The sequence below is a fragment of the Ursus americanus genome, chromosome 17 (genome assembly GCF_024610735.1).
Source record: "Ursus americanus isolate L20-20 chromosome 17, mUrsAme1.1.p, whole genome shotgun sequence".
Lineage (NCBI taxonomy): Eukaryota > Metazoa > Chordata > Mammalia > Carnivora > Ursidae > Ursus > Ursus americanus.
The window spans coordinates 16,716,640-16,788,728 of NC_142143.1; the positions used below are offsets into that span (position 1 = coordinate 16,716,640).

Below are 72,089 nucleotides of genomic sequence, written 5' to 3' on the forward strand. Positions count from 1 at the left end.
TTTAATTAACCAAAATCTGACAGAATAGAAAGAAACAATAGATGTAATTATATGGAAATTTTAATACTTCGCTCAGTATTTGATAAAATAGAATATAGGAGAATAAAGAATTGAACAATACTCTCCACCAACTTGTCTTAGATGATATTTATAAAACATTCTACACAACAACAGCAAAACAGACATTTGTTCAAGTATACAAAGAATACTCAGCAAGATAGGCCATATGCTAGGCCATAAAACAAATCTCAATGCATTTTAATGGACTGAAATGTGATGGTTATATTCTCTGACTGCAATGGAATCATACAGAAATCAATACCAGAAGAATCTCAAAATCCCTGGAAAATCCCAAAACTTGAGCACAAATCTCTAGGGCATTTTGCAGAATGAAGAAAATCTACAAAGTTATATATTATGCGATTCCATTTGTTTGACGGTCTTGAAAAGATAAAACCACAGTGACAGAGAACAGAGCAGAGAGTGTCAGGGTGAGAAGGGGTGGTTGGTTAGCCAGGACTGCAAAGGGACAGGGCAGTTTTGGGGTGGGGAATAGAATGGTTCTGTATCCCGACGGCTGTGTTACTTACATGAATCTTTACATGCATAAAAATTCATAGAACCGTATGGCAAAAATGAAATCAATTTTACTGTATGTTAATTAAAAACATGTAGTGGTGGGATTGACCTTCACGTGCAATTTGGCTTCAGAATTCAAATGACATCAGGTCTTTTTTTTTTTTTAAAGATTTTTATTTATTTATTTGACAGAGATAGAGACAGCCAGCGAGAGAGGGAACACAAGCAGGGGGAGTAGGAGAGGAAGAAGCAGGCTCACAGCAGAAGAGCCCGACGTGGGGCTCAATCCCAGATCGCCGGGATCACGCCCTGAGCCGAAGGCAGACGCTTAACCGCTATGCCACCCAGGCGCCCCAAATGACATCAGGTCTTGGATTGTCACTATTTCTTTTCTCTCTCTTCCGTAATTTTTGCTACATTCTTTAGGTTCCATAAGGTAGCCCTTGGTAGCTTCAGGTTCACATGATCACAATACCAAAAGTGATAAAAAGGGCACACTTAACTGATAGCTCAAACAGGAGTCCTAGAATTAGGTCTTGCTGGCGGCCTTCATTAGCCTTACTAGGTTCTTGCGCACAATTTGAATGGATCATTGTCATTAAGGGGGTGGGAGAGATGTACTGATTGGCTTAGTGTAGGTCATATGCTCCATCCCTGGATCCCAGTGGGGTAAGGGAGAAAGAAACTTCATAGGAACCACAAGGCCTAAGATGAGGAAAAGCAGATCCTCACATGGAAAGGAGGATACTGTTATCCTAAGAAGTAGATTTTGGATGTAAGTCAAAAAAGCAATACATAGTTGGTACACCAACCAGTCACTTGGTCATTTGTAGTCAAGCAGATCACACTGCTGCTATTGACCAGGACTAGAGCAAATAACTATTTAATTATTACAATAGTATGGTTTTGTTTTTTTTTTGGTTAGTGTTTGAGTGGGTTTTAAAAAAAATCATCCTTTCAAATCTTTATATTTTATGGCTCTCTTGTAAGAATTTTGTTTTTTAAGCAATCTGACAATCTCTGTCTCTTAATAAAGTGTTTAGTCCATTTTCATTTACTGCAATTACTGGTATATTTATACTTAAAACTAACATTTTACTAATTTCCTTCTATTTGTTTCCAAGCTATTCCATATTTCTTTCTCTCTCCTTCCTTGCCTTCTTTTCAATTGATTTTTAAAAATCATTCTATATGTTACCTTGATAATTTTACATTCTGTTAACTTGGTAGTTACATATTGTCATTATATATAGTTGTTAGGGTTTTCTGTATATAGTATCATGTCTTTTGCAAATAGTGACAATTTTACTTCTTCCTTACCAATTTGGATACCTTTTATTTCCTCTTCTTGCCTGATTACTGCACCTTGGACTTCCAGTAGTATGTTGAATGTAAGTGGGGGGAGTAGACATCCTTGTCTTTCTCCTTATCTTAGAGGAAAAGCTTAGAGTTTTTTACCATTGAGTATAATGTTAGCTGCGGGTTTTTTCATATATGGCCTTTATTGTATTGAGGCATATTCCCTTTAAACCCACTTTGTTGAAAGTTTTTGTCATGAATGGATGCTGTATTTTGTCAAATGCTTTTTCTGCATCTATTTGAGATGATCATATGGGTTTTATCCTTCTTCTTGTTAATGTAATGTATCACATTGATTGATTTGCAAATACTGACCCACGCTTGCATCCCTTGAATAAATTCCACTTAATCATGATGAATGATTTTTTAAACATATTGTTGAATTTGGCTTGCTAATACTTTGTTGAGGATTTTTGCATGTATGTTCATCAGAGATATTGGCCTGTAATTTTCTTTTCTTGTCATGCCTTGGTCTGGGTTTGATATCAGGGTAACGCTGGGCTCATAGAATGAATTTGGAAGTTTTCCTACCTCAGATTCTCTCAAGTTTTTGTTTGAGAGACACAAAAATGACTTTGTTTCATCTTCCTTTTTGCTGTGTCTAGAAGTCTAGGTTGGCAGGGCTTTTCTTTTTGTCAAACTCGAATTGCCTCTGGTCTAACCACTAGTTATCAAGGGAACAATATCTTTAATTCTTACAGAAAAAAATCTTAGACATCATTAATATTTCATTATATGTGGATAGACATAAACTCTTCATTTCCTAAAGTTGGGAGTTGGAGAATATAACCATGGAACCCCTACTGAGAAAAAACCCCACTCCCTGCCCACCTCTCCCAGTATACAGAGATCAAAACGAAGAAAATGATTATCGGTGTTTGGAAGTTTGAAAGAAGCCAGAAGTCACAAAATGCCTTCAGGGAAATGGGTTGAATTGACAAAAGGCAATTCCTAGAGCAAAACTTGATGTTTGCTGCCATTCTCCAAGCTTTAAGGATTTATTTTCCCCTCTCCTTTTTTTTTTTTTAAAGATTTTATTTATTTATTCGACAGAGATAGAGACGGCCAGTGAGAGAGGGAACACAAGCAGGGGGAGTGGGAGAGGAAGAAGCAGGCTTCCAGCAGAGGAGCCTGATGTGGGGCTCGACCCCAGAACTCCGGGGATCATGTCCTGAGTCCAAAGCAGACGCTCGACGGCTGAGCCACCCAGGTGCCCCTCCCCTCTCCTTCTTAAACACATTCATTCATTCATTCTCTCTTTCAACAGGTACTTTTTGAGCTCTGCTAAGTGCTAGATAATGTAAATCCTGATAAATTAGACATGGACACAGCCTACAAGGAGCTTTCAGTAGAGCAGATGACAGGGACACAAACACCTGTACCAGAATGAGATGCCAGAAGAGACGCATAGACAAAAATCTTTCTCAATTCAGAGGAGTGAAAGATTACTTTGGGGAAATAAGGCGGTCAAGGGAGAAGAGAATCAGGAAAAATGCCTCCAGGAAGCAGCATTTGACTTATACCTTAAAAGAAGGAATTTGGTCGTGTTGACATGGTGACAAGGGACAGGTGATAAGCTTTTCTGGGAATCATCATCCAGGAAAGAATCAGCACGAACTAGAGAGTTAGGCTAAATTACACGTGCAAAGGAGCAGCAAGAAAATGAGAGAAAATGCCAAATTGCAGATGGCCTTGAATGCCAGGCTAAGGAGTTCTGTTTGCGGCCAGGGCTTAGCTAAAGCATGTCTGAGCATTCCTTCTAGAGCGATAAGGGGAAAGCGTGGGTATCTATCTGTCTACATCTACTGGGGATCAGCTCTGTGCCAGGCCCTTTGCCAAGTACTTTATACACAATCTTTCTTTAAATCCTCTTATCAGTTTACAAGATAGGTATCAGGATCCTATACAGCCAGGTGTCTTCCCCCCTTATCTTTCGCATCTTTGCCTCCTCAGGGCGGTGTTGTGGTCATGACTTGGGATGTCAGATTGACCATTAATAAGGAAAATCCCTGTCTACCTCACGGGGTTTGAGTAAATGGTAGAAGATCCCCCAGCTGCTAAGTACTCGGGCCACGACAGGAAGCCGCCCCTCTTGGTAGGTACTAGCGTGGCACAGAACTGGGGCCCCGCCCAGTCGCAGGCGATTGGCCACCCGAGCCCTGCCAGCTGAGGAGGCGGGGCCGTGCCAGCCGAGGGGGCGGGCCGTGGGCGGGTCCCCGCGCTCGCGGACCCAGAGAGCGGCGATTGCGGCCGCCGCGCGCTCACAGGCTGCAGGCCGTGTCCAGGCTGAACTCCCGCTGTCGCGCCGTCCGCCTGAGCGCTTCCTTCCATCATGCTGTGGAGGGGCAGCCAGGCGCTCCGGCGCTTCTCCACCGGCCAGGTGAGTCTGGCCCGGGCGAGCGTTCTGGCTCTCCCCCGGGGCTGTTATCCAGACCCTGGGGCCGGAGGGCCGGGCGGCGGGGCTGGGGGTGGGCATGGTGTTTAGACTTTGTTAAAAGCCAAGACAGCGTTTTTAAAACTGAGAGACTGCGGAGAAGGATCCGGAGGGAGTCTTGGGTAAGGCTTGTCAGGGGAGCCATTGTCTTGTCTGGGGAAGGGGCTGAGGATGCGGCTTTTGAACATCTACGGTCTGGCTGGGATTGACAGGGTGGCAACAGTCACTTGGCAGGGGAGACAGAGTCGGCTTCCTTTCCTTTTTTCATTTCAATCATGAGATCCCTGGTCAGGAGACGGAGCCGATACAGGACCCCGACCGTCTCTGGAGGAGAGTAGTATTCAAGTCAGCTGGGTCCCGCTGGGCGGCCTGAGAGGTGTGAGCGCTCCCGACTGGCATTCAGGGCCCATTCAGATAACGGCCCTCCGAGGTGTTGGCTGCAAGCTCATTTTTCCTGAGCTGCAGGCGGCAAGATTGCTAGGGTTACCAGGCGCTGCAGAAGCAACCAGGCTGGAACAGTATTAAACTGTAGCGCAGGAACCGAGCCGTGGCCCAGCCCCGCGCCTTGGAATTGCATCAGCTCCTCCAGAAATGGAAAGAGAGCAGACACGTTGCATATGGCCCCGGGCGAGATGCCTCCCTGCATCCAGGCTGACTCAAAGCTGTTTAGGGAAGAAAAAACAATTCATCTCATGTACATTATCGCTTTTATAGGAAGTCCATGCTTCCTGGGCCGTGAAGGAATTTGCTTTTTGATTCCTCTTCTTTGCAAAAGTCCTATGCGCATGTACACATATCCAGATGTAAAAAACTTGAAGGCAGAGAGAGAAGTCTTGAATAGCACCAAAAACCAGCTGAGCAGTGCATACATGGAAAAGCTTTTGTCTCCCAGACAGCCCCGAATAATGGGGATTCACTTTACCCCATCCAGTCCTAGTTATTTGGGGAGTATTCACCTTTTTTTAAAAAATAAGGAAAAAGAGACCTGCTCTTGGGGAGTTTTTGCTTGCTCTGGACTCCTCCTTAGCTTTCTCTTGCCACGTGGCATGTGGGAATATCTGGGTAGGCAGGAATCAGCAAGGACTGGTGCTTGCCTATTTTACTGGACTCCTCTGTCAACACCTTTCATTGAATTGTCTTTTTTTTTTTTTTTTGAGAGCAGAGGGATTCTTGAAGAATGCAAAGATGGCAATAGTGGGCTTTACATAAGATTTCAGTAATAAAAGTTGAACATCCCAGGTGGCGAATGACATAGATAAAAACGTGCATGTAGGAAAGCACCAAGCATGGTCCGGGTCAGGGGTCAAGGGTCATGGGTCTGAGTCTGGCTGTACCCAGGAGTACAAGTGAAGAGCAGTGACATTTGGCTGGGAAGAAGACAGGTTCTTCTGTGGCCAAAAGGAAGATGTGGAATGACAAGTGGAGTGCTTGGGATATTTTACTCCATAAAAAATGGGGAGCCATCCTCTGGATGGCATTCTATAAGAATTGTTTGAAATCAAACATGGTATAGCCACTATGGAAAACTGGCCATTTTTTATAAAGTTAAACATATACCTATGCTAAACCCAGAAATGGCACTCCTTGGTATTTACCCAAATACCTGTTTATGAATGTTTACAGAGGCTTTATTCATTATCAGCAAAAACTGGAAACTACTTAAATGTCCTTTCTTTGGTGACAGGATAGACAGTAGATAAATCCGTCCATATGAGAGAATCCTACTCAGAAACAAAAGAGGAGTGAACTCCTGATATGCACAACAGCATGGATGAAACTCAGAAACGGATGCTAAGTGTAAGAAGACAGACTCAAAGGGCTATGTTATAGATTTCCAATGATCTGACATTTTAGAAAGAGTAAAACAATAGTGATAGAAGGAAGTGGTTGTCAGGAGCTGGCCCTAGAGGAAGAATTGACTATAAGAGATTGTCTCTCAAAGGACAGAAAGGAATTTTGGGGGACGATGGAACTATTCTTTGTGTTGATTGTAGCAGTGGTTAGGTGACTGTGTGTCTGTCAAAAGTCACAGAACCTTACACTGAAAAGGGTATATTTTACTGCATGTAAATTATACCTTCATCTTTAAAAAGGCAAAAAAAAAAATCATAGGTGCTTTTGAGTTTGGTATTAAAGCAGAATGAAAAAAAAAGAACTTAAAATCTAGCAAAATCCAGTGGGAAAACTAGTTTATAACAGTTCCTGATAGAATCGATTTTTCCATTCTCTGTCTTAAAGAAATGGACTTAGAAATGTTTAATGATTTCGGCTTAATGACGTGGCTGGATCTTTTTAACCACTGCAGCTATAGATAACAATAAAACCCTTTGTCTATTAGTTACTATGGTGCACCTCCAATATTTTGCCTGGTTCATTGCATCTTAACTTCTCCCCATGGTGGGGGTTGTTTGGCCTTCATATTTATTTTGCACTCTCCTATTTAGGTTCCTCTGCCAGGGTCTGGGACAAGTCTAGTTGCTGGTTCTGGGTTCATAGCCTGGTTCCAGAACTTGAGGTTACCTTATGATCAAGAGTTTGGATTCTTCCCTTCTTGGAACCAAGTACTGTCTTTACATCCTGGTTCTAGCAACCAGGTCCTTGTCTCTGAATTACCTGACCCCCTGCTTTGGTGTCTACTTTGTTTTTAGGACCTTCAAATTCAACTTCAAACTGTATTTATTTGTATATTATGTACTGAGCACTTGCTCTATCCTGGAGATATGATATAATAATAATAATAATAATAATAACAAGAACAACAACAATAATAATAATAGATAGCATGGATATAGCACTTAGTATTCACCAGACACTGATATAAATGCTTTACATATACACTCACTTATCTGCTTAACATCTCAATGCGGTAAGTACTATTATTATGCCCATTTTACAGAAAAGTAACTGAGACCCAGAGAAGTTAAATAACTTTTTTAGAGTTTCACAGCCAGAAAGGATAAAACAATAAACAAGAAGTAAACAGTCCCTGCTTTCAAAAAAAGCCCATAGACATCCCTATTTTAAAAATCTGTTATCCTTTTTATGATAAAAAAATGTTGGCCAGATATCCAAGAAAGTCCTCATGAATACATTCTTTATATGATTATGCAATAGGAAAATCAAGTTGCACAAGTTTGTCCTTTACAGTGTGTCATGAGTTGTGTTTGAATCATACATAGATTTACATCTGTTGCCTCTATTAGTCTGAGGGTTTGTTACAATAAGTAACATGGGCTTTTACGCTATTGCAAGCTACATCCTGTCAATATATTGAAGGTGGATTACTAGGTCAGCTTTTATTTTCACTATCTGTTCAATTCTCAAACACTAGAGGGGTGCCCACCAGACGTTAATTCATGCCTCGCCTGAGTGTGTGTCAACATAGAAATAAGACAGTATCACTCTCCTGCTTAAAGTCATTCAGTGGATCTCACTGTCTTCACAAAAAGGTCCAAAATATTTGATATAGACAAGACTCTCCCTAATTGGTGTTTTGACTGTCCCTAGAGTGTCACTTGTCATTACCCTCCAATTTCCAGTATTGAACCCACTTTGCCCACTCATTCATTTCTTTGTATATGCTGCCACCCCCCCCCCGGTCTGAAATTTCCCAAGGACCTCCCATAATCCCCACCCTCCTCTTGGCCAGCCCCTAAGATGAGTGCTCTACGATCGTTAGGGAGTTCTCTTCTTGGGAAGTCTACCAGGCTTCCACACCCACACTATGCTTTCCTGTCCTAGCACTATGATGTCAATATGTCTTTACTTGTGGGTCTTTCGTGCTAACTGGTCAACTCCTGAGGACAGGGACCAGTCTTCCTTGATCTTTTACTGTAGAGATCTCAAAGAAAAACGCCCACAGAAGCCAAACAGGCAACACAAGCGAAGGATTTGAACTAGAGGGAGGGAAAGGCCATGGCCAGCCAGAGGAAGGGGGCAGCTGCTGCTCAGCTCTAGCCGACTGTTGCTACATGGAAATGTAGACCACGGCTGACAAACCTCCTGATTTCTAAAAAGAAGTCAAAAACTCAGCCCACTAAGGTGAAACCCCCTAAATATGTTACCACAGCTCTTTGACAAATGCTCCGTGGGCCAAATAAAACATTCTTGCTGGGCATTTGATTTGCAATCCCTCCCATGCTCTGTTCCCAGAGCATGGTAAATACTCAAGCCCCGTGGGTATCTCTTGTACACTGTCAGGCATGATGCGGGGCACCATGTGCCAAAGGTTCCACAAGGTGTTAGGCACCTCGCTGTCTCCGAAAAATTGACTTTGCTTTATTCGTTTGTGGAAAGGCCCTTCATGTAAAGCTGTCAGTTCTCGCAGTTCCTGATGGGAGTAGCTTTGGCCTTATTTTACACCCTCCTCTTCTATTACGGTAGCACCTGCTCACAGAAGCACTTCGGATCAGGGCAGAATCGTAGCCTTGACCCTTTACGTTTTCTATAGAAAATTGTCTGGGTTTCGTTTGTTTGTATTTTAATCTTTGGAGCGTAATGAGAATCCACTTAATTTGCTTCCTGGAGGATTGCACCAGGATGTGGAGAGCCTGGGAATGCAACATTTAATAGTTTAAAAAGCAAAAGCTCTGGGGGTGCCTGGTGGCTCAGTCAGTAGAGCGTTGACTCTTGATCTTGGGGTTGTGAGTTCCAGCCCCGTGTTGGGTGTTGCCTGCCAGAGGCTCTTGCAAGGCTGACTGTGATCAGTAGAGAACCCCAAGAGAATAGCACTTACCACCCAGATTTAGAAATGCTGTGAGTCATTTTATGCCCCATCCTCTTCTTTCTCACCAATATAACAGGCACCTGTAGTGCCTCAAAGAATGTTCTCTGGTCACCAGACCCGCCCTGCAAATGAATGGTGCCCATCTCTCCTGTCAAGACCACCAAGGTATTTCTTTAGAAATCTGATGGAACTGTTTGCCACAAGTCACCTCTCAAACTGTTGTCATATTTTTCTTTAAAAAAAAGGGGGGTGGGGACGGACCTTCAACATAGAAAAGTGATAGAAACGTATCTACCGAAGCGAGACAGATCTGGGTTTGACTTCTGCCTCTGCCCCTCATTAGCAGTTTGTTTGATTTCCCTGAGCCTTTTGTATTCTCACTAGTAAAACTGGTTACTGTGAGTCCTAAAGACATATGATGAATAGTTGATACATTTTTTTAAAATTAATAAACAGAGCTCAGTGCAGTGCTGGGCTGATGGCACATTTCCAGTAGGAAAGATCCATCATCAGCGTTTTTTATCCACCCAGGTATTACCTATGGTATTATTATTAATAATAATAATAGCTAACATTTGTTGAGCATTCATTCTTGACACACGCTACACTAATGCATTACATGCTTTATCCTGATAAATCCTTATAACAGCCTTATGAAATAGATACTATTATTATTCAGATTTTAACTGGTAGGACCTGTGTTATGGGAAAATGATGGACACTAATAACCAGTTAGAATCTGAGGGCTGCCACTTAGTAAGTGTTTGACTCCAGGCTGTATCTTATCTTCTCTAAGTTTTAATTTCTTCATTCTAAAGTGGCTTAGGAATGCCTATCTCCAGGAGTCATTGGGCAATCAAAATGAGGTAATATATATGAAATGCCTGGCACATACTAGGGTCTCCTTAAAATGTTTGCAATTACTTCCAGCTCTGCTTCCTGACCCGAACTCCCCAGGGCAGAATCTTTTTATGTAGCAGGCAAGCGCATGCTCTCTATACAGCAGAGATTCTCTGACTTTAGTGTGCCTCTGAGTCAATGGGAAGCTTGTGAAAATGCAACTTCCTAGGCCCGCGAGTCTGACTCAGTGGATCTGGCGTGGGGCCCAGGGACCCACAGTCTCAGCACGTCCTCCTTGCTGATTCCGCCAACACGGCAGTCAGTCTTCAGATCATAGTTAGAGAAATAAGACCGAGGTAGAATATCCCAGTCTGGCTTTTGGGAATTATGCTAACTCATTGTAAACACACTTAAAAGCATAAAATGCGAGCATGTCTCAGTGTTGCAAACTCACCCTTGTGGCTTCAGCTTTAGCATTAAGCTCAGAAACTGTTTCAATGAATGTCGTATTTCCAAAGATACTGACATTTCTTTAAATACTGTCTCTCTAGGGGAGTGTCCAGTCTGGAATTGAACTCCAAGTAACATTACATTTGAGTCAGCTCAGCCTCTTGGCTCTTTTGCATTCTAAGAGTAGCATTTTAGAGGTCTTAAAATATCTGGTGTTGGTAGCGATGTGAGGTAAAGCCAAATTTTTAAGGTAGGCAGCATGTTGGTTCTATTTCAAGCAACAGCATTAATGATAAGATTTGTAGATGGAATATGTACAGAACATTTTGATGTTTTTGATAAGAATGAATGAAATAATCACGTATTATCTATAGGCAAACTGTGCTGTCATCACAGAGTTCATCTGTTTGCTTGAAAATATTTGTTAGATGTTGAAGCTCTAGGCTCTTTGGGGATAGAAACTTTGGCTGGCCCTGGAAAAGAATTTTTTAACTAAAACCTTAATTGTTTAATTATCAGCTTAGTTACAGGGAACATGCGAACCCATGTGCTTTTAAGTTCATGCCTAAAAGGGGTTGCTGTCTACACCCTTAATAAAGTGGGAAATAAGGGAAAATTGTTTTCTCATAATCAGATTTTCACAGTGAAGCTTGACTAATTTAGAATGACTGTCTGGAACATTAAAGAATCCCAGTTAGAGTGAAGGGGGAAAAAAATTCTAAATCCAAAGCCTGTGGAGCCGTGTTCTACCAGGGAGGAATGTGCATATGACGTCATGACCCTCTGATGACCATCTCTACACCCACCATCCTGCATCTAGGCTGTTCCACCTGCGGCTTTTCACGACGGTCTTAACAAGCATCATGTCAACTTATTACCCTAGCTTTGTGAAAGGGTTCCATTGGGGAGAATTTACAGGAGGTATAATTGCTTAAAGAGAATTCTTTAAGGCTACAACCCCTTAGTGCTACTCTCGTCTACATGGTATCTGTGTTTTTGGTAATCAATGTACTTTTGTACACCGTGTTAATCTTCTAAAAGGAAGAAAAAAGAGGTGGGTGGTGGTGGTAACTCATTTTGATTATCTTATTTTTAAGAACAAGGTAGGCTTTAGAGCCAGCCAGATCTGGGTTTAAATCCCACCTCTCCTCCTTTTTGCCAGTATGACCTTGGGGATATGGTTGACCTTTCTAAGACTTGGTTTCTTCATTCATTAAATAGTGTAAAATGGGAGATAATAAAACATGGTAGTTGCAGTGATTATATGAAATGAAATGATGTGCAGGCCTTAATTCTTTATCTGAAACCTGTGGGACCAAATATGTTTTGGGATTCAGAATTATCCCCATGTTAGAAAGTTAACATGGTACATAGACAGTATATTCCATACAATTCACAGCAGGGTCTGGGACCGTATCTGTAACCAAATACATTGATCTTTCTGCAGCAATACATATAGATATTCATATAGTCCTTATAAATACCATAAAAAAAGACTATAAGTAGCAGTATATCGGTTCAGGTCAAGTTTGAAGCCCAAAGAATTTGTGCAAACTTACAAGAAACCTATAAAGAACATTCCATTAGAGCAATCCAGGTTTTGAGGCCAAATGGATTTGGGCCATTTACAAGGATTTTGGAATTCTGGATGATACGAAGAAACACGAAACTGTGTCTAGGATGTGGCAAAACCTCTAAGACATTATTGAAGCTTTGACTTAAACAGTACTTTGTGTCAGACACTGCACTGAGCTTCTTATTGCCTAATAAGGCCTCTACTTCAATCAAAATTTTGTGAGGTTGGTGTTATTATTCCCATTTCATGGGTGAGGAAAAAAGGCAACAGAAGTTAGTCGCTTGCTTGAGGCCACACGACTAAGATTTTGACCTCAGGTAGTCTAGCTCTAGGGTCTGCTTGTGACCCCTGTGTTACAGACCACATGTTAGCTCTTGGCCTCCTTTGGAAGTTGAGAGATGAGTCCAGCTCTTCTCTCTCTATCACAGGGCCATAAAAACATCGTCATGTTGAAACAGATCTTGGTCAGAGTTAAACTCCTTTTAGCTATGAAACTTACACTTACTTGGTAACATCTGGCTTCATCTCACCAAGGAGTTGGAATGGCTTGTAAAATATATGCAACCCCAATGATTATGATGAATAATCAGGGGAATTAGAGCAAAGGGGAAAAGAGGAATTCTTCTGTGTGAAGTTATTTTCACTACTATCTATGTATAATGTAGCCTGGGTCCAGCGTATGTCAATAATGTAGCTCTTTGAGATTTTCGTTGTCCTCAAGGCAGCTCGTTTGATTGAAAAAAGAGTATTTATCATCCATATGCCTTCTATCCAGGCCAATATCTGTCATCGTTGAATTGTTTCACAGGTTTATTTCAAAAACAAGCTGAAGTTGGCACTCATTGGTCAGAGCCTCTTTGGGCAGGAAGTCTACCACCACCTCTGCAAAGAGGGCCACCGAGTTGTAGGCGTGTTCACAGTTCCAGACAAGGATGGAAAAGCTGACCCGCTGGGTGAGTATATCTTGGAACTACTGACTCAAGGACTCTGCACTGACCCGTGCAGCACCAGCCCCAGCTCAGACCCCCTACCCCTCATTAGCATGTCTACACTTCTACTTCTTTGCCACAGGCCCCAAAGACCCAGACTAGCAACCTCCCCTCTGGGTTCTGCCACATCCACTCTACCTGTTGAAAGCCTTCTCAAGCCAAGTCTACTTGCATGATAGATATAGACTCAATCCCCCCTTCTCCGTGGACCTCAAGACAAAGGTGCAGGGCCCCATCGTATTAAGAGTTTCTCCACTTACCTCCAAGGTAATCACCAGGTCCATCAGAGGAATTTCCAGGCTTATGTTTTTTCTGAACTACGCTTGTGACTTTCCAAAGGTGTTATAGAAGATCTAGAATAATGTCTGATTCAGAGGTTCCAGTGGAAATGAAGGGAGGGCCACTTCTAGGAACAGAAACTGATGTGGGATCATAAAGAATGCATTTGAGGATAGCCATCCTCAAAGCAAATCCAAAATGGGATTCTGATTTGCAATCTATACAGTTGACCCTTGAACAACACAGGGGTTAGAGGCCATGACCCCCTACACAGTCAAAATTCCACATATAACGTTTGACTCCCCCAAAATTTAACTACCAATAGCCTACTGTTGACCAGAGCAAGTCTTACTGATAATATAAGCAGTTTTTTACCACATTTTTTGTATGTTATATGTGTTATACAGTGTATTCTTACGATAAAATAAGTTAGAGAAAAGAAAATGTTATTTAAAAAATCATAAGGAAGAGAAAATACATTTACAGTACTATATTTTTCAAAAAAATTTCACATATAAGTGGGCCCACATCGTTCAAACCTGTATTTTTCAAGAGTCAACTATAGTTATGTTGAGAATAGGTGTTAAGACACAGAGATAGAAACAGTCTACAAACCGTACGGATAGGGAATCAGAATGAGCAACCAGACATCTTGGCTTTTGAATTAGATCTTCATAAATCACTGGTACAATGCAACAGATTGGTTGGAAAACACTGATCTGAGATAACCCTTAAATTTTATCCTTTTTTTCCTCAGGAGCAGCAGTTCTGAGGTTTATCCTAATTCTTGTTACTACTTTACAAACAATTATATTTTAACACTATTTTTCAAGAGTCAAGATAAAAAAAAGTTGGGTCAAGAACACATATGTACATATGAGTTTAATCACTTGATTGAGAAATTATCCTTGTTTCAAAAAAAGGTTATCCCAACATGGGGACTTTGGAGGGAATCTGCCTCGTGAATATAGACCTGGCTCCAAAGGCAGAAAGGGACAGGTTCCTATTACGGGGACTGTCTGTGCTATTATTATCTATTCTCACCAGCCTCGTGTGGGGGATATTTGGGAGGACTCATATTTGGGATATCGGATTGGCTGTTGAATAACATTAGCTTCAGTGACATAGAAGTCCATTTATCAAGTCTGAGTTGGCCATGAGAGTGATGGGGCAGCTCTATATTTATCACGTTGCAGGCTCCTGCTCTTTGTTGTTTCATCATTATCAACACTGGGCTTTCATCTCCTGGTCCAGGATAGCTGCTGTAGCCCTAACTATCAAGTCCGCATTCCAGCAAGCAGGAAAGGAAAGAGGGGAAGCAGAAGGCAAGCCTTTATTCCGGATATCATCCAGAAGTTGTACATATTAGTCCCACTTGTATCCCCCTGGCTAGAACTTGGTCACATGCCAAATCTGTTTGCAGAATAGACTGAGAAATGTAGATCTTATTCAGATTGGCTATGTGCTCAGCTAAAGTATAGGAATCCTTGCTAAAGGAGGAAGGGGGGCAACTAGCAGTCTCTGCCATGCACGTGAACTTCAGAAGAATTGCAAGCATGTGACTCTTAAAGTTCCTTTCCAAGGATGTCCTGGAAAACTTTCCCTAGTGTCTGGTCCCAGGACTGTGACTTCCTTTCTATTGGTCATGGCCATTTGGGCCACTGGCATAACATAGATAAGAAAAAATACCAATCTGACTGGTGGAGGAGGCTGGGATGTGGTAGAGATGTAGTTAACGGTATGTGTTTTGGGGTCATGGAATTAATTCTGCCTCTGCCACTTACTTGCTGCATGATGATGGGCAAGTTACTAAAACTCACTAAGCTTAGTCCAACAGATTATATGAAATAATGTATATAATGTGCACAGCCCTGTGCCTAGTTCATGAAAAGTGGTCAAAATGACAGTGGTTAACCATTCTTGTCAGAATGGGCAACTAGAGCAGCCCAAAATAGCCCTGGGGCAGCCACAAATCAATACAGAAGAATGACAGGCGGATGCCGCAAGCCTATCTCAGTGGCATAGATTTTTAAAATGAAGACTTCTAAGTTTCTCATCTCATTTTTCTTTCCCAGTCTAACCTTGCACAATTTTCTCCCAGTTTCACCTTTTTTTTTTTGCCACGATTATTCATTTTTCTATCATCTGAAAATGAGTTGTTTACAGTTGTTTGAATGTTTTATGAACATTCACATTTTGTAAACATTATTTTATGGGTCTCTCCCATTCTTCAAAGTGAATTGATCATGGCATTGGCTTAATGGCCAGATTCCTTCAGGACTCACTTAAGATTTGGAATTTAGGCTTTTTAGTGCAGGCATCATCCCATCCAAAGTCAATGCAGGTTGATGATCCAATGGGGGAGAAAGGAATGGAAGGCCAAAAATACAGATAAAATTGCCTAAAATGTAGTTGCTTTGAGTTGTTGGTAGAAAATTAACATATATGCTTAATATACGTAAGGTATGTAGCTAGTAAAAGTGATACCTTATTATGGAAAAAAATGAGCTAGTGCTGTCTGAACTTTGAAGGACCGTTCCTTTTCCACACAAAGGTAGATGGAGCCATTCTTTTGCGAAAGGACATTTTCCACTGGAAAGAGCCTTGGACCTTCTCCAGTATGTCAAAACCCTCACGAGGAGCATGTATTTTCCATTCTTGGCTTTTCTCTTCCACTAACTTACCTGGTGAATTTGGGAGAAGGATCTAGACAAGCCCAGCTCAGCTCAAAAACTTTCTCTCTTCATCTTTTGGGATCTCACTGTTTGGTGGGGAGAATGTGTTCAAATCTCCAGTTTGCCTCGTGTTAAAAGAAAATAGAGCTACCCTATGACCCAGCAATTGCACTAGTGGGTATTTACCCCAAAGATACAGACATAGTGAAGAGAAGGGCCATATGCACCCCAATGTTCATAGCAGCATTGTCCACAATAGCTAAACTGTGGAAGGAGCTGAGATGCCCTTCAGCAGATGAATGGATAAAGAAGATGTGGTCCATATACACAATGGAATATTACTCAGCCATCAGAAAGAACAATTACCCAACATTTGCAGCAACATGGATGGGACTGGAGGAGATTATGCTAAGTGAAATAAGTCAAGCGGAGAAAGACAATTATCATATGGTTTCACTCATTTATGGAGCATAAGGAATAGCAGAGAGATCAGTAGGAGAAGGAAGGGAAGAACGAAGGGGGGATAAACAGAAGGGGGAATGAACCATGAGAGACTATGGACTCTGGGAAACAAACTGAGGGTTTCAGAGGGGAGGGGATGGGGGAATGGGATAGGCCGGTGATGGGTATTAAGGAGGGCACGTATTGCATGGAGCACTGGGTGTTATACGCAAAATAAGGAATCCTGGAACACTACATCAAAAACTAAGGATGTACTATATGGTGACTAACATAACATAATAAAAAATTTTAAAAAATAATAATAAAAGAGACTTCCCTCCAGGAAATAGGCATGGGAAGGTGCTCGTGGTTTTCCATCTGCGCTAGAGGGTATGTCTAATCCGAATGCCAATGTAACAGCTCCAAATTTAACAAACGAACAAATATTCTTTAAATGGCTGTATCAGTAATAAAAGTATAATTTTTTTACCTATAAAAGAAAAAGCTTTCAGTTAAAATTTTAAAATGTTATCTAGCCAAACTTTTGAGTTTCAATATATTATGCCCTCAAATATATAAATAAAAATCACATTAGGAAAATGGATGGTGCATGATAAAATTGTAACAGGTTAAATCCTGGTCACAATCTAAATTGTTCTTCACCATGTTTTATTTGCAAATGTTTCTTGAAGCTGTAAAACCGCAATGTGTGAATCCATAGCCATATTAACTTAGGGCCTTTTTTTTTTTTTTTGTAATGAAAATAACTTTCTTTTTCATGCTCAGCTCTAGCTGCAGAGAAAGATGGGACCCCAGTGTTCAAGTTCCCCAGATGGAGAGTCAAGGGCAAGACCATAAAGGAGGTGGCAGAGGCCTATAAATCTGTGGGTGCTGAGCTAAACGTGCTTCCCTTCTGCACACAGTTTATCCCTATGGATATCATTGACAGCCCAAAGCACGGTTCCATCATATATCACCCCTCCATCCTTCCCAGGCACAGAGGAGCCTCTGCTATCAACTGGTAAGGATTTTGTTTAATTATAGAGAAGATGGGCCTGTTTCCACTGCCTTTGATCTTTCTGTTTTTTATGTAGGGGATCAAGAAAATAGGTATGCTTGAGCAATTTTGAGGCCCTGATTGATTGCTTCTCTTGCATGAACTCCCCTGAGACTTATCAGTACTACATGGGCTAGACAGCATTTTCAAGAATAGTCTATGAAGTACTGGCTCCATTGGATAGAACTAGGTAATTGAGCAAGCAAAGGTTCTGGAGTCAGACAAGTTTGGTTTATGCTGGATTTCTTGATCACTGGACTTCTGAGAACCTTTTATGTGTGCTTTCGTGAGAGCATCGTAATCTCCAAGAGGGGATCTGAGTACACCACGTTCCCAAACTTATTTGACCATAGAACTTTTTTTCACTGGAGCATCTCAAGTACATTTCAAGGAATGCTGAATTACCTGCAATTATCTTCTTTGTTCTGTCTTCTCCCATTCAAATTTAAGCTTCTTGAGGGAAGGGACTATGGTCTAACATTTTTATTGCCTCAGGTACACTGTAACTCCTAAATGGCACAGGTACACTCTTCTACCTTCTCTCCTTTACCTGGCCATCCCCCTGATTTCGCTCGGTGTCAAGTTATGAAACAGGCAGAGATCTACACTTAGTTTAAATGTGGTGAATGACATTTCATTGTATTCGGCATGAATCGATTTTCTTTTTTCCTCTTCTAATGCTACTGTGTGGCTATCTTTGCACTTAAACTTGTATTTTTTTCTCATTTCACATTGTTTCCACATGCGGAATCACTGTATCAAAGTATATGAATGTTTTTGGGGACACCTGGGTGGCTCAGTGTGTTAAGCGTCTGCCTTCGGCTCAGGTCATGATCCCAGGGTCCTAGGGTCCAGTACCACATCAGGCTCCTTGCTCAGCCGGGAGTCTGCCTCTCCCTCCCCCCTCCCCCCTGCTCATGCTCTCTCTCTCTCTCTCTCTCTCTCTCACTCTGTCTCTCTTTCAAATAAATAAATAAAATTTAAAATAAACAAACAAAAACAAAGTATATGAATATTTTCAAGCCTCTTGATAACATAATGCCAATTAATTCCTCAACATTTCTGAAAAGAGTGACTGATTGATTCATTGACTTAGGTCTTGCTTGATTAGTAGCTCCAAGATTTAAAAATTATTTAGGTCGTGAACATGGATGATACATTACTTCATACTCTCTTGAAATTAGCCTAGCCTCTGATATGCTTTTGTATGTATATGTCCACATATTCAGCTTATTTGTTGTATTATAAGCTCTTATGGGTCAACATTTTTTCTTAGGCTAAGCTTCTTTTTTTCCCAGGATTTTATTTTAATTAATTAATTAATTAGTTTGTTTGTTTATTTATTTATGAGAGAGAGAACACACGCACACATGCATGCCCTTGGGGGTGGGGGGAGAGGACAGTAGGGGAGGAAGAGGGAGAGGGAAGGGAGAAGATCTCAGATCTCAAGCAGACTCCCGGCTGAGCCCTACATGGGGCTTGATCTCACAACCCTGAGATCATGACCGGAGCTAAAACCAAGAGTTGGAAGCTGAATTGATGAGCCACCCAGGCACCCCTAGGCAAAGCTTTATAGAACATAAAATACAAAGAGTTGAATTAATCAACGATCTTTTACTATAATTTACCTAGACAATCTAGAGCTAATTCTGGCTCTGACTTATACCCGAGTTACATAACCTAAATAAATAGTTATGAGAGCTAATAAGTTCTCCTCTACTGAGTATCCTTTGTCTTATCTTCCATGATCTTATTCTGTCTAATATAGGGCCAAGAACAGTGTAGGACCCAGGTGGGCAAAATTGCTCGATGCTGCAGTAGAAAGCTGACATTGGAAGTTAATGAGTGGTAGTAATGACCAATTCTAGTGCCCTTTTGAATAGACTAGCAGTCATTAGTGTGTATTAACAAGAAAGACTATAGATATGGGAATGTATAAAATAGTGGTACCATTAAGTAGCACTTTTTATGAATGCTGACATCTCCTGGCTGTACTGTTAATTTCTCATGGTAGTTCCCTCACTGTCTACTTTCCAGTGTGACGATCTTGCACTTTATTTATTTATTTATTTTAAGAGAGAGAGAAGAGAGCACGCGTGAGCCGGAGAGGGGGTGGTGGGAGGGTGGGATGGGGGAGGAGCAGAGGGAGAGGGCAAGAGAGAATCTCAAGCAGGCTCCACACTCAGCGAGCCTGATGTGGGGCTCGATCTCACGACCCTGATATCATGACCTGAGCCAAAATCAAGAGTTGGCTGCTTAACTGACTGAGCCACCCAGATACCCCATTACCTTGCACTTTAATATCACTAATTCATCACTTTGTGATACATTAAAGCAACATTTTAAGTTGAAGCTCTTCTTTTCACAGGACTCTAATTATGGGCGATAAGAAAGCTGGTTTTTCTGTTTTCTGGGCTGATGATGGTTTAGACACAGGACCCATCCTTCTTCAGAGGTCGTGTGACATTGAACCCAATGATACAGTGGATGCACTTTATAATCGGTTTCTTTTCCCTGAAGGAATCAAGGCCATGGTTAGTATATCTACACCCCTCAAGAAGATTTAGTAAAGCTTTAACATTTCAGAAATATTTTTCTATTATTGAGAAATTTCCCATATTAATGTTTACAAAAAATATAAAGCTGAAAACAAAATTAGACTTTATATTTGCCAAAAGAATGGTAAATTTAGGGTGGGAATCCAAACATTAAAATTTCTTAGTCTAGGAAGCTTGTTCTTCTGAGAACAGTGATCAAATAGATGGAGTGGCAATGAAACTGCTTCATTTATTTTGCCAAATACTTGAATCGCCAACCTTGTTTAAAACGACTAATTGTAAAGAAGTGTACAGAATCTTAAGGAATTTTACTATGGAAGTTGGACTTCAAAAGTATTTGAACTCAGTCTGTGTAACAGGGTGAAATTTGGCATTGCTTTATTTATTCAGATGCACTGTGGGTGAAAAGCTCAAAGCATGTGCACCACGAAGTAAAATATATTCGCCTGTAAAAATATTGAAGGATAATTTCAGGGTCATTTAACGTTTTCTGAGTTGGATATGGTAGAAGTAGCCACAAAGAGATGGATGCTAAGACGGTATGAAGAAGCAGCTATTGGTTTTGGAGGGAGGAGAGCAGAGCTTTGTATCATTTAATGATTATGAGAGTAGGGCTTTGTTGTCAGAAGGACATCAAAGTTCTCATTCTACCGCTTATCTGTTCTATGACAATAGGCAAGTCACTTGGCCTCTTCTGCCTTGGTTTCCTTATCTGTAAAATGTGGACACTACCTGACTTATAAGGGCTGCTGAGAAATTAAGTAGCATTTGTGTAAAACACTTGGCACACAGTAGGTTCTCAAAAATGATCATTATGATCCGAATATTATTATGTGTGTTCAGTGGCATTTGCTCAAGCCCAGATCATGCACCTGATGATATCACAGCCAGAAGTGGGTAAATGAATGGGCTATGAACTGGCCCTCTTCCTAGGGTGCCCCCTCTGCATGCTCTTGGAGAGGTTAGTCAGCAGCTGTGCATACGGAGAGACCCAAGAACTCAAGCTCACATAGGCCCCCCTGTGAAGGAGAGAGGCTCTCAACTCAAGGCAAACATGAATCTGGCACAGAAAAGAATTCAGGACACATCCCAAAGGCAATTAAACTCACGCATAGATTTTTAACTGTTTTATAATCCCAAGTGTCCTGAGCTAGAAAGCAAGGCAAATTACTTAAATATAACAACGCATCACTTTCTAGAATCATCATGATGAATAGAAATCACTCACACGGACTTACCTTACAATTCTATTACTGAAAATCCCACTAGATTACCAAGGGAAGGTTGATATTTGTTTCAACAAGGGAGTCATTTTTAAGAGTAACAGCTCGATATTGGCAGTAGGGAGACTTGGGTGCAGATCTCGCTTCGACACCCACTAGCTACCTCTGAGCTCTTGAGCTAGTTGCTTCACTTTTCCAAGAATCAGTTTTCTCATCCATAAAGCTGGAATAATAATATCCACCTGGCAGGATTGGTGCGCTGTCTGCAAAGGGTGTTTTACATAAGTAGCTACCACATTGCCCGGGACATAGATGGAACTGAAGAAAAGGTACTTGTTGTCATAGTTTGACTCTCTGGACAGATTTATTTACTTATTTATTAAAGTTTTATTTAGTTAAGTAGTCTCTATACCCAGTGTGGGGCTCGAGCTCACGACCCTGAGATTAAGAGTCACATGCTCTACCACCTGAGCCAGGCAGGCACCCCCGGACCAATTTATATGTAGCAATTCTGTCCAGCATAAACTTCAGTTAAACAGACGATGCCATTACTGACCATTGGGCTGTAACACAGGTCATGTTTTTGACTTTAGGTGGAAGCTGTCCAACTCATAGCTGATGGAAAAGCTCCTCGGATTCCCCAGCGGGAAGAAGGGGCAACATATGAAGGTATCCAGAAAAAGGAAAATGCTGAGGTATTTATATCAACTCAATAACGCACCTTAATGTTCTTGGTCCTTTACTTGTACGTAGTTCCTGATGTACCATTTCATGGCCAAAAGGTAGATCTCCAAGCCATCCTGTTCTATTCTGCCCCCACCCTACTTCCGCCACCGATGGAGAGAAATGTTTCTTTACCTATGACACTCATAGCATTAGGAGATTCAGCCTGTGCTCTGTGCTTTCCTAGATTTCTTGGGATCAGTCGGCCGAAGTTTTACATAACTGGATCCGAGGTCATGATAAAGTCCCTGGAGCTTGGACAGAGATAAATGGACAGGTACGTTCTAGGGACCAATTTGTGTGTGTGTGTGTGTGTGTGTGTGTGTGTGTGTGTGTGTGTGTGTAACCTTCGTAAGAGGTATTACACATAAATCCGGGGCAGGTTACTTACCCTTTGGGTGCTGTGGTTTCCTTATTGTAAGTGGGACTCTTTTATTAGTTATTGGTCACTATGAAAATTAAATGAATCGACAACACATGTTAATTCATTGAAGTACTTGTCTCTGGCACAGTATTCAATAAACGTTAACTATTATAGTGCTCAATAAGTGATAGCTAATAATCATAGAATTATAATCACAAATCAGTTAGCATCACACTCTCTTGGTTAGTCTGAATCCAGTCCTGTTTCCATTAACTGGCCCACAAAGCACCCTGTACTTCCCATCAGTAATCGCACTGGACTGTAATAGTCTGGTTGCTCCCCACATCTCCCCTCATGACTCCCACCACCACCTTCACTCCCCTTTGAAAACCCTCGCTTCAGGCTGCGAAGTCTGTGAGAACTTTTTGTCTCATTCACCTTTGTATCAATGTGAATAAATGGTAAATGTCATCTGGATGTGAGGCCTTCTTGAGTCTCTTCAGTCGTACCTGCATAGATTAGCTCTTGCTTTGTGTCATTTCTACAGATGCTCGATACTGTCTCCCACGTTGGGGTCTTCCAATTTTATCATAAATGATAATTCCAACTTGAGCCTGCTTGCAGGGAGGGCTGCTTGCACACGCCCCTGTTTGTAGGTGTAACTCCCTCCGGTCACTATCTGGGTTTGGTCTCTTTCTTAGATGGTCACATTCTACGGCTCATCATTGCTGAAAAGCTCCGTGCCTCCTGGAGAACCACTGGAAATTAAAGGTGCCAAGAAGCCTGGTCTTGTTACCAAAAATGGACTTGTTCTTTTTGGTAATGATGGAAAAGCAGTGAGTGTTCAATATGGTCCCCTACAAAGTAATGTTGTTGGTTTCCTTCTATAACCCCAGCTGCTAAGGGAATGTCTTTCACAAGGTAATCTGCCTTTGCAGTGGGATATGGGAGGCTCGAGATATCTGTGCCCTATTTCTCTCTGGGGATGAACCGGCTCTGGGAGCCTGGGTGATAACAAGCCTGCCTGGGCTGCACCCCAAAGACTCGCACAGTCCGCTTTGTGATACAGGAGAAAGAGCTTGGAATTTAGTCCGGAAACCGATTGTGAACCCCTCCTCTGTCACTTACTAGCCTTGGGGAGAATGCTTCTCCCCTCTGAGTCTTCATTTCCCCATCTATAAAACAGAGTGTAGTCTCATCTGTCTGCCTTCCCGCTGCTGGAGTCTGGGGAGATAAATATGAGGGATGTGGTCCTCTTCAGATGCTCCTAGCCTTGCCTCTCATGCAGGCACCCACTCACACTGCCTGTGTTTGGGAGCATGGGCTCTCGGCTTCAGTGGACTCTTTGAAGAAAGCAAAGCGGAACTTGCAGCTTGCACATACATTCTGGTAGCGTGCAGGGTAGATCGCTTATTAGAATTGTAGGCTTCAGGGTCCAGCTAGTTCTGGGTTGTAACCCCAGCTCTGTGGCTTACTAGCTGTGTGGCACTGGGCAAATTACTTAACCTCGTTGAGCCTCCATTTCCTTAACAGTAAAATGGGGATAAGAGTGGCACCTGCTTCCACCAGCATTTATGAGATTAAATAACGTATATATATATATATATATATATATATACACACATACATACATACATACCCAGTGCTGTGCCTGTTACAGAGTAAGTGTTCAGATGATGGCAACAAGAGGAGGAGAAGTAATCATTGTAGTAGTGGGAGGAAGAAGCAGAATTATAGTAGGTTTCAGTCTAAATATGTACATTCATGTGTCAATTTTTCAGGAACTTATTATCCATTTCGAGATGTATTCCCCCTAGACTTAACTTTCTCCTTTCTGCTGCCATTAGTAAAATACCATATCAGTCCTTTTACACATAATGGTGAGTGCTTTCAATCCATATTTTTGTATTTGCCAAATAACACTGATCCTTGTATTCCTATATGACACTCCTTCTCCACCGACCTCACTTTTGGATTGTCCTAATCTTCTGTTCTTCTGCTTGTTTTGTTGCTATTTTGTAGCTGATGGTGAGAAATCTGCAGTTTGAAGATGGAAGAATGATTCCTGCTTCTCAGTACTTTTCAGCCGGGGAGACATCGGTGGTAGAACTTACAGCCGAAGAGGTGAAGGTGGCAGAGACCATCAAGGTGAACACATGGATGTCCTTCATGTTACTCTTACCTTGAAACTGAAGCAGTTTTGTAACTGGACCATCAGTCTTCAGAGTAGTGAGCATGGCACTTTCTTGCCTCTTTTTTCTGTTAGCTGCAGTAGGAAATCAACTCCAAAATTTATATGCAAATTTATTTCTCACTGACAAAATTATCCGAAGCAATTCTAGGTTGGCATGTGGGTGAGGGGTGAAGCTGGAAAGTAAGGATTGGGGGGGAGTCATTCGGGGACCCAAGCTCTGCTATCTCCAAGGTCACTGTAGGGGTCATCTATATTCCAGACAGCCAAGAAGGGCGAAAGAGCACAGAAAATTGTGTGAAGGAGGTTTTTCATGAGTCAAGATGAGGAGTCAAGTTCACTTCTGCTCATGTTCATTGGCTAAAAGTCAGTCATGTGGCTGATCTAACTTGAAGAGATGCTGAAAAATGTAGTCAAGCCACGTATCCAAGATAAAAAAAAAAGTAGGTTTGGTTGAGGAGCTAGATGGCACAGCCTTCATAAAAATTACCCTTGCTGTATAGGTCATCTGGGCTGGAATTTTAAGCAATGTCCCTGTCATTGAAGACTCCACAGACTTCTTTAAATCTGGAGCAAGCTCAATGGATGTTGTCAGGTAAAACAGTCACCCTATTGACTCCACCCGTCCCCTAGGGACTTTGACTTTGAAAATCCAATCCAATCCTTCGTTCTAGATGTTATCACTTTACCATACCCACTATACTCTGTTTCTCTTTTCTTCATCTTTTTTGGATTGTTTGTTTCCATGGTCAAACACATATATTTCCTTCCTCTTTGTTGCTAGCCAGGAGTTGTTTTCATATCTCCTATATACCTAGAAAACCAATGCTTGTAATTGTTTGTTTCTTCTTAAAATTTGTCCTCACGTGTCTTGGCTAATTTTCCTCCAACATGGCATTGGAATAAGAAGTTCTAGATGAGGGGCGCCTGGGTGGCACAGCGGTTAAGCGCCTGCCTTCGGCTCAGGGCGTGATCCCGGTGTTATGGGATCGAGCCCCACGTCAGGCTCCTCTGCTGGGAGCCTGCTTCTTCCTCTCCCACTCCCCCTGCTTGTGTTCCCTCTCTCACTGGCTGTCTCTATCTCTGTCAAATAAATAAATAAAATCTTAAAAAAAAAAAAAAAAAGAAGTTCTAGATGAGAACGTTAATCAGGAATTACCTACGTAGTCTGATTCAGAGGGGTACCCAACATTGATTATACTTCCCCCAATATCTTTTTTTTCTATCCCCCCAAATTACCCAGTAAGATATATCTAGAATAAGGATTATCAGGGTACTTGCAAGAGGAAGAATAATTATCCTATAGTCAGAATTTCTCTATAGAGGTTTATGGCAAGTTGAAAGAGCTAGAGTCCTAGAAGTCTCTCTTTTATGGGGGAAAAAAAAAAGTCTGTGAGGATCCTAATAGTGGAGAGTCTCGCAAAGGTATTTTTTCATTGAGGGCCGCACTGTGGCCATTCACTAACTAAATTAAGAATGCCGCTCCTTATGTCAAAGAAAGTGAGTGTTCTCAATGATTATTCACTCATTTATTCCACAAAATTCATTGAATATGTACTATATATCAGGAACAGTTTTGGCACTGGGAATAGTGTCAGGAACAGGACAAAGTTCCTTTATTCATGGAATTTTTATTCCAGTAATTCAAATAATCATTTCCAGAGCAAATAGCATTATCCAAGTTGAGAGTTTTTGTTCCTCAAATTACAAATTTCTCAGCTAGGATTCACGAGTTCCCTGAAACTTATAATTTGCTCAGTTAAAGATCTCAATACTATACTACTAACATTATTTTTTCGCTAGCAAGATGCTCCTGCAAGAATTGTCCATTTTCTGTTTGAGTATCTGAATTACTATAATCACCTGGCATTGTTATCTTTTTTTTTTTAAAGATTTTATTTATTTATTTGACAGAGATAGAGACAGCCAGCGAGAGAGGGAACACAGCAGGGGGAGTGGGAGAGGAAGAAGCAGGCTCATAGCGGAGGAGCCTGATGTGGGGCTCGATCCCATAACGCCAGGATCACGCCCTGAGCCGAAGGCAGAGGCTTAACCGCTATGCCACCCAGGCGCCCCTGATATTGTTATCTTGGACTGCCAAAGCCCTTCATCTCTCTTGGAGAAGAAATGGCTGAATAACTACCGTGGTAGTCTTTCTATCCTGCATCTAGCACACCAGTGCTATTCCAGAAATGGCAGATAACAGCTATCATTTGAAAAATTAAAGCGAAAAAATCAAAGGATTGGAAGAGACTTCAAAAATTATCTTGACTTAGGGCACGATGCTACTTAGTAGCTATGGCAACCATGTAACGCAAGCACCTGTTTGTTTCATTCTTATACACGATCTAGAGACCATATTATACAATATGACTTTTGTTTCATAATCTTCACAGCTGGGGACTTTCCTTTATTTCTCATTCCTTGCGTACCTTTGAAAGGAAAGGAACGGATTTTGTGAGCCCCTTATTATCTTGCTTGCAAGTAGGTGAAGTGTTTCTGCCTTGGTTTCTTTTATTTTTAGCCATATGCAAAGTTAACAACAAAAGAATATCCACTGGCTTTCAAGACAGCTTTTTAATTTTGTTCTCCTGGTCTTATCCAATTTCTCCAAGTATTATCGTGGAAGATCTCATAGGCTAAATACGCACGTGACACGTCTTATCTCAAAGCGACTTGCCAAATGTAATAATATGGTTCCTCTAAACCCTTTTAAAAATGGAAGTAATGTGAGTCGCTTCTTACTTTTAAGGCTGGTGGAAGAGATCAGACAGAAGTGTGGTGGGCTTCAGCTACAGAACGAAGATGTCTACATGGCCACCAAGTTTGAAGACTTCATCCAAAAAGTTGTGAGGAAACTGAGAGGAGAAGATCAGGAAGTGGAGCTGGTCGTAGATTATGTAAGCTTCTCCATGCTGCCTGAAATCTACATCATTAAGACTCATAAGCTGTAAGGGAATGCTGTGCCTTTTGTTCATTTGTTTTTACATTTTCGACATTTCTTGGAACAGCTATTTTATTGAGGTCTAATTCAGACACCATAAAATTCACCCTTTTATTTTTAAAAAATATTTATTTATTTTAGAGAAAGAGCGAGGGAACGGGGAGGGGGCAGAGGAAGAGGGAGAGAGAGAATCACAAGCAGACTCCCTGCAGAGTGCGGAGCCTGACAGGCGGCTCAATCCCAGGACCCTGAGATCATGACCTGAACTGAAATCAAGAGTAGGCTGACTGAGCCACCCAGGTGCCCCAAAATTCACCCTTTTAAAATGTACAGTTCTGTGGTTTTAAGTATATTTACAGAGTTGTGCAACCATCACTGCTACAAGATTATCACCCCATAAAGGAACCCTGAATCTACTGACAGTCATTCTCTGCTCTCTTGCCCCCACCCCTGGCCCCCAGAAACCACTAATCTCCTTTTTGTCTCTGCAGATTTGCCTGTTATAGATATTTCCTATACATGGGCTCACACAGTTTGTGGCCTTGTGTATCTGGCTTCTTTCACTGAGCCCCATGTGGTCAAGGTTCACCCACGTTGTCATGTGTTTTGTGCACTTCACTCCTTTTTCTGGCCGGATAGTATTCCGTGGTATGGATAGACCACATTTTGTTTATCTGTCTCTCGGTGAATGGACATTTGGGTTGTTTTCACCCTTTGGCTATTATAACCAATGCTGCTATGAAAATGTGTGTAGAAGTTTTTGTGTGAGCACATGTTTTCCGTTCTCCAGGGTATATACCTAGGAGTGCAACTGACGAGTCATAGGGTAGCTCTGTTTAACTTTTTGGGGAACTACCAAGCAGTTTGCCAAAGCGGCTACACCGTTTCACAATCCCACTAGCAATGTAGAAAGGTTCCAGTTTCTCTGTGTCCTCACCAACATTTCCTATTGTCTGTCTTTCCTATTTTAGCTGTAGCTATGAAATGGTATGTCATTGTGGCTTTGACTTACATTTCCCTGATGACTAATGACAAGCACGTTTTCATGTCCTTATTGATCATTTGTATATCTTCTTTGGGAAAATGTCCATCCAAATCCTTTACTTGTTTTCTAATTGGGATATGTGTCTTTTTAATGTTGAGTTGTAAGGGGCTTTTGTATATATCGGATACTAGAGCTTAACCAGATACATGATTTGTATGTATTTTCTCCCATTCTGTGGGATTTTTTTAACTTTTTTGACAGTGTTCTTTGATACACAAAAGTTCTTTATCTGATTAAGTTGAACTTACCTATTCTTTTCCACTGTGCTTTTACAGGCATACCTTGCTTTCTTGCTTTACTGGGCTTCGCAAATGGTACATTTTTCACAAATTAAATGTTTGTGGCAACCCTGTGTTGAGTAAGTCTATGGGCACCATCTTTCCAACAGCATTTGCCCATGTCATGTCTCTGTATCACGTTCTGGTGATTCCCACAATATTTCAGGCTTTTTCATTGCTATTATATTTGTTATAGTCTGTGATCAGTGTTAATCTGTGATCAGCGATTATGACCCACTGAAAGCTCAGATGGTGGTTACCATTTTTTTGCAATAAAGTATTTATTTTTTAATTGAAGTATAGTTGATAATTTGTTTAAACATTTTATTTATTATTTATTTGAGAGATAGAGAGAGTGAGAGAGAGAGAGAGCACAAGCAGGGGGAGCAGCAGAGGGAGAGGGAGAAGCAAGCTCCCTGCTGAACAGGGAGTCCCATGTGGGGCTCGATCCAGGACCCTGAGATCTTGACCTGAGTCAGAGGCAGACGCTTAACTGACTGAGCCACTCAGGCACCCCTATTGCTAAAGCATTTTTAATTAAAGCATAGACATTGATTTTTTAGACATAATGCTATTGCGTTCTTACTAAACTACAATATAGTGTAAACATGGCTTTTATATGCCCTGGGAAACCAATAAATTCATTTGAGTTGCTCTATCGCAATATTCTCTTTATTGCAATAGTCTGGAACTGAGCCTGCAATGTGTCCGACGTATGCCTGTTTATGTCTCGTCTTGCCCTTTTTGCTCCTCTATTTTTCCCGTACTGCATTTTGTTTGTATTAAATATAGTCGAGTATGCCATCTTAATCCCTTATTGCTTCTTTTACTATATATTTTTAGTTAGTTTCTTAGTGGTTGCCTTGAGGATTACAAGGAACATTTTTTTTTAAAACATTCCAGTTCAGATTAAGGTCAACCTAATAATAATAGTAAAGAAAAACTTTGTTGTGATTTAGTTCTGCTCCCTATCCCCACATTTGTGATATTATTGTCGTACAAATTACATCTTTATATATCGTAAGCCCACCGACATAGTTTTATAATTATTGCTTAATGCAGTTGTCTTTTAAATCAGATAGAAGAGTGAAAAACAAAAACACATGTATACTGACTTTTATATTTACTTTTGTTAGTGTGCTTTATTTCTTCGTGTGGATTCAAGTACTGTCTAGGGTCCTTTCGTTTCAGCCTGAAGGATAACTTTTAGTACTTTTTGAAGGGCAATGTGCTAGCAGTGAATTCTCTCAGTCTGTTCATTTGGGAATGACTTAATTTCGCCTTTGTTTTTGAAGGGTGTTTTTGCTGTATATGGAATTGTTGGTTGACAGTCTTTCTCTTTCAGCACTCTGAATATGTCATCGTATTGTCTTCTGGCTTCCATGGTTTCTGAGCATTAGTCATCTGTTAATTTTATTAAGGAGCCATTTTATGTGGTGGGTTGCTTCTCTCTTGCTGCTTTCAAGATTCCCTCATTATCTTTGGCTTTTGACCATTTCATTATGATGTGTCTAAAATGGATCTCTCTGAGTTTATCCTACCTGGAGTTTGTCGAACTTCTTGGATGTATGGTTTAATGTTCTTCACCAACGTTGCGACATTTTCATTCATTATTTCTTCAAATATTCTTCCTGCCTCTTACCCCTTCTCCTCTCCTACTGGAACTCCCATTACGCATGTGTTGGTACATTCAATGGTGTCCCACAGGCCTTCTATTGTCTTCCTGTTTTCAGACTGGATAATCTCTATTGACCTATTGTCTAGCTTGCTAGTTCTTTGTTCCGCTTGCTTGAATCTACTGTTGAGCCCCTATAGTGAATTTTTAAAACTTCAGTTATTGGACTTTTTAGCTCCAGAATTTCTCTTTGGTTCTTTTTTTAGAACTCTTATGTCTTTATTGATATCCTCCATCTGGTGAGACGTTGTTCTTACACGTTCCTTTCATTTTTTAGACGTAGTTTCCTTTAGTTATGTGAACATATTCTAAAAGCTTATTTAAAATATTTCTCTGATAAATCCAGCGTCTAGGTCTTTTCCAGGATGGTTCCTATTAACTGCGGTTTGTCCTATGTATTGGCCACTCTTTATTCTTTTATTCAAAATCAGCCATTTTCAATAAAGAATGTGGCAACTCTAGAAATAAGATCCCTCCTCTCACAGGGATTATTGTTGTTGGTTTTGCTTTGTTTAGTGACTTTCTTGGGCGAATCCTGTAAAGTCTGCATTCTTTGTTGTTTGCCATCACTGAAGTCTCTACTCGGCTAACTTAGTCATCAGCTGATGATCAGACATGGATTTCCTTAAAGTTCTTAAACTGATAAGTCTCTCAGCCTTTACGGAAGGACTCGGGTAGTTTGTGAGTCAGGTCAAATAAAGACAAACATGGAGTATAGAGCTTGACATTGGGAAGCTCTGTGGAGATAAGGCCTCTGGGAGCTTCTGGGGACCATTTGTCCCCCTCTGGTGACTAACAGGCTGCTGGTTTTCACAGCCACCATGGGTGTAAGGACGCTGATTTTCAAGCTACTGCAGAGCTGTCAAGAGAGAGATAGGAAAGAGTAGGGCCATTAATGCACCACAGAACTCACTGTGCTTACAGAGATTCAGTTGTTTTTCTTGAATAAAAGGGTTCTTTCAAGCTTTTGGTCAATTTCCAGAGTCATGAGAAAAATGATTTTGACAATATTTCCTAATGTTCTTGTGGCTTTTATGAAGGAGCAGATTTTTAGTGGTCCCTAGTCTGCCATTCCAGAAATGCTTCTCATCCATGTGTTCTTAATAAAATTTGGGTAAATTTGGAAAGCAGTTTAGCATCCTCTGGTTAAGAACATGAATTTTGGTGTCAGACCCACCTAAGGTTGAATCCAGGTAATATTACTTACCAGCTGTGAGGCCTCTGGCAAGTTACTTAACTTCTCTAAGCCTTGATTTCCTCATACGTTAGATAGGACAATAATATCTACCTCATAGGATAGTTGGGAGAATCAAATTAGATAGTACACGTAAGACACTTAGCATATTTCCAAAATGATGAGTTTACAGACGTGTACTATATGCAGAGACTAGACATATCAAGTCAGATGAAGATTCCTTCATTATATCCTACATAAACACAATGGAAATATTTCATAGAAATACTTCTTATCTGGGGGATAAGACTAGCTACCCTCTTGATATTTTTTGTTTCTTTTTTAAGCATTATCAATTTCTGTATATGAAAGTCTTTTAAAATCATTACATTTACTTTTTATACCTAGCATTGATATGAAATTTTATTCTAATAATGTTCTTTCACATGTTTTCTCAGTTATTCCTCATAGTAACTGCATGAGGCAGGTAGCATTATCCCCTTTTAATTCAAGATTTTATTTATTTATTTATTTTAGAGAGAGAGCAGGGAGAGAGAGCATGCGTGGGTGGGGGGAGGGACAGAGGAAGATGGAGAGAATCTCAAGCAGACTCCCCAATGAGCGGGGTGCCCCACGGGGCCTGATCCCACAACCCTGAGATCATGACCTGAGCCAAAGTGAAGAGTCAGTCGCTTAACCCACTGAGCCACCCAGGAACCCATCCCCTTATGGTTGAAAAAACTGAAATTCATAGTAGTTAATGGACTAACCTAAAATCACTTGCTAGGTAACGGTAGAGGATAGAATTTAGGCAGCACATTTGTAAGAGAGAGAGAAAGTGAAAATGAGGAGGAACGTAAGGAAGGAAAAGTTAAAATGGCACCAATGTAACAGGAAACCTAATCCCCAAAGGCAATTCCAAGGATTCAAAAGCAAGCAGTGGCTGTGCTCCATAGATGTTGCCACTAGATGGCGCTGTTTCCATTATGTGGAGGTTCTGAGTTCTCCATTTGTGTAAGGAAGAAAATCTGAGGAATTTGTAAGGCCCAACCTAGAGTACTTGGGTCGTCAGAGATGCTAGCCTCCTGGCCCAGTGGCCAATCTGAGCATCATGAGGCCCAAATATGACATATGCTTGTCTCTTCTGGAGACTAGGAACTGGAATCCAATCAGCCTAACTTCTCCCACTGCATTAGTGAGTAAACTCTCTTGCTATTTGGTATCAAACAGATAAGCAGAGAAATCCACTGAATCTAATAATATAATTCTCTACCTTAGGTTTCGAAGGAGGTCAATGAAATGACAGTGAAAATGCCATATCAGTGTTTCATAAATGGACAGTTCACAGATGCTGATGATGGAAAGACCTACGATACTATCAACCCAACAGACGGATCTGTGAGTAGTTACTTAGTGCGTGCAGGGACCACTGGTCGTGAGTTCCTCATTTATACACAGTTGTAGAACTGACAGTCTTAAGGTACTTTATTCTATATCACTTTCCCTCTGAGCACTTACTATAAATGCTCCCCATGTATTTCTTTCAACTATTCGATTCTAGTCCTGGCTGCTAACTGTAATAACCTATTTTATTAAAAGAATGTTTATGATGAATTTAGACAGATAACTATACCTATGCACATCAGAGGCACACCTACAATAAAACCATATGCAGAAAAGACATTTTTGTCTTTGCAAGCTCGCGGCAAGAACTTCAGCTTCTCTAAGCACTAGAAGAAATTGATGCATTCTTCCTAAATGTGTCTTTCTATAGTGTAGTGTGACAGGAGAGGTCCCAAATTTCAGGCTAATGATTGCCATGTTAAAATTTTTCTTTACTATACTACTGAGTGTATTGATTTTCCATCATAAATTCTTTGGATTTTATGAGTAGTACTCTATTTTTCCTATTAATAGGACATTAATTTCAAGAAGCGTATTTATATATCTCTACATAAATGACCTATAACCTATTTTTGCTTATCGTGAAACAGACCATATGCAAAGTATCCTATGCTTCTTTGGCGGATGTTGATAAAGCAGTAGCAGCCGCGAAAGATGCCTTTGAAAAAGGTGAATGGGGAAGGATGAATGCAAGAGAAAGAGGAAGACTGATGTACAGGTATGGTTTTTAAAAACACAGAGCTCCTCTCTTGGGATATTGGCTAACATTGCCAAGATTTTAAAAATTGCCCCCAAATCTAGTATGCACCTACTGTATGCCTTCTGTTATTTACGTCAGATAAAGTTCCATATGTGTGAGTTCCTGAGTTTTGTATTGTTTGTAACAGTCAGGGTTCCCGTAGGCAACAAAGTTCCATAAAGAACCACTTACAAAGATGTGGGCAAGGTCGAGGGATAATGAAGTGCCATGTAGGGGCAGCAACAGGGAGAAGCTGTTACTACTCCAAGGTCTGGGACAGAGGAAAGGGCTATTGCTGGAATCTGGCAAGATCTGTAGCTATAGAAAACCACGCTCCAGTAGTTCTGGGTGGAGGGACACAGCAGCCGCGAACCACAGCCCATCTGTGAGGGAGCGGGGGAGTGGAATCCACGATCACTGTCTCTCCCAGGGGTGATGCCCATTGGCTTCTCATGAGTCAAGCCCAGTCACAGGGCACGGGAGCCAGGTGATGGAGTCTGTAAAGGTCATTCTCCCCGGTGATAGAACAGTGTGGAGGGTGGATATCGAACAGCAAATGGGGACTATGTAGCACTTTGTTGTTTTCAAAGACGAATTTTAAATCCACCTGACCTGTAGGGACAAGGAGTGAGGAGGAAAAATACTAAGGCCTGGGAAGGGTATTATAAATCAGTAACTGAGTATACCAAGACTAATTAGATTCAAGCATAAATTCACTTTTCTACTTACCCAGAGCCAAATAGCTGACCTTGGTAGGATCTGGAAGAAGGGAAGGGGCTTTCGAGCCCAACTTTAGAATGGTCCAAAAGGAACAACTCAGAGAACCACTAAAGGATGGAAAGAAAACCCATGGTTGAGGGAAACACAAAGGATGAATTTTGAGTATTTTAGAATTTAGAGCCATTGGACAATCCTTGACTTATCTTGCCGTAGAATCTAGATACCTAACAGAAATCTGGGGTGGTGTCTGTAAGTCACCCCATGTATTTCTATCTTGTCCTCATCAGTTAGTGCTAGAACCATTCCTGTACCCACCAGAAATCCTCGTGCTCATGGATTCTCATGGGTTGCCCTCTCTAACATCTCCCTGTATATTCATGTACTGGCCACATTCCCACTGTTTTCTGTCATCCATCTCCTCAGATTTCTGTGGCTCAGTCACTGTGCTTCTTCTTATACATATATGAGGCAAATGGTACGGGCTTCCCACGCTTTTTTTTTATAACTCTTGAATCAAATTATTTATGAAATGATTTGTTTAATGTCTTCCGTGCTGGGGGCGCCTGGGTGGCACAGCGGTTAAGCGTCTGCCTTCGGCTCAAGGCGTGATCCTAGCGTTCTGGGATCGAGCCCCACATCAGGCTCCTCCGCTATGAGCCTGCTTCTTCCTCTCCCACTCCCCCTGCTTGTGTTCCCTCTTTCGCTGCCTGTGTCTATCTCTGTCAAATAAATAAATAAATAAAATCTTAAAAAAAAAATGTCTTCCGTGCTGGACCATATTCTCCATGAAGACAGAGACCTCATCCATGTGTGTTCACCTCTGAATTCTCAGCCCTTAGGATGGTGCCCTATACATAATAGGAGCTCAATCAATATTTGTTGAATGAATTTCTTTCATTGACCATACAGACTTGCAGACCTCCTGGAAGAGAACCAAGAAGAGTTGGCAACCATTGAAGCCCTTGACTCGGGCGCTGTCTACACCCTGGCTCTGAAGACTCACATCGGAATGTCTGTGCAAACATTCAGATACTTTGCTGGCTGGTGTGACAAAATCCAGGTAAGCACAAATGTTATTTGTCGCCGTGGAGATCATTCCAAAAGGAAAAGGGCCGACTGTTTCGTGGTTTGCAAAGGCACTGTTTCAGAGCCACCCGTTAGTTTTCTCATCTCATCCTTACAACGAGCATCTGCGGTACGTAGATAGTGGTCGTCTCTGATTGCAGGTAAGCAAACAGAGGCTTGAGAACAGTGAATGATTTGTATATGGTCACGTCGTTAGTAAGCAAACCATAGAGCCTAGGATTTGAACTCAAGATTTTCTGCACTAATATCTAATGATGTTTTTTATACTTTTATATCTCTAAAGCCATCTCATAGTCTTCTAGACATAGAGGGTGTCGTGGAGAGATTGAAAACTCAAACGCCTACAGAAGCCAGAGCTAACATACATGGTCTAAATCAGCTGGTAGAAGAAAAATAATTTTCTAAGACATGGGTACAATAAATATTTCATTTCCCTTTTAACTAAAAGCAAGTAAATAGTACATGTGTGATGAGAAGTGGCAACTACACTTGACCTCAGAGCTGGGGATATAAAAGGTAAAGGTAAGGTTCAAAACACAGAGAAGCATGCGTGCTGCTCATAGACTCACGGTAGCCACAGCAGTACCAGCCATCACAGCCACCCTCCCAGCAGCAAGAAGGAGGAAGTGGGGCAGGGAGAGAAAGACAAAAGAGCTTTAAAAAGCGATCCCACCCTCCCTTGTGCTTTTATCTCCCATCGGCCTTCTCTGTCTGCTAGGAAGACTGGGAAACAATATTTTACTTGGGCGAGTTGCTGTGATCACTATTAATATGGAGTCAGAGAGACCTGGGTCTAAGTGGCAGCTTTGCCACTTACCAGCTAATGTTGTTAAAGTTATTTTCTCTCTCTCAACCTTCCTTTCCTTGTCCATAATATGGTCACAATAATACAAACCCTGCAAGTTATGCAGTGAGACTTAGCAACGAGTTTGCAACAGACGAGGGCTTGCACTTGAACGTAGGTTTCATGATTCTTGAGTCACAAAGTCGTACCTACATACGTATTTAGTAGTGGTGGTTCGGGTCCATCCTTTATCCTCAATTATGAACTCCAAAGAGCTGCAAAACCTGAGAATTAATTGGTTTGAGTGGTTCAAACTCATTTGTGGCCAAAAGCTGACCTGAACCAACATGAATCTATTTATAATTTGTATTTCTGTCACTTAGAGGGAATATTCATATGTTTCACTAAATAAATATATTCTAATTATCATATGTTTGGTTATGAGGGGCTGCTACAGACCCTACTGGGAGTCATAGATAATATAACAATAGGTATATGTGTTATATTATGCTTCTATAGTCCAAATCATTCTGAATCCCAAAACACACTTGGCCCCAAGGGTTTCAGGTAAGAGACAGATACTTGTAATTAGTACCAGCAACACTCTTCTATGTGGCCAAACAAATGAATAGCTTCAGTTAAAGACTACGGTTGTGAATTAGTTGGGATTCAGTTTAGCTGCTTGGAACAGAAATCCAAGTAGGAACTTTGTTTTTACCTCATTTTCAAGGAGCACAAGGCAAGTAGTCAGGGCTAGTATATGACACGTAGTTTTCCTCTCTCCCTACCAGACCATCCTTGGTTCCAGTGACCTCTGCCCTCAAGGCTGTGTCATGGTCTCATGATAACCACTGTACTTATCAGCCATTTCAGGGACATTCTGAGCAGGAAGAAGGCAGAAGAGTGGGTGCGGGTTTATGGTAAAAGAGCATGTGTCAGGGCTGAGTCAGCCTGCTGTAAAGAGTGTCCCCCTTCCAATGCCGTGTGCTTGTGTCTCCCATTGGCCATCCCTGTCTGCCCTGGAAACTGGAAAACAGGATTTTATCTGGGTACATGGCTGTTATCATTATTAATGTAGGGTTTCTGTTACTAAGGTTAGAGAGAAGAATGGACACTGGGCAGGCAGTTAACATTCTCTGCCATGTCAAGAAATTGGGAATGGAGGTAACCAAATTAGAGTTATGTTTAGTGTATAGGGGTGACTGGGTGGCTCAGTCAGTGGGGCATCTGCCTTTGGCTCAGGTCATGATCTCGGGGTCCTGGGATCAAGTACCATGGCAGGATTCCTGCTCAGGGGGGAGTCTGCTTCTCTCTCTACCTCTGCCCCTTCCCCCCCACCTCATGCTCTCCGTCTCTCAAACAAATAAAATCTTTAAAAAAAAAAAAAGAACTATGTTTAGTTTAGAGATACATAGATAGATAGATAGATAGATAGATATGATTATGTTTAATCTCCTGTGTCTTACTTCCCTCCAGAAAGAAATAGCATTTCCTTTTCTTGGTGTGGATATATTTCTTATAAATTGAACACTGCCTTTTCATACCAGCTAAGAAAAATTAGGACAGGTGAACAGAAAATGGATTCCTTGAGATTAGATTTACTCATTTGAATTAGTAAAATAAGAATCAACCTTTTTCTACTTTTTAGGGTTCTACCATTCCAATCAACCAGGCCCGTCCAAATCACAATCTGACCTTCACCAAGAAGGAGCCACTTGGGTAAGACAAGGAGAGCACCTTGGGTGACTCGTGTGAGTTGTGTTGGTTGGAGACAACTAAGGATGTCGTCTTTCTACCCCTGCAGTGTCTGCGCCATTATCATCCCCTGGAATTACCCGCTGATGATGCTGGCGTGGAAGAGCGCTGCGTGTTTGGCCGCAGGCAATACCTTAGTGCTCAAGCCAGCACAGGTGAGATGCAAGGGGCCAGGGGCACGATCTCCTTCTCTCCTATTCACTTGAAAACAGAGACACACATTTATAACCATGATGTCTTTAAGCACAAACAGGCTTGTATATTATGACATCTTGAAAGATATCACAGGCGTCTTTTCATATTAAATCTTCATTTTTAATAGCTGCCCAATGCACCCCACAGATGTCCCACAATTTAAAATTTCCATGACAAGGGAAGCAAGCACAGGATACTCTGGTGAAATCCACTGAATTTCTACAAGCCAATTCATTTCTTGCAAAATGCCAAATGCCCGATAATTGGGGAATTATTTCGAGTAACGATGAGACATCAAAAGGAAACGTATTATAGAGACACTCAAATTTTAATTATTAAAAGTATTGTAAAGATAGGGAAAATGAGGGGAAAGGATGCAAAAGAATGTACATATTTGTGGCAACTGTGTAAGAATATGTACCCGTGGATAACAAGGAAATAATTGATAAAAAATAATAATTCAAATGATTGAGTTCTCAAAAAAATCTTTTAATGCTACAGTAGTTTCTCAGGAAAAAGCTTATTGTGGCCACTGTAATACTTGGCCGAGCATTGACTGTGCACAGTAAACAGTAGTAGACATTCTGAGGTGCACACGTCACAGAGAAAACTTGGTCTCTATTCTAGAAGAGTTTACATTACTTGTCACCGCTCCTTTATTTCTTCTTTTAGAACTTAAATTACAGTTTCATTGGTTATTGCCACTTAGTTATACTGACCACAGGCATCTTGTTTTACTTGTTAGAAACACTTTCATTTAAAAAAATAGTTATACGTTAAAAAATTTCTAAATAAAAATGTACAGGAGGTAGATGGTGAAAAATCTCCCTCCTATTCTTTTTTTTTTTAAATATTTTATTTATTTATTTACTTACTTATTTGACAGAGAGAGAGAGACAGCCAGCGAGAGCAGGCACACAAGCAGGGGGAGTGGGAGAGGAAGAAGCAAGCTCCCAGCAGAGCAGGGAGCCTGATGCGGGGCTCGATCCCAGAACTCCGGGATCACGCCCTGAGCCGAAGGCAGATGCTTAAGGACTGAGCCACTCAGGCGCCCCTCCCTCCCATTCTTAATCCCCCAGCCAGCCAATTAATTTCCCTACCCAGGAGCAACTGACGTTATTAATTATTATTTATTAGTTTCTTTGGTATTCCAGAGATACTGTCTGCATATGCAAATATATGTATATGCAAAAAATTTATATATATAATATACAATAAAAATACAATATGCAATAATTTTATTTATATATATATGTATATATATATGTATATATATAAATTTTTTAACCCATTAAACAATCACAAAGAGGGGACAAGGGGATATGGGAAATTGCAAATCAACAGGTGTAAAGTTTTAATCATGCGAGGTGAATGAGTTCTAGAGATCTGCTGCGTATCATTTTGCCTACAGTTAACAATAGTATATCATACATTTAAAATTTGTTAAGAGGGCAAATCTCGTGGTAAGTGTTCTTACCACAATACAGTACAGTGGTAGCATTCTATACATACTGAGCAAAAGAAAAAAATCTTTTTTATTAAACAATTTCCATTGTATAATATTGCTGTATAGCTAAATCATATTTTATTTAACCAATCCCTAATTAATGGATATTTGGATTTTTCTGCCCTCTTGTTATTATAAACAATGCTACGGTTACTACCCTTGTAAACATGGCGTCATGCGCATGTGCAAGTATATTTAAAGGAAGTGTTTCTAATAGCAGAATCATTTAGTTAAAAGATACACGTATCTGTGGGGCACCTGGGTGGCTCAGTCCGTTGGAGTCTGACTCTTGATTTCAGCTCAGCTCATGATCTCAGGGTCGTGAGATTGAGCCCCACCCTGCAGCCTGCTTAAGATTCTCTCTCCCTCTCCCCCTCCTCCCCCACTCACACGCTCGCTCTCTCTCTCTCTTTCTCTAAAAGGAAAGAAAAGGGGGGAGTGCTCCTTGGTGACACAGTCAGTTGGGCATCGACTCTTGATTTCAGCTTAGGTCATGATCTTAGGGTCCTGAGATCGAGCCCCAAGTTGGGCTCTGCATTCTGCATGAGTCTGCTTGTCCCTCTCCCTCCCCACCCCCCACGCATGTGCACTCTCTTTCTTTCAAATAAATAAATAAGTCTTTAAAAGATAAATATATTAATTAATTAATTAATAAGGAAAAAAGATACATGTATTTGTGTGATAGATATTGACAAATCCTTCCATGGAAATGGCTCCAATTCACCAGCATTCTTTAGGAATGTTATTCCCTGTGAAGCAGCAGGAAGCCCGTAGAGTAAAGAGAAGAGGCAGATAACGTAGCCCGGGGTGCTCAGTCCCAGCTGCACGTTAGAATCACCTGGAGTTCTCATTCAAAAACACTGGTATCTCTTGGCAAAGATGCTGTTGTGATTGGTCTAAGTGGGAGCCCAGGCATTGGTGTTGCTTGAAAGCTTCACCTTTGTTTCTAAGATACAGCCAGGGTTGAGAGTCACTAAATGGTATCCAACGAGAGTGCTAAACATTGAAGAACTCCAATAATTTTATATAATGTTCAAAAATTAGGAATACTTATTGAGGGCATACTAGTTGCCAGGCATCTATCAGTGACAAAGACACACACAGTTTCTGTCCCCATCTGCAATTTAAAACAAACAGTTTAGGGCACCTCGGTGGCTCAGTCGTTAAGCGTCGGCCTTCAGCTCAGGTCATGATCCCAGGGTCCTGGGATTACATCCTGCATCTGCTTCTCCCTCTGCCTCTGCCCCTCCTATCTGCTCATACTAGCTCTCTCTCTCTTTCTCTCTCTCTCTCTCTCTCTCCCCCTTGCTCACTCTCTGTCAAATAAATAAAATATTTAGGGGCGCCTGGGTGGCACAGCAGTTAAGCGTCTGCCTTCGGCTCAGGGCGTGATCCCGGCGATCTGGGATCGAGCCCCACTTCAGGCTCCTCCGCTATGAGCCTGCTTCTTCCTCTCCCACTCCCCCTGCTTGTGTTCCCTCTCTCGCTGGCTGTCTCTATCTCTGTCAAATAAATAAATAAAATCTTAAAAAAAATAATAATAAATAAATAAATAAATAAAATATTTAAAAATAAATAAAAAATAAAACTGATGGCTTAATGATTGATGATACTTTTAATCCTAAAAACGAAAGACCCAAAGTTGTTATTGTTCTGTTGTAGATATCTTTTTATTTTATTGCATACTGTGACATGATGGCGGTATGCAACCATTTCCAGTATGGAGGCCCCGTGCGAACGTCAGGAGGTCTGAATCAGGTGGCTCTTTCCCATGGCCTAGACTGGTCCAGGTCTGACAGGTTCTGAGCACTTCATCGAACCTAATAAGAACAGTAACAATGACCTTCCCTTGCCCAGAACACTGTTAGGTGCTTTTCCAAATATCGTTTAGACCCATAGTCCTGCTGGGAGAACTAAGTAGCCAAATGGAAGAAAACCAATCGAAATGAAAAAGAATGAGATAAAGATGAAACAATTTGTTTCATTGTATTTATTAATGATATAACAAATCTTTTTCTTACTTGAAAAGAACTATCATTAATTCAGGGTAGTTAGTTTTTAAATGTTTTTCTTTTCTTTTTTTTTTAAAAGATTTTATTTACTTATTCGACAGAGAGACAGCCAGCGAGAGAGGGAACACAAGCAGGGGGAGTGGGAGAGGAAGAAGCAGGCTCCCAGCGGAGGAGCCTGATGTGGGGCTCGATCCCAGAACGCCGGGATCACGCCCTGAGCCAAAGGCAGACGCTTAACTGCTGTGTCACCCAGGCGCCCCAATGTTTTTCTAATCATGATTTCATACCCAGGCATCGTAATGCACACTTTGCGCTAGGATCATCTTTAACAATTGTTGATGTAAATCTACAGGGTCAGGTATCTCCTTGATAATTTCAAGGGTTTGAGGCCAGTTTCTCATCAAGTCTAACGAGACTCCTGTTTGTAAACCTCACAATGTTACTGCAGTGGACCTGTTACTAGAAGGTGGGAAGTGTTAGCCCTGCCTTTTTCTTGTCGTTTGCTTGTGGTCTGCTTGTTGCCTGGGTAGTAGTATTTATTATGCAGTTTCTATAGAGATTCTTTTTCAGTCACTTGTCCATTTTATGAAGGCTGGGTTAGTTAAAGTAACAATATAGTCTGCGAGTCCATGTAACCAGGCCTATAAACCAACACGTGGCAATATTCTGAAAGCAGATGAGCAAGTGAAGGACCCACTGTCATTCTCTTGGCCTTGTAAGCTCTTGTTCTTTCCTAGGACAGCCCTTTATGACCCATGACCGTCTGCCCTTCCTTCACCCAGAGTGAGAGCATCGTTAGCCTGCCACATAATAAATGTCATGTTCGGCTTATTGCATACCTTTGTCATTAACATGTGTGCATGGGAGTTCTACTGTTCTCTTGTCACACCTCCAGGGAGCTTCTTACACATTCCATTTATTGAGACCACACTAAAAATAGTGCTAATTTAAGACGTAATCAGCACTGGTTTTTAACAGTGTGAAAATAAGACTTTCATTTTGCTTCTGAGTTATCATTGCTGTAACAGATGTTAAAAATGAGATCGTGTTATGCCATCTTTGTGTAAGAAGGGAGGGAAAATAAGAAGGTATATATCTGTTTATCTGAGCAAAAGAAACAGAGCAAAGATGCACGGTAGACTAATGAGGCTGATTATCTATAGGCCATGGGGAGATGGGGTGGAAGGGATAGAGGGAAAGAGGGCAGAGAACAACACTTCTCTGAATGTACCCTTTGTATATTCCTCACGCTTGGAAGCATGTTTCCCATACTCAATGATGACAACAAACAAACAAATATAATCAACCCAGATGGGGCAAAAACCCTAAAACTTAATACAAATAAAAACAAATTAAGCCGTATTTCAAATGAATAACATGATCCCATTGAAAGAAGTAGGGAAACATGAATCCAAGTAACTTTTGACAGACATTTGGACTATATGCTCTCAGGCTAAAGGCAAAAGTGCTGCAAGGAGGTATTAGACTCTAATTAGTAGGCTTCCTCTTCATAAGGACATGGCTTAATAATTCTTAAATTGTTTTCTATACATTTTCGAATTGAGCAACTCAGTCAATGTTCTGTGGCTATTGGAAGCCATGTTTCTCACTGTTGGAGAAGAGAGTTACAAACGTGAAAAGGGGAAAAGATTATTGAATGAACTCTGAGATATTGGATGGAGGTATTTGGAAACTCATGGGTTTTCATATATTTAGATAGCTGGTTAAAGAAATGGATATAGGTATATGTGGGAATAGGTGATAAGTAGGAAGATAGACAGACAGACAGATGTATGTGTGTATGAGTATACATACAACTATCCCCCAGCCCTGTCTCCTGAGAGGAGAAGCAACATTTCAATAGTGCCCAGATCTTAGTTTCTAAAATTCTGATTTTTTTTTTACTCACAGCCCTTTTGACAACAAATGTGTGGGGTTCTCCCCACCACATACCAACCTATTCTCTATCTCTCTGGACACCCACGAGGTGTCCTACAATCCAAGTCAATTGTGACACTAAGTAGCAGGAGCTTGAGTACAGACCCTGCAGGTGAAGGGCTTAGTCAGTCTCACAAGATTGCCTCCATATCAGATGCCAGTTGTGAGCCCCGGGCCTCCTGTACTTCTGACCAAATGGCTGTAAATCAGAGGTTTCTCTGACCCCCCTCTTCAGGTGGGATTTGCTAGTGTGGCTCACAGAACTCAGGAAAGTACTTTATTTATTATGACTCTATTATAAAGGCTATTATAAAGGATATAAATCAACAGTCAGATGAAAAGTTACATAGGACGAGGTCTGGAAGGATCTCAGGAGCCCGGTCACTGTGGAGTTCAGGTGCGCCACCCTCCCATCACATGGATGCATTAGGCAACCCAGAAGCTCTCTGAACCCCACGGTCTAGGCGTACTTAAGGAATTTTAATTACACAGGCAAAATTGATTAAATCATTGCTCTTGGTGATTGAACTCAACCTCTAGCCTCTCCCAACTCCCTAGGGTTGGGCTGAAAGTTCCAACCCTCACATCATGGCTTGGTCTTTCTGGTGACCAGACTCCATCCTGAAACTACGTCGGAGCCCCCAACTACCAGTCACATCATAAGTATACAAAAGACACTTTTCACATGAGGGATTCCAAGCGTTTTAGAAACCATGTGCTAGGAACCAGCGACAAAGACCAAATAAATATTTCCCATTATATCATAATTTTTAAATATCATTCTTCACTGAAAAAATCTAGGTTCCTTGAAGAAAGGGCTGGAACAGGAAAAATACAAGGTGTTCCTGGAACATCTTATTGAGCCAAAACGCATGTAAATGCTCAAAGAATGATAGGGCCATGTTAGAAACACAACAGCCATTCTAAAGGGGCTTCCATCAGCCAAATCTGGAACAATTGGAACATCAAAAGAGATAACAATAGTAAAACATAACCCATTGAATAAAGTAAGAATCCACGAGTTCACATGGATTAATTAATTAATTAATTAACTGAAGAGAAAGGAAAGCTCTTAGAGTGGAAAGCCAACTAATGCATATTGAAGGAATGATAGAAAATCACCGTCTGGCAGCCTTCCTCAAAATAATTGATTCAGGAAGAATCATCAATGTATTCTAAAACTAGTGGGTGGAAGTTGGAGGACTAATGGGGTATTTAAATAGTCTTGAAGTATCTTCCTACAAAGTATTTATTAATAACAAAGTATAAAAGAGTAACTCACAGTGGTGAAACCTGGCAGCCCCCCTTTACCGAATGATCAAAGTTAGTATTTCCAATATTGGGGCTATTTGAGAGCACGTGTCTTCTGAGAGGGAGCCCTGAGGACTCTGCGACGCTCCTGCGGTGTTCTTGCCAAAGTGCTTGCACGTGAACAGTGTACGACCTGAATTCAATCATGAAGAGCAAGCAGACAAATCCAGATGAAGGAATGTTGTCCAAAATCACTGGCCTGCACTTATCAAAAATGTCAGTGTAATATATGAAACATAAAATAAAACTCAGCAACTCTCCCAGATTGAAGGAGACTGCAGACATTGCAATGCAATGTATGATTTTGGATTTCCTTTTTCTATAATGCATATTATTGAGACAATTGGTGAAAACTGAATAAGGTCTGTAAATTAGGTTTTCTAATGTGTTGTTAATTTCCTGATTTTGATCATTGTATGTGGTTATGTACAAGAATTCTTTGTTTTTACGAAATGCACCCAAACTTATTTACAGGTAAAGGGGCATGTCTATATCTTACTCTTACAGTTCAGAGAAAAATAAAGAGACAAAGAGGGTAAAGCCAATGTAGTAAAATGTTAACATTTGAGAAATCTGGGTGATGGATAGATAAGAAATTTTGTACTATTTTTGCACCTTTGCTGTAAGTCTGACATTATGTCCAAATAAAAGAAAAATTAAAATGAACTGTAGTATGACCAGAAAGGAAAAGCAGGGTACTGATCGAGAAGACAAGACAGGGTCTGAAGAAGGTAATTGTGGTCTGCTTCTGCTCAGGTCACACCCTTGACTGCTTTGAAGTTTGCTGAGCTCTCTGTGAAAGCGGGCTTCCCAAAGGGGGTAATCAACATCATTCCAGGCTCAGGTAAGCCATCAAAGGACCCACTTGACTGTAACTAATGAATGGTTCAGGAGTAGCTGAGTGGCTATTTTCCCGCTGGAATCTTGCCCTGACCTACAACTACAGTATATTAAAGCTAAATACAGTTCACTGAACAGTTAACTTAAGAATAAATATATTTGCCATGTGCTAAAAATCTTAAAGTAGAAATATAATGGTGGATGAGTAGGGTGAGAGGAGCAGAAATTGTACATTGTAAAACTATCATAAGATAGCATGTTTCAACTTTTTAAAATTGCTTTGGAAGATGAAAAACCAAGGCTTACCCATCTTTTGGGGGGCTGATAATTGCACGAAGGACATTATCTAGACTTTTGTCAGTTTGTAATTGATACAGAAAATGCAAAACTAAGAGAGTTTCGAAATCCACTTCAATGAATTCAAAACCACTCGCACCATAAGGGCTTGAGTCATGTTTTAATTCATGTTTTATTCCCTAATTCTGCAGGTGGCATAGCAGGGCAACGCCTTTCTGAACATCCTGATATCCGCAAACTTGGTTTCACTGGGTCCACTGCTATTGGCAAACAGATCATGAAGAGGTATTGGTTTTAGTGTGCTCGTTTGCTGCAGACCCTAGCAAACCAGGTTTTCGTCTTGCTTTTTGCTTTCTTTTTAAAGATTTTATTTTATTTATTTGACAGTGACAGCCAGCGAGAGAGGGAACACAAGCAGGGGGAGTGGGAGAGGAAGAAGCAGGCTCATAGCAGAGGAGCCTGATGTGGGGCTTGATCCCAGAACGCCGGGATCACGCCCTGAGCCGAAGGCAGACGCTTAATGACTGCGCCACCCAGGCGCCCCTGCTTTTTGCTTTCTTATGCAGAGTGTGTTTGGAGGGAGAAAACCCACACCCAATTTAGAAGAGAAATCTACTTATCACTGCAGGGTATTGAACTATTTTCATATAATAAAAAATTTCCAAAGCACGAAGCCCATAATCAGTAAAAACCGGAGTCATATTGGAATTCTGCCCCACTGGTAGCTATGACAATCCAGCACGAAAAATTTTTCTGTACTAAAGCTGTGGCCCAGATTGGTTTTGGAGCATAAGTAAGAAACCAAGACATAAATGACAAATATGAATTATTTATAAAATCAATTCCTAAAAAGCAGGAACATTGATTTTTTTTTTTTTTAAATTGCTGACAATCTAAATATCCAAAATAAGGCAGTGGTTGAAGTATGCCGGTGGAGTGCTGTGTAATCACGTTCAAGGAGCATTTTTAGTAACACTGAAAAATGTTGTTAAAAGGTAAATTGAGAGAAAAATTGGTTGATCCCAACCATGGTAAATAAGGCAAAGGCCATGGTTGGACATGGACCAGAAATAAGCATGTCAAAATGGTAAAAACAATGGGCATTGAGACATGGAATAGAATTTTGTGATTTTTTTTTTCTTCTTTCTGAATTTTTGGGGGTATTTTTTAATGTTTTCAGTATCAATACTTTTGCGAGTAGGGGAAAATAAATAATATGCTTCTAAAAATCGATATCTTGTTTCCCTAATGCTCCAGGAATCTGGTTAGAGGTTAGATTCCCTGCCAGGCCTTTATGTAACCAAAATTCTTATACCTAAAGAATCCGAATTTACCCATGAGGATGTCTAATTATTTGATCACAGAATTAAGAAAAACCTTTTTATTATGGAAAATTTCTAATACATACAAAGCACACGGAATAGTGTCATGAACTCCCATGTGCCCATCACCAGGCTTCAACAGCTACCACCATTCTATCACTCCTATTTTGTCTTTGTTTTTTTTTTTTTTTTAAAGATTTTATTTATTCGACAGAGAAAGACAGCCAGCGAGAGAGGGAACACAAGCAGGGGGAGTGGGAGAGGAAGAAGCAGGCTCATAGCGGAAGAGCCTGATGTGGGGCTCGATCCCGTAATGCCGGGATCACGCCCTGAGCCGAAGGCAGACGCTCAACCGCTGTGCCACCCAGGCACCCCCCTATTTTGTCTTTGAATACGTTTCTTAATATTTCTGAGGTTCAACTATGTTTTCCATGCTAAGTGGTAATTTATAGCTAAAAAGGTGAGACAAAGGATGTTCATTTCCTATTTATTTTCCTCTAGCTGTGCTGTGAGCAACTTGAAGAAAGTTTCCCTTGAACTTGGTGGCAAATCCCCACTTATAATATTCAATGACTGTGAACTTGACAAGGCCGTGCGAATGGTAAGAGTGGGTCGAATCCCACCAAATAGGTGCCTACTTCTAAAACGTGTCTCATCTCCCTTTTTACCAGAAATCTAAACAGAAACCGTTCTCTCAATGCTTAGATTGGGGACTGCGCAAAGCACTTAATTTTAAAAATGGTATCTTCATAGTTCGTATCATTAAGGTGTTTTTAAAACTTGCGGGACAGGAGAATCTTTCTAAACATTCATGATTTATACAAACTGATGTCAAGATTTTTTTTTTTAAAGATTTTATTTATTTATTTGACAGAGATAGAGACAGCCAGAGAGAGAGGGAACACAAGCAGGGGGAGTGGGAGAGGAAGAAGCAGGCTCACAGCAGAGGAGCCTGATGTGGGGCTCGATCACGCCCTGAGCCGAAGGCAGACACTTAACCGCTGTGCCACCCAGGTGCCCCTGATGTCAAGATTTTAAAAGCAAAATCTGGTGTACAAGTATTACATTGAAATGTATACAACAACGCAGATTTTCTTACAACCTAAAATTTGTCCTCAGTGGTGTGTCCTTATGGCTACCCACACTTTTTTTTTAAGTGCTCCTGGACAGAAAGGGTAAAGGAGAAACAAAACCCCTACAAACACACTAGATCAAAGCTCTAAGTATCTCTAAGCAATTCTCCTCACTAGCTGTAGGCCAAGACATTGTGTTTTTCTATGATTTCTGTTTGTCTGCTGTCTTCCGATAATACCTAATTCTTGGTGCATGCGATGTTACGATAATCCAAAGTACTGTTAATATTTTCTCTTCTGCTGCTGAAGGGCATGGGGGCAGTGTTTTTCAACAAAGGAGAGAATTGCATTGCAGCTGGACGGTTGTTTGTGGAAGAATCCATCCACGACAAATTTGTGACAAGAGTGGTAAGAAATCTTCACATTTGTTCTAAGAGTTGTATAGAAACTGCTTTTTACCTGAAAAGGACTTCTGGCATTATTGATGAATTTTGAGGTATGATGTTAGTACTGTGATATGTGTATATACATATGTATATATTTAAACACCATAGTCCTTATCTTTCAGAGCTACTTTCTGACATATCGACAGAGGAAATTATACGATGTCTAGACTTTGCTTCAAAATAACCCTGGAGGGGAGGAAGTTAACGGGGGAATAAATTGGCCATGAGTGGTAATTGTTGAAGCCGGGTGATGAGTACATGGCGTTTCATTATATCATCTACTTTTATATGTATTTACAATTTTTCCATAGTAAAAAAGTATAGGTCTCTATAAAAAGAAAACTTAAGAGCTTATATTACCTATACCTTGCTCTGCATTTATAGTAAATTATATCTTTGACACTTACGGGAGATATACTCCTAGTTTTCTGTAAATTCCTGAATTGACTATGAGAGAGATATCACTAGATCCTTGCATATCCTCAGTACAACGTTACTGGGACAGAATATCATTTCCTCCACTAACATTGGCTAGATAGATAGATAGATACGCACACACACACACATATGTACCTACCCCCTATAGATTGGTCGTGATTCTATAAACATGAGACCAAAAGCCACTTATAGAACTATTAAGATGAATTCTGTGGCTAGAATAAACTATAATAAACTATGCCATTATTATGGTAATAGTAATCATGAATTTGTTTATATTTGGAAAACCAGCACCCAGCTTCTTTTTTTCCGAGTCAGTCCCCCCTCCCCATTCCCAAGAAGCAAAAGCATTCTTTCTTCGTGAGAATGGAAAACACGGAAGACATATGGCGGGGCAGGTGGTGGGCGGTGGCCACCTCCTGAACATCCCTCTAATTCAGTTTTGTGCTACAGTAAAATACAAGTTACAGGGCTTTCACAGCTTCAATGTGTGGACACTTCAAATGCTGAGACCAGAAATGTCAAGAGTCGACCTTATCAGTCCATCAGTAAACGGGTTTTGCACACATGCAACTGGTATTCATTTACTCACTCAGCAGCTAATTCTTTTTTTTAATTTTATTTATTTTTTAATTTATTTTTTAAAATAATTTTTATTTTGTTATATTAGTGACCATACAGTACATCCCCAGTTTTTGATGCAGTGTTCCATAATTCGTTAGTTGCGTATAACACCCAGTGCACCGTGCAATACGTGCCCTCCTTACTACCCATCACCGGCCTGTCCCATTCCCCCACCCCCCTCCCCTCTGAAGCCCTCAGTTTGTTTCCCAGAGTCCACAGTAACAGAAGGGGGAATGAACCATGAGAGACTGTGGACTCAGCAGCTATATCCTGAGTACTTCCTGAGGGAGTCTTGCTCTGCCCAAATTAAAATTCATGGCCCTGCTGGGTGGTGGTAACTCTCATTCTTTCTTCTTATTGGAATTGGACTTAACCTTAGAAAATGTGTAAGTAGATTAAGGTAAGTGAGGTGCACGGGGACGATCACATAGAGAGTGAAGGACATTGCATAATGAAGATGGCTTTTCATTGGAACATTCTAGCAATTCCTCTGGCATGGCTATGCCATGAACATTTCAGAAGGGCAGGCTGCTACATCTGGGGAGAGGAAAAAGATAACCATGTGGCCATTTTAGAAATTCTTCTGTCCTGAAGAGTACAAGTGTGTTCTATTAACAAAAATTCCAGAACATCAGGCTTGCTATTTTAATGGATTAACACTCAGGATAATTTGAATGTAACATTGTAGCTTACGGTCTGTTAGAACTCAGTGGTTAACAGCATGGGCTTTCAAGTCAGGAAGACTCTACTGTCTTTAGTGGTTGAGTGTGTTAAGTCACTGAACCTGTCTAAGCCTCAGTTTCTCCATCTGTAAGATGGAAATAATAAATACCCTCCTCCAGTGCTTCCGTGAAGAGTAAGCGACAACACATCTTTTGACGGCTTAGTACGACACCCCCCACACTGTAGAAGCTAGCCGAGGGTATCCATTACTGTTATTAACAGTCAATTGTGTTTTGTGACCTGGGTGACAAACAGGTGGAAGAAGTTAAAAAGATGAAAATTGGTGATCCACTTGACAGATCCACCGATCACGGGCCCCAAAATCATCAGGCCCATCTGGAAAAGCTTCTGCAATACTGTGAAGCTGGGGTGAAAGAAGGGGCCACCCTGGTGTACGGGGGAAGACAAGTCCACAGGCCAGGTAAGACCAGCGCCACAGCAGCACTGGCTTCTGAAGTTGGAATGGATGGTAACGGTTTTCGCTGCAGCCCCATCTTGCCTCGAAAGTAAAGAGTAGCATTTATGTTATGATCACAAGAATTCGTTTTCGGATACCACTTGGCCACTTACACACTGGATACCTTGGACATGACAATTTTTCTGAGCCTTAGTTTCCTCCTGTGTAACATGGGATGAAGTGTGCACACCCTGCTTTACGAGGCTGTGGAAATCCAATCACAAAATGGACGTGACAGGCCCTTGGCGGTCCAGTAAGCAGGTGTAATGGACAACTGTGTTATTCTGGTGCTGGTGACCTTGACTCCTGGAGCTGTGAGATGTAATCTTAACCAGGATAGCCTGGGAAGGATTTATTCCTATTGTCTAAAGCTGTACCTGTTACTGAAATATGGGAATGGCTCCATGTCACGATACCCCAAAGGAAAGAAAGACAAACAACAACTTCAAAACCCCATTTTTCACTGCTGTAGGGGGATTGGGCTCCAACACCTTACTCTGAAAGTTGATCATTAGAAGGGGAAAATTTAACATGTGTCTGTGTTTCTTGCATGAACTGAATTTCTGGGTAAACTGAGTAGCTGATAAAGGAGACTTTTTTTTAACAGAGGAATTTCTGCTAATTAATGTAGAAAAAAAATGATGGAATAGAAAGATCACCACTGCGTACCCCTAATTGAATGAAATGATTGATTCAGGCAGTTATCATCAAGGGAGGCTCAAGTTATTGGGAGAGAGGTTGATGGGGACTGAGAATGTGCAAGGCACCAAAGGTTCTCCCCCAAGATCACTTGGCAGTTTCAAGGGGAAAAACACAGTTTTACAATAGAGAGGTGAAGTCGTCACTGCTTGGACCACACTGGTCAGTCTAAGCAACAGTGAAAGCAGGACAGCCGGGTGTGATGTGTCTCCTAGGAGATGCAGCGTGTAACACGTCGCATCACCTCTGCAGTATTCAGTTTAACCTGAATCTAATTGTGTCTCGAGGTCAAACTTCCCACTTATGAGAAATAAAGGGGACAGGGGAACAAATTAAAATGTCATCCCAAGGAAACAAAGACAAATCTAAATGCAATATATTCTGCAGGACAGCTAACGCGGTCTGTTTCACAAGTCAGCGACATGAAAAATTAGGGGTGGAATGTTCTAGATGAAAGGACCCTTAAGAGATCTAACGAGTGAATGCCACATGTAGAATTTATTGGAGGCCTGAATCAACCAAATCAACTGTAGAAAAGATACTTTTGAGAAAAAAATGGAACCATAAATCATGAAAAAGGAATTAGCACTAATTTTGTTAGATGTGATAACATATTGTGGTAGGTAAGAAAATGCCTTATTTTTTTACAGATTTGTACTGAAACACAAATATACAGTACAAAAATACATTTGTACTGAAAGCTATAACCTCTGGAATTTGCTTTTAATTATATCAGCAAGGGAAAAAAATGAATCAAATATAGCAAAATATGAGTAGATATTTATTTTATGAGTCACGATACTACTTCGTCTACTTTGACATATGTTTGAAATTTTTGTAATGAGTAGCTAAAAACACAAGAACCTAGGAATGCTCATGCCAAATAGGAAAAGGAAAGCCTGTTTGGTTTTATTGACGCAGAAGGAAAGGAAAAAAAAATTATGGTGTAATTAAATGAGAGAACTATTAATTAAAAATTAATTACCCTATAATTGATGATCTTTTCTGTTTTTCAAATAGGCTTTTTTATGGAACCAACTGTTTTCACAGATGTGGAAGACCACATGTATCTTGCCAAAGAGGAGTCATTTGGGCCTATTATGGTCATTTCTAAATTCCAAAATGGGTATGTTCTTCAGGCACAATTTAACAGGTTTTGACTAGATAAGTGTTTTTTTTCTCCTGCCATTGTGCTAATACACAGACCATAAAATCAACGAACATGTAATGCTCAATTATATAACAATAACTGACTTAAATAATTAGAAGAGAAGGCTAACCAATGTCGATTGTTATGTATTTTTGCTTCTTAGCTTAAATCAATGGCTGACAGTATGGAATTTTCGCTGACTACATTTAGTTTTTGTACAACCAACACTTGAAATGTCTCTCCAACAAGATAAGTACCTAAGAATAACAGAACTAGTTTTTACATTTACATTTCAAGGGAAGGCAGCATCTGTGAAATGCGATTTTCCCAAGAAAACAGCATTGCCTTCATAGGGGATTATGCCCCCCAAAGCCTAATACTGAACTTTTTGTAAGATGTCCACAATCACCATATAATCACCCATCAAGGATGGTTCATTATAGTGCAGGAAACTCTCCAAAGTGTTTAGCGGATCAGAGAGGCTCGTATGGTACCTGAGCTCATACAAGAATATTTAATACAATAGACTCTCATGGTATACTGGGCAAAATTCTCCAGAATTCTGGTTTGAATGTTCCTTCAACAAATGAGAAGGTGGAAAACAACCAGAACACAGAGTTCAGAGGACTTCTTGGTCTTTGATAGAAATATCGTAAGATCTATGTGGGGACACTAAGCTATAGTGAGCAACTTTTTGACACACTGATCCAAGGATGCTCTATTCACCTTCTTTTTCTCATAAAGTTCCCCCATAGGATAGTCTTTGTGTTAAACGTGCAAATTTTATTTTTTTTTAAAGATTTTATTTATTTATTTATTTGAGAGAGAGAGGACACCAGCAGGGAGGAGGGGCAGAGGGAGAGGGAGAAGACCCCCCCCCCCAACCCCACCTTGAGCAGGGAGCCTGATGGCAGGGCTCCATCCCAGGACCCTGGGATCACAACCTGAGCCAAAGGCAGTTGCTTAACCGAATGAGCCACCCCAGGTCCCCAAACATGTAGATTTTAGAAGCCAGTTTTAGGGGTTATCAACCAGGATAAGTCACAGTTCCTATCTTTGAGGAATTTACCAGCTCACGGGGGAGACAGACAAGGAGATGGGCAATTAACCAGAGAGGGTCCAAGGCAGCCCCGGTGGGTGCCCAGCCCTCTGCCGCTGCCCCTGACGACCTCTACGGGCTTGGGCCAGTCTGAGCCTTGGTTTCTCTATCTGCAAAATTGGATGATTAATAGCATTTATCCTTTTGTGTCATGTTTGCTGATAGTGCTGTGGCCCTTGCTGTCCTTGTTATTATCCTAGGAGTAGGCAAGGTATTAGCCTCTCAAGTGGTGTCATCTCAAGAGTCCCCAACAAGTAATGGCATAAAGCCATCTTTCCACCATAGGCTCGTCAATAAATATGTGGGTTCCTACCGTGTGCAACGATCAAGAAGCGTGCGAGGTTTTAGCAGAGCCTCAATTCCCTCCAGGGTCAGTTCCACATTTCTTGTGCCAGCTTCAAACGGTGTATTGTCAGGATTACCTTGGAAAAATCCCTTCAAAGGCGACCACGTCGAAGCCTGGTCTGTCTGTCTCTCAAAAAAAGTCCAGCACGATTCGTTTTTCCTCCTGTTTGGGGACAGATCCTGTTTCTTTGCCAGAGCACCAGATGAACTCCTTGGCTTGCATTCAGTGGCCATGCCGTAGAACGTTCACGCAGTTTTAAACATTAGGATGACACGCATAAAGATGAGATACTCGTACCATGACAGACACGCTGGCACTGGACCCAACCGAGAGATGAACAGGGTCATGCCTCCACGTAGCTTACGAGTGAGCACATACTGAGTCAAAAGGCAGGGAAAGCAGGATTGAAGGGATAATTTGTATTTCCTTTTATTGAATTGTATTAATTGAATTCACTCTGGATGATCTAACACCAAGGTATAAAGAAGAATAAGAGGTCACCGTGCCCTCAGGGAGCTTCCAGTGTAGTTGGGGGGCGAACCACAAGTACACAAAGAGTTAAACCAAAACCCAGAGTTTGGAAGAATACATGCTCCCGATTATGGTTGACTTTCATTGAGCATCATACTGTGTTCCGGGCACCATTCGCTTATTTAATCCTCACGACAACGAGAAAGGCCCTTTTCTTATTACTGCTGTTTTGCAATAAACAAAGGCATCCGGAGATGAAGCTATTTGCCCAAGTTCACCCGGGGGCCTGGCTGCAGAGCCCTCTCACTGAGCCACTACACCCGACGGGCTCCCCGTGGCACTGGTGGGAGCTGGGAAGGCTTCAGGGCGAGGGGCTGAATGAATGAACCTGGAACTGTATTCCAAATCTGGAGAGATGGAGGGAAAGAGGGGGTGCTCTGCGAATACATCTAGAAGCGGGACTCGAGAGGGGAGGAGGTGAGAAGTCGTGAAGGAGAACCAAGAAGAGAATGGAAAAGATGACTTCAGATTTTAAAAGGTGTCACATGGTCTACATGAAAAATATAATAATAGAGTTATAATAGCTCATTGGGACTCTCTCTTGGTGTAAGCCTGGAATATTTCATTCATGAACACTTAAGCAAGTTGCGGTAGCGTTTTTCTGTTTCTAGCATGCAGGGGGAAACTGTTAGAACATAAAATGCGAATGATTCGCTTTACATTCAATGAAGTTTTGTCTTCCTAAAAACATCTTGTAGGGACATCGACGGAGTGTTGCAGCGAGCAAATAATACAGAGTACGGTCTGGCCTCCGGGGTTTTTACAAGAGACATCAGTAAAGCCATGTATGTGAGCGAGAGACTAGAAGCAGGAACTGTGTTTGTGAACACGTACAACAAGACGGACGTGGCAGCCCCTTTCGGGGGAGTGAAACAATCTGGCTTTGGGAAAGACTTAGGTATGCTCTGCTTTGCTCCTGCATGTTCCCTGTGTTTGCCTGTCACAGGGAAGTCTGTTTGATGTTCCCTGCACCGCTCGGGTCTTGTTTTGAAGGACATTTCCTATACGGCAGTTGGATCTGGGTTTCTCCGGGTGCTGACTGTGTTTTAATGTTAAACATTGTTAGCTAACGTCCATATAGAAAAGTACCCAAATTGCATGGAAAAGCGTTTTTCAAAGACCAAGATGAATGTTGAAAGGGGGGAGAAAAAAAACCCAAAAAACCCACTGGCAATATCTGTTAGCTAAAATATGCCTAGTTTTTTTTTACCTGACATTCAGCATGCACTTGGTTTAGCTTTCATGGGACCAAGTGAAACCAACAAAGGGAAGTGGGTGGAGGGCAAAAGCAGCTAGTTCCAAGAAGAAATCCTATCTGTAAGCTGCCTGGCAGTCTTTCAGAATCAATACTGCAATTGGCAGGGTTTTCTGGCAGTCTGGGAACTCAGATTTAGAGTTGCAGGAAGTCCAAAAGAGAATTCTCTGCAGGCAATGACACTACCACATTTCAAGTAACAGCTTACTTTGAATAGTAAGTATGGACCAGATCTTCTGCTAATTACTTTACCTGTAATAGCACAAGCAATCTTCACAGTAGCCCCGGGAGGGAGGTGCTATTATTATCCTTATTTTATAAACGGGGAAATTGGGGCTCAGAGAGGTTGGATAACTTGCCCAAAGTTACACAGCCGGTCACTGCTTGGAAAGAGAATTCCAAGCCAGGCAGTCTGCCTGCAGAGCCCACGTTCTTACTCCCCAGAGCCAATCCAGCACGTTGTTTCAAAAATGGAAATGTTCGTGATTTACTGATTTATTAGTCCACTAATAAAAGTTTGGTTAATGTGGGGTATTTTTACATTTTCTCTTTCCTGGTGACTTTTGGTAATGTTTCTGCACCAATAAAGCAGCTCCCATTTTAAATTCCATTGAGCTGAAGGTAAATGGTGTTTATCATAAAACAATAGAATTTGCCTAAATGGTTTCTTTCTCTCTCAATTTTAAGCTCCCTAAGCCCAGGGGTTCCCAGCCTTAGCCGCACATTGGATTACAGTCACCTGGGAGCTTTAAAAAATACAAAGATGTTGATTTAGTGGGTCTGGGGTGTGACCTGCGATTAGGAGTTTTAAAAGCTTCCCGGGGCAATTTTCCATTAAGGTTAAGTTGTTTTAGCTCAACTTCCAGAATCATATATTCATGAGTTGTCCTTGTGGTATTTGTGCCCTTTCACTGCCATGGAAATCAGTGATTTGTACGAGCTCAAAATAGAATAGAAACAGAAAGGCAAACCTACTGATTTTCTAGCCTGGATATACTCTTCTCTATACTATATAAATCAGGGAAACTGCATTATCTTTAAAATAAGATTACACCAGAGGCTCTCAAACTTTCTTTCTTCTGCTCAGTTCTGCTTCGTTTAATATAACCCGAAGGACAGTATCTTGGTCACTTCCATTCAGCCTAAATGGGGAAAGGATGGAGATGAGAGTTTGTGGTCAGGCAGGGAAAGGAGGTGAGAGCACATTTTCTGGCGGAGACTGACCAAGTCAGCACTGTTCCTCAGAAGACCTGATAGGTGGTCTAAGCCCTTACTCCTCAAAGTGCGGTCGTGGACCACGAGCATCCGCGTCATCGGGGGACGGTCACACATGCAGAATCTCAGGGCCGTCGCTGGATTTAATCAGACTCCGCAGTTTCATGAGGCCTTTGGGTGACTCACACGCACTTTACAGTTTGGGAAGCCCTGGCTTCGGCCACATTCTAGTCACTTAGCGACCTGCACGCCTACATCTGTATCCAAAGTCTGCTGGCATTGCATCCACTGGCCCATGAACTGTTTTTCTGTTCCCTAGGGGAGGAAGCTCTGAACGAATACCTCAAAACCAAGACGGTGACGCTGGAGTACTAGGGCCGTGCCGTCTTCGGGAACCCTCGGCAGCACCACGCCTGATCCCTCAACGCCCTTCAGAAGCCCGGGTGCGCTGAGGGACGAGGGACCAGCCACGAGCGAGAAAACACACACACGGACCATAAAGTGGGTCAGGGCCACGTGTCCAAGCATTTACACTTGTGCCTATTTTCTGATACACCTTTTATACTTTAAAACGATTTGTAGTTGTTGGGGGTTGACTACGTTGTATAACCCACATGTTTCTAAACCGCCAAGTTGCTTTTCCTCCCCACCGACACTAATCTAGCCATTGTTGTTCATCTTGAAAAATGTATCAGGCCGTTATCATGCACATGGTGCATTTGGGGGAGACTGCATAACATATGTAGGTTTTAACCTCTGAACTCTACCTATGGGGCTATTTAAAAAGATTTGCTATAATTTTTCTCTCAAGGAACAGTATATCCCGTAAGGAATGTGAAGCAAATTCCTTTTTTTTTTCATATTTGGACATAAGATACATCTTTGTGCCTTTTGATGTTCTATTTCCCACCTACTGTGATGGACAGCCAACCCAAAACGGTGCTTGAGTACTTACTAGATATGGGGTACTATGTGATGTTCTCAGGACATTTACCATAGACATACACTTACCATAGACAGCATTCAATGACATCAGCTCTGGCCCCAGATAGCTTAAATTCTAATAAATAGCTTTTAAAAAGTGAATTTTACAGGATGATATAGAGTGTAAATGGCCTTTGGAGGCTGGTCTTGGTTCATATCATACCATCTTGCCATGTGACTCGGGGAAACTTCCTCAACTTCCCCCAGCCTCAGTTTCCTTATCTGTCAAATGGGGAGAGTAATGCCTTCCTCAGGAGATTTATTCTGAGGAGTCAATGCAATAACAGCAGTACCTTGCATTGTGCTATGTTCATGGTCTTCGAGAAAAAATCAACTTTGCATCCCCCATCGCTATTTTAAAAATATATCGAGATAAACTAACTAGATGACTTAATTTCCCTACAGTCCTTTTCAGGGGTCACTGATTCCTCCACTCCGTTATTCCGACACGGCGCTTGGCGCAGCAGCGCTGGAAAAGGCCATGTCATGAAAAAGAGCAATGGTACGAGGGAAAGGACCGCTTTTCCTTCGGCAGCTCATTTGTTCTTCATTGAACATCTCGTTTTCCACTTTTCTACCTGCCGAGTCCGCTGTGTGACCACTGGTTGGGAGAGCTTAGGCAAGTTAGTTACCTGCTATCTCAGAGCGTTGGTATCTATAAAATGGGGATAAAGTCCCTGTCTCACGAGGTGCTGGAAGGATTCAGTGCGATGGTACGCATCACACACCTGACAAGCTGTTTGGACCACAGTCTACTGCACCCAAGAAATGGGAATTAGTACAATCCATGCAGGACTCACAAAATTGACTGTTGTCAGACAAAAATAGTTAGGTGAGTAAATTACCACCATCCCCATGGGACGAGAAGGTGAGATCCTGAACCGCAGTGTCATCGGAGGATGGTCTGAGCAAAGAACTTCTGTTACTCCTCCTTTTAAAGTAGAATTTCAGTAAACACTCCTATCTCTGACTTTGAAGAAGCCCTTAGGGGACACTTGGTACTTCAGAGACTCAGCAGCTTATCATAAAGGGAATGTGGGGAACCAATTAACAAACAACAACAAAATCAGAGGCGGAAAACATCCAAAGGGAAGAACACCAGGTGTGATCCCGGCACACCGAGAGCATAATTTGCCTGTGAGCATTTTTTATTACACGATAGCTCATTTACCATCGGAGTCGGGCACAGCTGAAATTCTAAATTGGAATGAGTATTCTCTGAGTCCAAATTGACAGCTCATATTTGAATTAAATGACAAAGGCCTTCTTATAAAGGAAACACTTTTAAATGCAGCCTTTTAACAGATTTCATATGAACTAAAATATCACTTTACCAAAATTTTTTTAAAAAGATTTTATCTATTTATTTGACACAGAGAGAGAAAGCACACATGCAGGGGGAAGAGGCAGAGGAAGAGGGAGAAGAAGGCTTCCTGCCGAGCAGGGAGCAGGACGCGGGGCTTGACCCCAGAACCCTAAGATCATGACCTGAGCTGAAGGCAGACACTTAACCGAGCCACCCAGGCTCCCCTGAATATTTTAATGATAGATAAAATGGCAAACAAAACCATGTCCGTCTCTTCTGGACTGATTTTACCGCCTATTACGTATCTCAGTAGCAGTGTTTTTCATCTTCTTTGGGCCACACAACTCTTTGAGAATCTGCTAAAAGCTGTGGAGCCCTTCCATGCCATTTCTACCCAAATTCCCGCACACATACCTAATTCTGCAAGTATCTTCAAGGGGTTCGCAGATCTCCTAAAGCCCATGCTTGGAGATTAACAACTTCTTCCATAGCACGTTCTAAAGTTCCTACTGGCTTGAGTCTTTGTATTTGCTGATCAGAATCAAAGGTTCCATGGAATTCACAAAATGACACTGAATTTTAATTGGAACATAATGACCCACAGCCTACCAGGTGATTTAATTAACACAGGGAATAATTAGATTATCGCTATTCTGGGTGCCTGGCTGGCTCAGGTGGTGGAGCATGCAACTCTCGGTCTTGGGGTCGTGAGTTCGAGCCCCATGTCGGGCACAGAGATTACTTAAGAAAAAAATTTTTTTAGAGATAATCACTATTCTTTCAGATCACAGATTATTTTGCTAAAGAATAAAGCTGTGATCTGATTATTACCTGCATGGGGAGGTGTGGACACTCCAAGTGGGTCTTCTGATCCTCTTCCTCTTGCCTTGGCTAAAGCAGTCACCTTTTGCTCCCACACCCTTTGTGGCTTCCTACCCCCAGCTTGGCTTGAGGGTCTCTCCTCTAAGCTCTCACTTGTCAGGAACACAGTACTTATCACTTGGTGCTAAAATTATCTGCCTTCCTAATCAGATAGGAGCACCCCTTCTCCACCCCAGGATTGGCCTTTTTTTGGTCAACAGTAACCACAGCTATCATGTATCGAGGGCCTCCTGTGTGCTAGACACTCTAGCAAGCACTTTGTAAATGCCGTCTTGTTTAATCTTCACAACGTCTGGGAAAAACGAGTAAGTTGAGGGGCCCTTCTTACCAGCTTCCTGACTACCGAGCCAGCCTCACCGCTGATCCTGGTTACGCCCGGGGCTCCCAGCCTGTCCTCCTCATTCCTCCCTGTGTGGATCTGTTCGAAGTTAAAGTGAGATGCTGTCTTTCCTCTCTCTGCCCAAACCTTCCAATGGCCCCCAATTCGATAAAGTCAGGTGTACTTACTGGGGTCTACGACGTCCTGTCGATCTTGCTCCTGGCCCCTCGGACGTTGTCCCCTATGAACTTCCCTCTTGTTCTGCCTGGCCACCCGGCTGCCTTGATGTTCCTCGAACAGACGAGCAAACTCGTACCTCAGGGCCTTTGCATTTGCTGTGCCTCTTCCCAGTGGCGTGCTGGTAAATATTTACCAGTTGGTTCTCGGGGGAAAAAGACTCCTGGAGCGGTTGCTAACGTCCGTGTAGAAATGCTCTCATCGAGGCTGATGGCAAACTACAGATGCGTGCGGTCTGAGTACGAGCAGTCAGTGCCGGCACACCAGTGCCTCTTCCTGCAGTCACACCTCATCTGCCCTGTCATTGTGTAGTCTTCTTATCCCGCCTTATTTTCGTAGCATTTATCACAACCGGGCCCCTTTATTTATTGTCGGTCTCTCCCCGTCGGAACGCGAACTTCACGAACAGGGGCTGCTTTGTTCAGTGCTGCGTCGGCAGCGCCTAATACATAGAAGGAGCTCAACAAATACGTGCTCTCTAATGAAAGAGGGTAAGTGACCTGCCCAAGTCACACGGCTGTTAGGTGGCAGAAGAGGGACCCTTGGCAGAGAAGCCGGTGGTCTTAACCAAGCTGGATGGCTTTTACTGCCGAGGCCTACATCAGGGCCCGGGTGGTGAACAGCAGCACGCACCGAACATGTCACCGTCTGCAAGAGCTGTGGTGCAAGTGGCCGGCGACAGGGTGAGAAGCCGAACTGGTTTCCCCATGCCTGCCCTCCAGGAAAGGAGAGCTGTAGAGGGGAAGCTGGGCTGAAGGAGATTCTCGGATGTGAGACATGGTGGATGGGGTGATTATCATCGCTGTTATGCAAATAATACCCTAGTGGATTTTTAAAATGATTCAATAATACCTAATTATGTAAAAATACATAAAATCAGAAGGTAAGATTCCACTATAAACTCTCCACACAGAAAGAACCACAGGCATTTGAGATTGTTCCAGACTTTTCCTATGAATCTGTATTTTACAGAATTACTAGAATACCGTACGTAACTTTGTTATCTGCCTTTTGCAATGAACAATATACAAGCATCTTTGTGTCAATAAACGTACTTCTTCCTGTGTTCAGTGGCTTTAACTTGTCCTCGGTTGGCGTACGTCTACACGTATGCTGGACATAGTTGGTTTTTGGTATTTTAAACTTGGCAGTAAATCTTCTATAGAAATTTGTGAACAACGCTGTAACTAGGATAAATTCCTGGGACCTATAATCTTACTAAGTTTCCCCCAGATTCTTGCCACCATGGTGCATTACCCCATAGCATCGTAATGCCTCACATCGACTGAGCACTGTGACAAACACATGCTCTTTCAACTCATTCATTTCTTACCAAAGCCCATGAGGGAGACTGTTACCCCCATTTTGCTGGTGGGGAAACTGAGATAAGAGGCCAGGCCGAGGTCTGGTCCGGACAGCTTTGGGGTCTGTGCTGGCGGCAGAGCAACTGGTGGGCCCGCGGTGGCTGGGTGTGACCGGCTCAGCGACACCTGGCTCCACCACTTACCTACTGGGAGGCCTCAGGAAAGGTACGTAGCAGGTCCAGGCCTACCCTTCTCCTCTGTGAGGTGGATAGAAGCAGAATTATCTCAGAAGGCACTGGTTTGGTTTGGTTTGGTTTGGTTTGAAACAAGCAGCACACTTAACTGTGTCACCAAACCAAGTCTAGGGATTCCATCTGCAGAGTTATTCAATGCAGTGACTCCATGGTGCCCCCTGCTTCACTTTGCTGTCCTTGGGGCCCAGACTCAAGAGCTGGCTCCACTCACGGCCACTAGACAGGACTCCCAGGAATCCTACCCAGTCATAAAATGTTCAAGCCTTTCTTCTAAAAGAAGAAAGGAACCACCTCTTTTTAGGAATGAAAAATCCTTTCCTTTCCCAAAGTCTACACGAGATTTTGCTATGCCTCACGGGAAAGTTTGTGTCACGTGCTCATTCCCACTCCAATCGCTGGCAGGGGTTTCCCATGACCAGGTGGGTGGTGGGGATTCAACCACAAAGATTCCAGCGTTCAACTTTTTGGAAAAGTCTACCAGTCATAATTACCCTGTCTTGTTTCTTCAGGATCGAGAATCACTGTCGTTTAAAATGAATTACTTTACTGACATAAAGAGAAAAAGAGCAGTTTAATGAACATTTATTGTACATTTTGACCAAGTGAAAGGCCCTCTGCTCGGCACGGAGGGAAATACAAGTGAAGATAAGACTCAGCCTCTCCCCTTGCCTGTCCTACCAGACCAGTGGGTACAGGTACAGTAATACAAGCTACTTCGTAAGGCAGGATTTTTTATATGAGTATTTTATTTAATGCACAATTAAAATATGGGAACGGACAGGAGATTCATTCAGAATGAAATTGTTGCTACAAACACCATTATACCAGATTTTCGGATTTATAACTGTCAGAGAGTCATAGAAGGATGGGAACCCCAGGAGCACGGTACCCCTCATCAACCTTAGCAGGAACAGAACCGCTGTCCAAGGGGCTGCCACGTCTCACACCCCAGCACCAGGCACAGAAAGCACAGGTCAGACTAACCAAAGCACAACAGCGATTTACTTTCCAGCAGCCTGAAGGGCCAAATGCTGACAAACAAAACAGCTTTCTACTTAACGTGTCACATGCTTACAGCAAAGTGCACAAATGTTAAATGTGCAGCTCAGTAAATTTTCATATACGACTGAGTGGTGCTGACTCAAAATGTGAGACACTTACATAGCGGGTCACACAGGAAGGGCTCAGTAAGTACTGGCTATGGTTTCATCTGCCAATTTGCTAAGTCAACAATGCAATCTTGGTTTCATTTGCCATTTTTTTTTTGGATACATGGAGTTAAACATTTTTTTTCTGTGAATTGTCTTACAGCCTTTTCATTATTAAGATATTAGTCTTTTTTAAAATTTGTAACAGCCCCTTATATATTGGCACTCAGTCTTATGTTACAAATATTTTTCCCAATTTGTCCTTTGCCTTTAAAATTTCTTTGCTATGCACTGGTTTTTAATATTTGTGCGGATGTTGTTTTCTGCTCTTTTCCTTTGTGATTTCAGATTTTGCACTCTGCTTAAAAAGCAAAACCAAAAAAACTTTTTTGACTCCTACCTCCTGGAAAAAGGAAAAAAAAACCCTTTTTCCCAATTTCACTATTAGATATTCACATATTTTAGTATGAAACTTTTAATTTTTTCTTTATATTTGAGTCTTTAATCCACATAAAATTTATCTTAGCACATGGTATGAGGCTAAGATCTGACCTTGCTTGAAGTAGCCAGTTCTGACATTGTACACTGAATAATTCATCCATTTTACACTTAAAATGACATCCTTATCATAAATTAAATTTTCATGTTTTTCTTTTTTCTACTATGTCATAAGAATGTCTGAATTTAGTTGACTTCCTTTGCTGTACAGGGAGGCTCGCTGTAGTATACGAGATAGCTATGGCAGGAGGGAACTATTAAAATTCTATACACATAGTATGTATTTCTAGACTGGTCTCTCGCTGATCACTCAGCGTATTTCCACTGGGATGTGTACTTCCTGTGAAGTTCCACCTTCACAACCCCCTGCCTGGAGCAGCCCACCATGGCTTGAAATTTCCTATACACCCTCATATATCCATTAAGTCGTTTAATAACATTATCCAGTGCCCACTCGGCACCATCCGCCATGCTAAGTCATGAACCAGACCAATGTAACTCTTCCCCCAATGCAGCAAAAGATATTAGCTGGCAGGAGGCGATCTTTAACTATTTCCACCAATAATTCACCACAGTTATGTTTGGTGCTACTAAATACAGCACAGTAACCTTTGCAGCTGAGGAGTCTCATTTCCAGATCTGTTCGATTCTTCGTACATTTCATGAGGCACAGCCCAGAAGAGCTGGTTCCAATTTGCAATGGGAAATACCAGAAAGAACCTTGAGAATTACCTTCAGAGTATTTACAAGATGTCTTGAGCTAACGTGAGGAGTGGGAAAAAAGAGTTAAAAGAGAGCTCTAAAACATGAGGGGACAAACTGCATCAGCTCAACCCACTTGGCGATGATCGTTTCAATTCTCAGGCCTATATCCTGAGCAAAGCCAGTCCCTTGGCAGATGAGATCTGAAACAAATTTAATAAGGTCAAGAATGAGGCAAAAGACGACTCCAGCCTGGGATCATTTTGACCTTTGAAAGGGAAAAACCAGTGGTTACACTTTTTTTGGACCACGCCCTATTTTGTCTGTGATGTCCCTTATTTTCTACATTTGATAGGTTTTAAACTGTGGGCAACCGTGTAGAATAGTTTTCATAGCTGAAACAAAAAATCCGCAAAACAAAGACAAAAAAAACATGAATTTTTCCAACCAGTAAATTCTCCGTGCAGAGTGGCTGCAGAGTCCCCAGCAGTGATGAAACCACAGAGCGCCAGAGTTCCAGCTCGAACTGGAAAGGACTTTTTTTTTTTTTTAATGAAAGTAGATATGCCCGAGGGCAGCTGAATATAAGCAATTCTTTTCTTTGTAAAAAATTTCTGTCTCTTAAAAAAAATTCTCCCCCATTGAACCCACTGTGATGCTAACAAATAAACTTGACTTTATAATGACCTTCAATAACTCAGATTGTTTTATTCACGAGAATAACTTTAAAGCAAACAATCTGTATTTTTGCTTTAAAATAAGTTTGCTATTTCTGAAGTCTATGCTGAAGAAAGAAAAGGCCAACAACTTCACTGTCACCATACATAAAGTTAAGCTTTCTAAGTGAAATCTCTTTAGCGTGAGATCAGAGAGTCTGCTCTTACAAGGTCTCCAAATGAGACCTTCGAACCTCTTTAACAGGAGCTTTTGTTTCTCTGAGAAACAAAATACATCTGATAATACATAAAAGCACCACAGATACCTGAAATGCAAAATAACCAGCAAGCCATGTCCTTTTTTCCGCAGAATTAGCAGGCATGTATCACCTGTTTCTGAGATCATTTATTTTACTATTTCTTTTTTTTACTGGCAGGACTGTCCAAAACCTCGATCTTGCCTTTTCCATCTTGCGAATGAGGAAGCTTAATGTTATCTATGGTGACTTCAGAAGAGGTGCTGTCGTCCTCCCCCTCAGATTCTGAGCTGTCCTCCGAGCTGTCTTGCGAACTCTCTTCTGAACTGTCCTCTTCTTTGGAATCGGCTTGATTCATCTCAAACAAGGCCACGTCCTGCCAAAAGCACCAGGCGAGAAATTGATTTCAGGGCAGTTCCTAGAAAGTTGTGATAACAACCTTGGGAAGAACCAACAACACTAAGCACAGAAATGGAAGCATATGGGACAGGAAATGTTTTCAGTACAATAGGGCACTTCTTCCCTGTCAGTTGCCAGAGTCCGGCATGACTTACAGGTATACAAGTATAAAAAGTCCCCCACGACCCGATTCTGTATACCCTGAGCACGTCCAACAAATCTCAACAGATGCTAACCCAAGCCAGGCCCCACGCGAGGTCCGAGAGATGCCACGAGAACAGCAACAAAATCTTTGCCTTTCTGGAACTTCTGTTTTTGAGAGGGATTGGCCAATTAGAGCTTGCAGGCCAAACCCAGTCCGCCACCTGTTTTTGTTTAGCTCGTGAGCTAAGGATGTTTTTTTAAATGGTAGAAAAAACCAAACCAAAACAAAAGGATAGTATTTCATGAAACATGAAAATTATATGATATTCAAATTTCAGTGTCCATAAATAAGTTGATAAAACCTGCCTATTCATACATATCGTCTACAGCAGCTTTCATGCTGAAACGGCAGAAATGAGCAGTCACAACAGAGACAGGACGGTCCAAAAGCCTAAAGTATTTACTAGCTGGCCCCAAACACAAAATTCTTGCTCACCTCTGTCCTAGTTGGGAAAGACAGACAGTGGACAACTACACGTAAGGGACAGTGTAGGGCCGTGAAAATGAAGAAAAGCAAAGCAGGATAGGATAAGCTTCTCATAGAGCCATCGGGGAAGGCCGCTTGTTGGGGTGACAACTGATGAGAGATGGAAGGAGTGAGGATGCAGAAATCTTAGAAGAGCCCTGTACAAAGAGAGAAGAAATCTGGAGCAGGGACACTGAATGGGAGTGCAGGAAAGAGGGGGCGCGGTGGGAGGTAAGTCAGATGGAGAGCTGGAGGCCGGATCACACGGGCCCTCAAAGGACTCCGAATTCATCAGAAATGTGATGGGAACGTGGGCCACACACAGTGTAAAGACAGATTCTAGGAAAGAAAAGGCAGAAGCAGGGGAACCTGTTGAGAAATCACTGCAAGAGTCCACAGGGGAGACCGCGATGATGTGGACTAAGGGGTGGCAGCAGGGGACATCGTGCAGAGTGGCTGGATCTGGAACATATTCTGGAGGTAGAGCTGACCAGAGCCGCCAATGAATGAGATGTTACCATTAACAACGGTGTCAGCTCTGTCCAGACGTGTTATAAAGGGAACGCCGGTGTAGACAGAAGATGTGAGGACACAGGGAGAAGATTTCCCATGGAACTTAGATTATCAGTCTGTTAAATGCATCATTTATTTTTATATTTATAATGAATCAGGTTATGATTACTTCTTTCAGGCCTTCTTTTAGGAAAAAACAATCCACTTGGGACACATAGTAAATTAATGCTTCAAGATAACAAACGTAGTATTTGACTTGAAAAAGCCCTCCTCTTCTCTACTGCTGAATTCCTAAACTCCACTCAGGAAAACTTACTGATCTGTAAGATCCCTAATCATAAAACGACCAAGTTCCCACGCAGTACTGGAAATGTGAGCTGACTCTGCAAGAAGGAAAATATCACTTGAATTTCAACAGAAAACTCCTCTACTTTATGGATGATGAGGCAAACTGGTAATTTTATTTTATGAAATAAAAACAAAGCATCATTACCATTTGTATAACTTTTCCAAGAGCCCCATCAATATCTTCAATATTGAAACGACCAGGTGGTGCGGCTGCCATTTCTTTTCTTAGCTTTTCATTCGCCTGAGCCATCTGGGGCAGAAAGGTCTGTACTTGGTCCAATACTAAGGAGAGAAAATACAGTTTAGCAATATTTATGTTAGTCTTTGGCCAAACTTCAACTTTCAAAATCCAGAATTTATTGTAAAACACTCCTTAATTCAACAGTAACAAGAGCAACAAAAGTTATAATAAAAAAATCTTTCAGATTTCTTCCATTTTAAGAAACCTCCATTCTCTTCTGAATCCTTAAAGCAGGACTACACAAGTTAGTGAATATTTCTCAATGTTTATTTGTGTTTTCATATATCCCCAGAACTGTACATTCCTAGATAGCTGGCATTCAACCAATAGTAACTGAATGAGGAGAATGTATGACTCTATAGTTAGAGGTATCAGGCTCTGAGGCTTTGGGGTCAGGCTGACAAGGTTATTAACAGAACCCCAGTTCCACCTCTTACTCCCTGAATTACCTTGGGCAAGTTAACTAAGTAGTGCTTGTTTTTACCTGCCCAGTATCTGTTCCCTTGCTGCTGGTAACATAACCCTGACTTTCCTTTTAAGCTCTGTCACTCAGTCACTCAGTCACTCTTGTGCCTTGGTCAACATGATCTGGTTCAGTGGCATATTCAGTGACACTGCGATCTAGTCAGGCCAATAAGACAGGACCCTGGGACTCTGGCTTGAACTGTGAGAAAGAGATCCCTTCCTTCTGAGTGAGTAAATGACTGGCCAACCTGCCACACGTGAGGAAGAGCCTGCTCAAGATTTACCAACACCAAGGGAAGCCGAGCTAAGCGATACAGAGCAGCAGACCCCTAGGACACCAAGCACCTGGATGCAGATGTACCTGAAATCACTGGGCTTTTCCCCCCTCGAGAAAATCGGCCAGCATAATTTATTTTTTGGCTTAAGGCAATCGGAGCTGGATTTTAGTTTTTTGCAACCACACGTGTCCTAAATAATAAATTTAATTTAATCATTCAAAACCTCAATTTACCCATCTGTAAAAACAGGAGTGATACCTCTACTATGCTAAGTACAGGGGAATCAATAAACAAGGTATGTCTAATTTCTTTAGCTCTCAAAAGAGGCCCAGCACGAAACTGTGCACATGATGAGCTCTCAAGACTTGTTAAGTCACTGGTACAGCCACACAGTACATGACTGAACTGCCCAGAGTACAGAAGAAGAAAAAAGAAAGGTGGTGCAGGTCAAGAAATGGCCGTTCGTTGTAAAATAGGACTGCTGGAAGGATGAAACGAGGTCCTAGAATACCAAGCCCCACACAACGGCGATCACAATGAGGAAAGAAATGAAAGACATAAAAAAGACTCAGACGGAACTCCACAGATGGAAAACACTGTCAGCAGCTCCTAAGACACTGAGGCCCCTGAGCTGTCCTGGGGGGACAATGAACCGCTCCGGCCAGACTGGATCTCTACTCTGTGGATCTCTACTGCTTAGTTGGGCAAAATTTAACATCCGAGGAGGTTCTTGAGACAGAAGGGGAGTAGAGAAAGAGAGGGAAAGATACTTACAGGGACTCCTCTCTATCCGAACTGTTTGAAGAGTGGAATTTTTTCTGCAGTTACGCTTGGGGTCGATGAGTAACCTGTCCCATATACCTGAAAGCACACACACGCTTCATTTACTATAACAAAGAAACGGGGGCCGGTCAGCAAACTTTCCATGACCGCTCTCAGGTCTTGAACAGTCCACATTCCCCAAGACATTTTTAGAAAAAGAGGCTCCCCAAGTTCCATGACAATATTTTACTTCTTTCCGCACCCCCACCTCCCCTTCCTTCGGCCTGTCTGATACATCTGTAGGAGTCACCGATGCTGAGGAATAAGTGCAAACTAACCTGCACCCTTTTATGGACCAGAAATCCATCAGTGACAAATGAGTTTCTGCAACGAAGAGACAGAGGAAGCCGCAAAGGGTACAATGAGGGTTAAGTGAAGCCAGAAATGGTTACTAGCTGCAATATATCAGGCAAAGTACTTAACCTCTTGGAGCACTCGTTTGTTTAGAAAGCACACCTGCCTTGTTAGTGGACCTTAATTAAAGAGGTCCAACCTGGACAAATGAGCCCTTTGGAAAACTTTTGTCTGTCCACCACCCCCACACCCATGCACCTTTTCAGCCCCATCACTCACTACTCCTCAAATCAACAAACTCCTCAGCCCACCAGAGCTCGGAGGACAGGACTTGTATTTCAAAACTCAAGGCTTTGATCACCCTGTTTCCAACTTCTGGAAAACCTCTTCACTCAAGTACAAAAACCCTATTCACCCCCCAAAGCAGAGCTCAACAATTATTCTTTGATTACTGCTTTAGGTCTAACAAATGGATTAGCATAAAGAATCCACTCAGACTGATTGTGTTCGAATCCCAATTTTGTCACTTTTCAGCCACATGATCTTCAGCAAGTTACTTATTTGTATGATACACTGTGACTCAGTTTCCTCACTTATGAAATATAGATAACAGAACCTTCTGCACAGGGTTTTTGTGAGGATTAAATGCGTTAATTAAATCCAAGGTCACAGTAAGCACTACACAAGCGTTGGGTATTATTATAACCCTTTGGGATGCTCTGGGTTCTCACAGAACGTCTTCAAGCTAATACTCCCTGAGAATATGACCAAAGACCTTATGCGCATTCTCCTTCTCCTCAAAAAAAAAAAAAAATCAACAGGTACTACTACCTCCATTTTCCAAATGTGAAAACTGGAGCGTTGAGAATGTAAACAACTGTGCTGTTGTTCCACAGCTAATCAGTCGTGGAGTTGGGATTCGAATCCACGCTTTTCAACTCTCTACTATGGTGTCTGAAATCCTATGTGGATTTCCTAGACCCAAGTGCCCCTCTACAAGAGAGAGGCAAGGCACTAACGGGTGGTTCTGTGAGCATGGAGGGGTGGGGGTGGGGAGGTGAATCCATAATAGTCACCTGCTCCCCCCACCAGCCCGCTGCCGGGACCGGAGAGCCGACCTAAGACCCTCCCCAGGTCCCACCCTGCTGCTGTGGGTGTCCTGCTGCTGCACTCTGCGGTGTGGGCGCCCACTATCTTACGGAATACAACCACCATCCCGGGGCCCGCGGCCGGGTGCCTGCCGCGAGGCCCCCGAACCACACCCCTGCAGTAGCAGTAACTCAGAAGCCCCGCGGGCAACCCTGGGCGTCCCCTCGGGGGTGCGGGGCCTGGAAAGGGAGCCGCCGGCCGGCCCCCGCCGCTGCCCCGGCCACACGCCCCCTGCGGCACGTGCACACCCCACGCCGCCGCCACCCGCCCGTCACCTCCGCGGCCGCCGCTCCCGGCTGTCAGCAGCTCCTTGGACACCGAGACCGCCGAGCCGTCCCGGGGGGACGACGAACAGCTCGCGCCGGACTGGGGTTCGCCGCGGATCTCCATGCCCCTCGCTAGGCTTGAGAGCCAGCCCACCCAGGCCCGGATGCAGGAAAGAGGTTCAGTCGGGGGCGGGGCCAGGGCCGCGATTGGACGAAACTTGGTGGTGGGCGGGGCGAGGGCGGCCAAGGCCACGGCGACACCTGGCGGATCCCCGAGGCGGGAATCCGGTGGGAAAAGGAAGGTTGGGACTCCGAAGGTCCCGTCACTGGATGAAAGAGCTGGCAAAACTCAATTTTAGGTAAACAGTCCGGACAACAGCGCATCCTGGGGCTGCCTTCCTCCTCATTTTTAAATTTTTTTATTTTTAGGTTGTGGTAAAAAAAAAAACCACAACATAAAATCTACCATCTTAACCATTTTTAAGGGTACAGTTCGGAAGTGTTGACTCTATTTACATTATGTATCAGAGCTCTAGAATTTTTTCATCTTG

General features: G+C 41.9%; 2 protein-coding genes across 2 annotated transcripts; one reads left to right on the plus strand and one right to left on the minus strand.

Moving 5' to 3' along the window:
• Positions 1-4,176: 4,176 nt before the first annotated feature.
• Positions 4,177-58,632, plus strand: ALDH1L2 (aldehyde dehydrogenase 1 family member L2). The gene is made up of 23 exons (XM_045779987.2): positions 4,177-4,318; positions 12,773-12,917; positions 17,135-17,369; positions 19,774-19,939; positions 21,780-21,881; positions 22,097-22,186; positions 22,975-23,109; positions 24,296-24,421; positions 24,968-25,059; positions 27,217-27,364; positions 32,859-32,978; positions 33,575-33,702; positions 35,353-35,503; positions 37,962-38,032; positions 38,118-38,223; positions 45,788-45,875; positions 46,360-46,453; positions 47,992-48,091; positions 48,873-48,971; positions 51,050-51,215; positions 52,971-53,076; positions 55,775-55,974; positions 57,866-58,632. Exons 1-23 carry the CDS (start codon positions 4,271-4,273, stop codon positions 57,919-57,921), a joined length of 2,772 nt encoding a protein of 923 aa, XP_045635943.2. The 5' UTR covers positions 4,177-4,270; the 3' UTR covers positions 57,922-58,632.
• Positions 58,633-66,116: 7,484 nt separating this feature from the next.
• Positions 66,117-71,731, minus strand: NOPCHAP1 (NOP protein chaperone 1). Its single transcript, XM_045779963.2, has 4 exons — positions 71,548-71,731; positions 69,782-69,868; positions 68,169-68,305; positions 66,117-66,469 (listed from the first exon to the last, which is right to left on the minus strand). The coding sequence occupies exons 1-4, from the start codon at positions 71,660-71,662 to the stop codon at positions 66,251-66,253; spliced, it is 558 nt and encodes a 185-aa protein (XP_045635919.1). The 5' UTR covers positions 71,663-71,731; the 3' UTR covers positions 66,117-66,250.
• Between the last annotated feature and the right edge of the window lie 358 nt (positions 71,732-72,089).

Bases quoted from the DNA above. Each gene is read 5' to 3' on its own strand.
- ALDH1L2 (XM_045779987.2), top strand. From the start codon at position 4,271: ATGCTGTGGAGGGGCAGCCAGGCGCTCCGGCGCTTCTCCACCGGCCAG. The intron at 33,703-35,352 runs GTATGGTTTTTA...TTGACCATACAG, and splicing joins AGAGGAAGACTGATGTACAG to ACTTGCAGACCTCCTGGAAG. The intron at 46,454-47,991 runs GTATTGGTTTTA...ATTTTCCTCTAG, and splicing joins GGCAAACAGATCATGAAGAG to CTGTGCTGTGAGCAACTTGA.
- NOPCHAP1 (XM_045779963.2), bottom strand. From the start codon at position 71,662: ATGGAGATCCGCGGCGAACCCCAGTCCGGCGCGAGCTGTTCGTCGTCC. The intron at 69,869-71,547 runs GTGACGGGCGGG...GTGTGCTTTCAG, and splicing joins CGGGAGCGGCGGCCGCGGAG to GTATATGGGACAGGTTACTC. The intron at 66,470-68,168 runs GTAATGATGCTT...TGCTTTTGGCAG, and splicing joins TTGGAAAAGTTATACAAATG to GACGTGGCCTTGTTTGAGAT.